We start from the raw sequence: 72,089 nt of genomic DNA, 5'->3' as shown, positions 1-72,089 counted from the left end.
ATTCTCATTGGATATAACCAAACCTTCAGCAACATGGTTAGCCAATAACATAAAGAATCTAGCAAAGTAGATGTTATGTGGTCTATTAGCTTTGTTACCTAATCTGGAACCTAATTCTAGCATAACACAGTTGCTAAAATTAAAGTACCTATCAGAAACTAGCATATAGAGCATATTAACAAGAGATGAAGTGATAGCATCAAAATTGCTAATCTTCCCAGAGAAAACCTTAATGAAGGCATCTCCAAGAAAACTCCATGCTTTTCTAAGGCCTTTCCTTCTAATACTACCTAAACTAGCAGAATCAAAAGCATAGCCTATGGAATCTAGCATAGCAGAGACATCTTTATCAGTGTGTGGTGTCATGGCATTATTCTCAGGCAACTTAAAGCAAGATTGTAAATCATCACAATTAATGCAATAGTCCTTACCTTTGAGAGAGAAGGCAATAGTCATATCTGTGGAGTTGAACTCTGCAGTTGTCCAAATCTCCTCAATCACTTCACAGTAGATGGTTGGGGCTTCCAGCATTGCATAACTCAGTTTGCAGTTCTTGATGAAGTCCATCATCTTGTGATAATCAGAATGGGCTTCCTTCTTTTCAACCAAGACTATGAAATTATTCTTTTCATAAACAAATCCTGTTTGAGACATAATTTTGACTACTGGTGCCATTTTTGTGAGTAGAGGTTGCAGAGAAGAACTTGAGAATTGAGAGAAAAAGAGAATGATAATTGCAAGAAAGCGTAAAGTGAAAATAAGAATTCAATTGGGCTTTTATACTTTCTTGAATTAAAACACAAATTAAAACAATTAAATGATACTTTTAAGTAAGTGAAAGCCGTTCAGGAATAAAAGAAACTGTAGAAATTCTGAAAACTACCGTAAATACAAATACATACAACACTGTATATCTGTATCAACGGTTGAGTAAAAGAATCAACGGCTGTGACTCACTAACGTGACACATCAACGGATAAGGTAAATAGTTATCCGTTGATGAACAACACTATTTTATCCGTTGAAGGATAAAATTACCAGAAATGTATTTGTCTTCCAACGGATAATAAATATCCGTTGATAGAACAATTTTGGCTTTCAACGGATAGGGAATATCCGTTGATAGGATAAGTCTTGATTAAAGCCAACTTTGTTCTTGCAGCAAATTCATTTCAGGCTACAAGACAGATTACATAGATGACATAGATTATGAATAGTTAAGCATACCTAACTCACTTACTAATCTTGTGAATGTTGATTCATCAAGTGGCTTGGTAAATATGTCTGCAATCTGCTTTTCACTTGGAACAAAATGAAGTTCCACTGTACCTTTCATCACATGTTCCCTAATGAAGTGGTACTTGATATCAATGTGCTTGGTTCTTGAGTGCTGCACTGGATTTTCAGTAATGGCAATGGCACTTGTGTTGTCACAAAATATTGGAATTTTGTCAACAGTTATACCATAGTCAAATAACTGATTCCTCATCCACAGTATTTGTGCACAGCAACTACCAGCTGCAATGTATTCAGCTTCAGCTGTTGATGTGGAAACAGAATTCTGCTTCTTGCTGAACCATGATACAAGCTTGTTTCCTAGAAATTGACAGGTGCATGTTGTGCTTTTCCTGTCTAATTTGCAACCTCCATAATCTGCATCTGAGTAGCCAATTAGATCAAAACCAGACTCTCTAGGGTACCAAATTCCTAGATTTGGAGTCCCTTTGAGATATCTGAAAATTCTTTTAATAGCCACTAAGTGAGATTCTTTAGGGTCAGCTTGAAATCTAGCACAGAGACATGTAGAAAACATAATATCAGGTCTACTGGCAGTTAAATATAAAAGTGAGCCAACCATGCCTCTATAACTTGTAATATCCACAGACTTTTCAGCCTTGTTTAATTCAAGCTTGGTGGCAGTGGCCATGGGAGTTTTTGCAGGTGAACAATCCATTAAGTCAAACTTCTTTAAAAGATCATAAATATATTTAGTTTGACTAATGAAAATTCCACCACTAACTTGTTTAACTTGTAAACCAAGAAAGTAAGTTAGCTCTCCCATCATGCTCATTTCATATTTACTTTGCATTAATTTAGCAAACTTTTTACAAAGTTTATCATATGTAGAACCAAATATAATATCATCTACATAAATTTGTACAAGTATCTTAGAGCCATTAACATTTCTAAAGAAGAGAGTTTTGTCAACAGTATCTCTTGTGAAGTGATTATCTAGAAGGAACTTTGATAAAGTCTCATACCAGGCTCTAGGTGCTTGCTTTAGTCCATAGAGTGCTTTCAACAAATAATACACATGGTCTGGAAAATTTGGATCTTCAAAACCTGGAGGTTGGCTTACATAAACTTCTTCCTCCAATTCCCCATTTAGAAATGCACTCTTGACATCCATCTGATAGACTTTGAAATTGGCATTAGCTGCATAGGCTAGAAAGATTCTGATGGCTTCAAGTCTTGCAACTGGAGCAAATGTTTCATCAAAATCTATTCCCTCTTGTTGAGAATAGCCTTTGGCAACCAATCTGGCTTTATTCCTTATGACAATGCCATTTTCATCTATCTTGTTTCTGAATACCCATTTTGTGTCAATAGAACTCTTGTTCTTTGGCTTGGGTACCAGCTTCCACACTTTGTTCCTCTCAAATTGGTTTAGCTCCTCTTGCATAGCTAAAATCCAATCTGGATCCAAAAGAGCTTCTTCCACTCGCTTAGGTTCCTCCTGTGATAGAAAGTTACTATACAGACATTCATCTTGAGTAGCCCTTCTAGTTTGTACTTTAGATGTAGCATCACCAATGATCAGTTCAAAAGGGTGATTCTTGGTCCATTTCCTTTGAGGTGGTAGATTAGCCCTTGATGAGGTTGCCTCAGTATTGTCATGATGTGAGATAGAATGTTGATTTGTTGAAACTCCCCCTGAGTTGCTGATCCTTTGAAAGGAATTGGGAGTTCTATCAACTAATGAGGTGAAGTGATTATCCGTTGACAGACTGTGATCAACGGATGCTTCGTTATGAACTTCAACGGATGATGCACTTTGTCTTTCAACGGATGCTGCATTGCTTCTTTCAACGGAAGCTGAATTTTGACTTTCAACGGATGCAGCATTCTGTGCATTATCCAAAGGCAGACTCTGGTTTCTTTATGAGATGCCTTCTTCATCAATCTCATCTTCACTATCATCACAATATATCTCAATATTGTCAAATTTGAGTCCTTCATGGTGTCCCTCATCTGTTAGTCCATCAATCTTTTTATCATCAAACACAACATGTACAGATTCCATGACAATGTTGGTTCTTAGATTGTAGACCCTATATGATTTTCCAGCAGAATAACCAACAAATATTCCTACATCAGCCTTTGCATCAAACTTTCCTTTGTGATCAGATTGATTCCTTAAGATGTAACATTTGCAACCAAAGACATGTAGAAAGTTTAAAGTTGGTTTTCTTCTCTTGAATAATTGATAGGGAGTCATGCATTTTGCTTGATTGATTAGAGAAATATTCTGAGTGTAACATGCACAGTTAACAGCCTCAGCCCAAAAATAAGTTGGGAGCTTTGACTCCTCAAGCATTGTCCTTGCAGCTTCAATTAGTGATATGTTCTTCCTTTCCACCACACCATTTTGTTGTGGAGTTCTTGGAGCTGAGAACTCATGCATGATCCCATTTACTCCACAGAACATCTTCATGGTTGAATTCTTGAACTCAGTTCCATTGTCACTCCTAATATTCCTTACTTTGAAATCAGGATGATTGTTGACTTGCTTGATATGATTGATGATGATTTCACTAGCTTCATCCTTTGATCCAAGAAAATAAACCCATGAAAACTTTGAGAAATCATCTACAATCATTAGGCAATATCTTTTCCTTGAAATTGACAATACATTGACTGGTCCAAAAAGATCCATGTGTAGAAGTTGTAGTGGTTCATCAATTGCAGATTCAAGCTTCTTACTGAATGATACTTTCTTTTGCTTTCCTTTCTGACAAGCATCACACAGTCCATCCCTTGTGAATTCCACTAGAGGCATTCCTCTAACTAAGTCCTTTTTGACTAGATCATTCATTGTCTTGAAATTCAAATGGGACAGCTTCTTGTGCCATAGCCAACTTTCAACTGGACTTGCTTTGCTGAGAAGACAAGTAATGGATTCTGCATCTGTAGAGTTGAAATCAGCTAAGTACACATTTCCTTTTCTAACTCCAGTTAGAACCACTTTATTGTCCTTTTTACTTGTGACAATACAGGCTTCAGAATTGAAGGAAACAGTATTCCCTCTGTCACATAGTTGACTGATGCTCAATAAATTGTGTTTGAGACCATCAACCAATGCAACTTCATCAATGATGACATTTTCTTTTGAAATCAAGCCATATCCCATAGTGAATCCTTTGCTGTCATCTCCAAAGGTTATGCTAGGGCCAGCTCTCTCCTTAAATTCTGTGAGCAGGGTGAAATCTCCTGTCATATGTCTTGAACAACCACTGTCCAAGTACCATAGATTCCTTCTTTGTCCCTGCACACAACAAAATCAATCAAGTTGATTTTGGTACCCAAGTTTCCTTGGGTCCAGCCTTGTTAGTCTTTTTCCTAGACTTCATTCCTCCTGCATCTTTTGACTTAGGTAACTTTGGGTCAATCTTGGTCTCAGATGTGGTTGGTTGAAGTGTAGGGTTAGTCACAGAATCATTTAACACATTTGATTGAATTTGATAAGGCATAGGTTGTGCAAACATGTTATTCCACATAGGCATATTGTATGGCATTTGAGGCATACTAAATGCAGTAAAGTAAGGATTGTTAATGTATGGCATGTTTGCAAAATGTGCATGGGGATTCTGGTGAGACATAACAGGCATAGCATGCAGAGGTGACATAGACATGTTAGGCATGGAGGGATTTGAAGGTATGGGGGCATTTTTAACAGATTTGCAATTATCAGATAGGTGATTAACACTTTTACAATGTACACAGCTTTTTCTAGGAGCATACCTATTAGGTGTGTAATTGTTATGTTTATTAATCCCTACCTTCCCATTTCTTTTAGATTTTCTTTTAGCTTCCTTCTTATCCTCAACCAACTTAAGCCTATCTTTCAACTGATCTAAAGTCATGTGTCCTATATTCACCTTACTGACATCTCTGGATGTACTAGCTCCTTCTCTGACAAAGTTCTTGAGAGTTGAATCATTCTTTTTATTTTTAAAAGAACTTGCCTGTTTTAATTGATGAGCCTTCAACGGATGCTCCTTTTCTTCCTTCAACGGATAACTTTCATCATCCGTTGATTCCACATCCGTTGACAATCCATCAATTAATTCTAACTTCTTTTTGTTTTTCTTCCAGGCATCCTCACAGAATGATTCAATTCCCTGAACCTTGGCAATTTGAACACCAATATCCCTAGATGTTTTCCAGGCCTTAATTACCTCTTGCTCACTTTCTAACTGTTTAGAAAGAATTTCTACTTTCTTAACAGCTTCTTCTAGTTCACTCTCGACAGTCAAGCATTTAAGTTTAATCTTTTCAAGCTCAATTACCTGACTCTCTAACACATCATTCCTATCACTTAAAAACACATTATTTTCTTTGATCCTAGTGTTTTCTTTAGCCAGTGATTTAAGAGAAACACGCAAATGATATAATTCATTGGACATATCATTTATGGCTTTATTGCATTCATGTTTAGAAAGCTGAGAGAGATCAGTAGTAATTACCTGGTTGCTTGATGAACTAGTTTCATTTTCATCAGAATTAGCCATCAGGGCTAGGTTGACATATTCCACATCATCATCTTCATTTACCCCATCTGCTGCCCAATCATCTTGAGTGAGAAAAGCTCTTTCCTTTTGTTTGAGCAAATCAAAATACTTCCTTTTGTAATCAACTTGCTCAAATTTCTTTTTCTCAGAATTTGGCTTCCTACACTCACTTGCAAAGTGTCCACTAATGCCACAGTTGTAACATTTGAACTTTGATTTATCCACCATGTTTTTGTTTGGCTTAGTGAACTTTGTGTTTTTCCTGAACTTCATCTTTGCAAACCTCCTGGACAGAAAGGCCAGATGTTCATCAATATCATCAGATTCATCCTGACTGGAATTGTCTTCATCCTCAGCAACTTGCTCTTTACCCTTGCTTGATTCTGATTTGCTTGTGCCAATTTTGAGACTTGGCATTGTCTTTTCCTCATTTCTGGCTTCAACTTTTTCACTGTCAGCTACAAGTGCAACTGATCCTCCTTTTCTCTTTCCCTTTTCCAACAGCTCATCTTGCTCCATCTCAAGTTCATAAGTCTTCAAAATTCCATATAATCTTTCAAGTGTGAAGTCCTTATAATCTTGAGAATTTCTTAGAGAAACAGTCATAGGCTTCCATTCCTTTGGTAGAGACCTTAGAAAGTTTAGATTGGAGTCCTTGACTTGGTACATTCTCCCATACAGCTTTAATCCATTCAATAGTTTCTGAAATCTGTTGAATGTATCATTCAATGATTCTCCTTCTTCAAAGTGGAAATATTCATATTGTTGAATGAGAAGCTGTATTTTGTTTTCTCTAACTTGCTCCGTGCCTTCACAGATAAGCTGCACAGTATCCCAAATTTCCTTAGCAGTTTGGCTATTGATGACATTGTCAAACATATCTTGATCCAGGCCATTAAACAAAATGTTCATGGCTTTCTTGTCCTTGTGAACCTCTTCAATATCTTCAACAGTCCATTCTGCCTTTGGCTTGGGAATAGACTGTCCAACAGCAACTGTAGCGGTAGCAGTTGTGGCCACCTTGTGTGGGATGTGAGGACCATTCTCAATGCAGTTGATGTAGCTTTCATCTTGAGAGAGAAGATGTAAATGCATCTTCACCTTCCACTGATGATAGTTATCTCTTTCCAGGATTGGAATCTTTATACCAATATCCTTCTTACTCATGATGTTAGCAGAATAGATCTTTAAACTCTCTGTATGTTAAGAGCTTGCTCTGATACCAATTGTTATTCCCAGTGGACTAACAATGAGATTTACAGAAGGGGGGTTGAATGTAAATCTCAAAACTTTTTCAAGTTTTGAGCAGTTTGTAAGACTAAGTGTTTGAGTGATCAAATGTGTGTGAATTGCTTGGAGCTGATGCAGACAGATATATATTCAAACACAAATGTAATGAACACAAAGAACTTAAAAACTTTTCTGGTGGATTTATTGTTCCACCAGAGATGTGTTATTTCAGAAAATCTGTGATTCAAAATTAAATCACAGCTGCTTCCTAGTACAAACTAGATGATTTTCTCTCTTGATATTTCTAAACAGCTCAGGGAAAATTCATATCTAATTACTAGCTACTACTTGGTTTATATATCCCAAGTTTACAAGTGAAGACAAAGATAAAGTACAATAAGACAATAGTTCTCCACTTGTTTCTGTTCCATTTTTATCCAGTGTAATATGGAATTATCTGTTGACTTTCCAATTTGAACCAGACTAAAAACGGCTGCTTTTTCTGCTGTTCCTGAAATAGGCTACCACATCTCTGTCAATCCATGTGCCTCTGTCAGCTTTGTTAACTGTCACTATCAACTGCTATGAGACTGAGCATCCGTTGAAGCTTTCATCCGTTGATGGCTTTATCCGTTGATGCTCTAGCAGTGCATCCGTTGAAGCTTTCATCCGTTGATGGCTTTATCCGTTGATGCTCTAGCAGTTGAAGCTTTATCCGTTGAAGCACTTATCCGTTGATGGATATTATCCGTTGAAGCATTAGAGACATTCGTTGAAGCTTAGTTTCTTATCCGTTAAAGATCTTCAATATCAGTTGATACTTCTTCACTTATACAAAATTACAAGGCATGAAATATTTACAATTAGCCCTCCTACTTGTACATCCATTAGTAGTCAACATGACTGATTATCTCCTAACAACATCTAAGAATTACAGCTTGAAACCAGAGAGTGATATGTGCTACAATACCAAACTTATTGCTAAGTAAGGCTACTCCTTCAACGGATAGCCAAGATGGTCTTATCCGTTGAGGCTACAAACACTAGATTTCTACTTAAGTGTTTTGCTGAACTTATCATCAAACTAATACACATATTCCTAACAAGAATAGACATCCTTCATAATGAAGCAATCATAGTATGTACCGATCTTTACGGATTATTAATTACCAGTTAGTAATCCTACGACCAGGAACTATTTAAGTTTAGAGTTATCATCTTTTAGGTCTCATTATTATGATCTCATCACAATCCATAAAAAGCTTTACTCTAAACTGTGGTATATCTTATTCAAACACTTAAATAGATAGAGCCCGTAATAAAAACAAAACAAGTCTTTTATTAATATCAATGAAATCAAAACAGACTACATAAAAGTTATTCCTAAATCCTCATACATGATTGGACTTAGGACATATCTCTTTCAATCTCCCACTTGTACTAAAGCCAATCACTCTAGTATCTAATACACATCATGTATTTATGACGATCAAAGTGACTTTGAGAAAGTGGCTTTGTTAAAGGGTCTGTTATGTTGTTATGTGTGTCAACTCTCTCGACGTTGACATCTCCTCTTTCAACAATCTCCCTAATCAGATGAAAGCGCCGCAGGACATGTTTGGAACTTTTATGAGACCTAGGTTCCTTGGCTTGTGCTATTTCTGCGTTGTTATCACAATACAACACAATGGGCTCTTCAACGCTAGGAACAACTCCCAACTCAGAAACAAATTTCCTCATCCAAACGGCTTCTTTTGCAGCTATTGTTAGGTCCCAATGTGTTTGTAGAAGGGGGGTTGAATACAAACAATACCAAATAATCGAATTAAATGCGGAATAAAAATGTGAAATAAAATTCAAGTTAAATAAGAATATTATTAAACTTGAAAGGTGTTACAACAACTGTATCGATTACAAGGAATTAATCTCAAATTAATTATCACAAATCTAGAATAAATTCGACATGAACTTTTTCTATTTTTGCAATAAAAAGATTCAAATGCTAAACGCAATTTGAGATTAAGTTCTAGGGATTTTGATCCGCTAGATAGTTACACAAGAACAAGATAAAGATTTCTAGTGGTTTGGATTTAACTTTACAAACTAGAAATTATGATCTTGAAGTTTGCAGTTGAAGGATAAAATATTTCTTCTGCGGCTGCTTTGTTTTTGTTCTTGAGTTGTGTTCTGTATATTTTTTGTTCTGCTGCTTCTTTTGCTTTTGTAATCAATCAACCTTTTATTTAATTGGCAAGACAATCCTTTTAGCTCAGCAAGACAATCCATTGAGCTAGCAAGACTTTCGGTGAGACTATTGATTGAACTAGCAAGACAATCAGAATGAACTGGCAAGACAATCCTCCTCCCAGTGTAACTTTCGGTATGAAAATTGAAATGACTTGGCATGACAATCGGTATGACAATCCAGATTGTCATGCTAGTTCATTTTCAATTGTCTTGCTGATTTAAGATTGTTTTTAATCCAATTAAACTTCTGAAAATTCTTAATATTAATTCTGAATTAATTAATCAATTAATTCAATTAATAAATAAATTAATCTTTGCAGATATAATTTATTTTCTTAATTAAATTATATGACTTAATTAATTAATAGAGAATTAATACTAATCCTGAGCAGCAACCATTCATCTGAAAATCTTCTGAAAATCACTGAGAATTATGAATCAATTCCACCACTTCAATGTTGACACTCGATGTACTGTCTGGTTCATGAGTGACTAACTTCCGTGACGTTTCTTCATGTCTTGACTTTGATAATTGATTTTCTTCAGATTAAATCCTTGTAATTCTTTGATACCCTGACGAGATCTTTGTTACTTGATTAAATCCACAACCTTGATTTATATCACTGAGGCTTGATCAATTTCTTGAACTTCTTCCAGTGAATTAATTTCTCAAGTCTGTAGATGAACCTTATTTCTGAATCCTTTGACAGATATTACTTTGCGAGATCTCTTTGACGGTATATCCACTATTTACTTATTACATTCTTATTTGAGTTAAGTTAAATCCTCGAATGTACAAATAGGCTATGACATATGCCTTACAATCTCCCCCTATTTGTTTGTTAGACAATAATACACAAATACCTAGAGGATAACTCAACTAACAAATAAGAAAAAGATATAAACAGAAATGCAAAGTAAATAGCAGAAAAGTTCTGGATAACATTTAACCTTTTCCAGATTCCAAATAGATGTTCCTCTAGACTGAACATATCTTCAAGTAGTTTCATCTTCTTTTGTACAACCATATTTCCTATTGAGAAGCACATATCTCTCTTGCTTCTCCCCCTATGAGAATCAACTGATTAAAGAAGATCACCTTCGTTTACCACCTCTCTCGTACAATAGGATCCGCAGATAAAAACCAATGGTACTCCCCTTTTGAAAACAGCTTCTTCCCTTACTAGAAAATCACCTTGTGTTTACCACCTCTCCCGTACAATAGGATCTGTAGTTACAAACAACAATGGTGTGGTGTAGTGTACATATGTAGGATCTTTTTCTTTTTCTCTGCTATTTCTCCCCCTTAGTTGAGGAATCCTCCAAACTATTACTTAAGCTTTTATCTCCCTCTTAAAGAAGGAATGTATGCCGTCGTCTGAAGGAGTTCTCATATTTCACTTGGTTGGAAAAGAAATAACAAGTAGTTTCTCTTTCTTCCTCACTGTGAGTGTGTGATTCTGTTTAGTGTACCTCACATGTGTTTCACTCTTCCCTCCACTCGTGTTTACACTCATTCTCACAAGTGTATCACTCCTCTCATAGCTCCAACATTCAGCTGTACCTGCAAGGAAAATCACCTTAGCCATCCTTAAGGAGGTCACAGGTGGTGCAATGGGAGTTCGCAAATCCCCATCCTTGTTAAACTCGTCAGATGAATCTGAGTCATAATTGTAACACCCCCAATTCCGGGGTCGGGGATCCGGGTCGTCACGAGTTCCATTTCCCTTAATAACACCCAATCTTAATAATTACTCAACTACTCTGTACTGTGACCCCACAATAAACACACACACACCATATATTATAGTCTCAGAGATGAACATCCAAAAATAACCACAAGTCATTTTATTCCATAATTATCTGCCAATACACCTTAAAAGGTTTTCTGAATAAATTTACATTTCTTTGCCATTATTACAATTCATAAATATAAATAAATCTGGTACATCAAAAGTTGAAAGCCTAGCCTATTGGTAGTTCCTACCTCAGCTACGGCGGCATCAATGCTTCTAGAAAACTGCGGAACGTCTCCTAATCGCTTGTGAATCGGGAGCTTGGTTCTGTTCATCTTTTCTATCTGTTGTTGTGTGATGAAAGAAGAAAGCAAGGGTGAGCAGCAAGCCCACCAAAATAATATGTATAATGATTAATAGTATATGAGCCTTCTCATAGTATTCATGAAAGTCTTGGTCAAAAGAAATGAACCAAGTTTGATATCTTAATGCGATGAAGTCGCAAAATATTCAGTATATATACATATATACTTTTCAAAATATTGGAAGTCCTCTTCCATGCATAATACACACAGAGTTCCAGTGTATAACTGTATAAAAATACCGTTGCAAGGTGATCTCATATATCTAACCTTGTCTCAACGTTTTTCTGAAAATCTTTGTCATGCATAAGATAATCATTTACTAGATATAAGTTTAAAAAAAAAATGAAGTTACAAGATACTCCAATATACTTTATATCCACATACTACTTGAACTACCACCGTTCAAGTTATAATCAGTTTCAAAGTTCATCACCCAGATGAGACTACAAGATAAGACTTGAATAGATTCAATCTTTGAAATATCATTATAAATAATGAAGTTACGAGATACTTCATTAAGTCCTGATATATATATCCATATATATATATATATCATACATTTCCTGAAAATCTCTGTCATGTAAAGTATGAACAGAGTTATAATATCCAATGAATTTTGGAAAGGAAAAGAATTTTGGCATAAACCAGATATCTTGCTGATCAGGCAAAGATACCAATAAGTAACCTTTTCTACTGTAGATGGATGAATTCCTCACCGGTCATCACCCTGGCCGCATTAGGACCTCGCGCTAGACCGTTACCCGGCCACTCACGCGTTGATGGACTGCCACCCAGCCACTTACACTTTGATAGACCGTACCCCGGCCTGTCGCTTATGCCGACTCAATTAGATGGGCTTACTTCCCGAACATTGGGCAAGTAATCAATTCATTTATCAAAACAGCAACCTTATTGCGAATATAAAATACACCATAGAGCCGGATCCCTCAGGTTTTGAACGAGTATTTAAATCCCCTTTAAAAGGAAGATCTTAAATATAAAAATGAGTTTTGGGATCCGCTCTAACTTTTAAAAATCATTTTGAAGACTCGAAAACACTTTAAAGAGTATTTGGAGTAATGCTGATTTAATGAAGTAAATCAGTCCCAATATATTTAGAAAATGTCTGAATATTATTATTTAAATAATATTCCCATAAAGAATAATCTTTATACAAATAATTGAAGTAGAAGTTGTAAGACTTATACTTGAAATGAGTATTAAATAACCAAAGATATACTTATATGAAAGTACTATCTTTATTTGAATAATCGAAAATAAGTTTGATTATCGAAACATTATTCTTTAATAAAATACAGAATATATCTCAGCAAATAATCGGAGTCATAGATCCTCAAATGAATATTCAAATAATATTCATTAAATAATATAAACTGAGTCATAAGCCCTCGAATGAATATTCAAATAATATTCAATAAATAATATAAAAGGAGTCATAAGTCCTCGAATGAATATTCGTAATAATATTCATTAAATAAAATAAAGTTATCGAATAAACCTTATTCGAGTAATAGTTTTTAAAAACTATATCAATATATATATATATAAATATATATTATACTCGGGAGCCTCGCCTCCCGGTTTAGAAATATGTTCACCTTTTATCCCCTATACTAAGGGTAAACTCAAATACCGCTTATCTCTAGCATAGGTATTATGCAACTATAAGCATTTGAACCAACAGATATATAAATCAAGAATATGAAACAGGCATGCATATATACCATATCACATGCTACAATATATCGCAAGAATTTGCTAATAACCAATATGCATTTATCGCAAGATCATGCATATACACATATACATCACAACAACAGTTATACGGGTAGAAAACTTGCCTGAGCGACTGGGGGTTACGAATGGCTCGGGACGAGTCTGGTAACCTATAAACAACAAGTAAGTTGGAATTAAACCAAAGTCACTTATAAATCTATACTTTAACTAACTTAGACTCTAACGCTTGTTTTGCGCTTACTGATTCTCTTAAGTCACTCGAGTACCCTCGGCTCCACCATTTTTAATAATTTAACCTTTACGAGTTTTAAGGCGATTCCTTCGCGAGTGTCTTACCAACTGCCTAACACACTTACCATAAATGTTTCATACATTAATTAACCCTTTTTGGTCTTTAACCTATGTTTCAAAGTAAGGCGAGGGGAAAAGTTTCGTTCCCGAAACGCCGTTACTTGAAACGGTCGTTTCTCCTAAACCGTGCATCAGAATCGAACGAACTATATATCAAAACGAAGCTCGTAATATGAGCTATCTAAACATGGCAGTGGTCATAATCTAACAGGGGGTTCTCGGGTCCTATTGTTATGCACAAAAACAGTCCAAAGAAAATCGGACGTTACGACGGCTATGTTTACGCGATTACCAATGTTTAAACTACTCCAATTAACCACCAACCAACTCATAACCATCAATACAACAAAACTTCACCTAAACCATACCACATCAGTCCATAATCTCCAAGGTTTTCAACTCAAACAACCACAATCAAGACCTATGAACTATAATCAAGCTTCAATTACCAAAACACTTCCAAATCAAACCAAACTACTAATAATCACAATCCATGCTTCTCATTTCACAACACCAACCATTAAACTTACTAACAAATAAAGTAAAGGCTAGGGTTTGAAGTTTATACCTTCCTTGGGAGGTGTTAAGTTGCTAGGAAGCCTTAGGGAGCCTCCTACAAGCTTGATCTTTCCAAAGAAATCAAGAACACAAAGTTAGGCTTTGAAGTTTCTAAAAGTCCGATTTAAAGAACTGTAAAAATGAGGGTCTTACCATGATTATTTGGATGAGACTTGTGAACAAGAGTTGTAGGCCATCTCAATACCTTTCCAATGAGCTATAGAACACAATATTTGAGTGAGAAATGAAGGAGATACAACAGTTTTAGTGTTCTGGTTCTGTTTTGGCCGAGAGCATGAAGAACAATGCCTTGGTTTCTTTTTGATTTTGATGAAAAATGATTTGCTTGGCTTGGTTGGTTTGATTTTTGTGTTTGTTTTAGTAAATTACCTAGTTGCCCTTAATTTTGTGTGGTTAAAAAGCCACCACATCTCCTTCCTTCCCATGTCATGCTTGTGTCATCCTCATGATGTCATCCTCCCCTCCTTGTCCTCTTTCTATTGGTTGGATGACATCATCCCCACTAATCCCCTTGATTAACTTCCTAATCGTTTGCCTAATGACCGCTGATCTGTTATACGGTTCGCTTAACTTTCGTTTTCGTTTATCGTTTGAGGGATCATACCCGGGATCTTATTACTTAGGTTCCCTTAACCTTTCTCAATATATTATATTCCTTTTATGATCCTCTCCTATAATCCTTTAATTTAAATCCTTTTTATCCTGTTACCTTTTTCTCAAATCTTTCCGTATCTAGTGTATTTCCGGGAAAAATCAAAGTGTTCGGATTTGGATTCTGACGATCTTTACATACACTTATATCCCATATAAAGTACTAATAAAATCTCAGAATATCCATATCAGAACCCCTACATAGTGTGGCATGAAAAGTTTTCTCATTCAGCAAAAACACTATTCATAAGGGTTTCAAAAATTTCCCAAAAATTGGGGTTATTACAGTCTCCCCTCCTTAAAAGGATTTCGTCCCGGAATCAGATAGAAAGTGAATAGGGATACTCTCTTAGCATTGCACTTTCTAACTCTCGAGTAAATTTTCCCACATTGTGGTTCTACCATCAAACTCTTACTAGTTTGTTAACCCTTCTCCTAAGCACTCGTTCCTTTTTACTCTATACCCTTCCTGGTTGCTTCATATAGGTTACGTCTGGTTGCATGTCTATGCGCTCATATGCCCCTATTTGTCTGGCATCCGAATTACACTTCCTTAACATTGATACGTGGAACACGTTATGAACTTGCTACAGGTTCGGGGGTAGGGCTAGCTCATATGCTAACTTCCCAAACGTCTTAATATATCCAAGGGTCCAACAAATTATAGACTTAGCTTTCCTTTCTTTCCGAACCTCATCAATCCTTTTCAAGGGTTTCCAAGGGGATACCTATAACATTACTAGGCCCCCTATTTCATACTCTTTGTCCTTTTTTTGAGTCAAATCAGCATACCTCTTATGTCCATCTTGGGTTACTACCAGCCGTCCTCTGATTAGATCTATTATATCCCTGGTCCTTTGGACTACTGCGGGTCCGAGCATCTTGCGCTCTACAACTTCATCCTAAAATAAGGGAGATCGACATTATCTTCCCTCTAGGATCTCATAAGGTGACACCTCGATAATGACATATGATCTATTGTCGTGATATAACTAAATCCGCGTTAAGTGATCATTCCAAATTCTTTCAAGTCTATTGCACAGACTCTCATTATAGCGTTTAGCATTAGAGCTTTTGCTTCTCAATACCCATTCTTTTCTAGTTCGTAATCGCTACAACCTTCCGTTCCTAATATTATACTAGTTATACTTTTGCTCGTTAGCGTTCTATAACCTTTTAATGACCACGACAACCTTAGTATCACGAATGTGTTTCCATTCCGCATACTACCACTACTTTATTACTCCTTTTTCAGTTATTTCTATTTTCCAAAATTTGATCAATCAAATAGAAGTAAAGGAATTTGTTGAGAGATCACTATGATCATGAACACTTGTTATATTGCATAGTTAGTACAGAAGGTGGCCAGCCTTTAGTACTTGACAAGCAATTAAACAATAGATGGTATCCTACTAGGCTTCTATCACACAGATAGATAGTCATTCGGTAATACCTCCCCTTCTGGAAGGGTTGTTCTTCTCAGATTACATGAAATGAAAAGAAGAGAAAAGAACGAACTGAAGAGAATTGTATATAAAAAAAAATATATACTGCCACAAAATATCTGGCTTGGAACCTACCTCTGAATTATAGAGGTTTGTCATAGGAGAACAAAACATAAACGTATTTATATCAGCATCAAGTATTATAGCATCGTATTTCTCATGCCTAAATATTTCTATTCCGTCCATCATTCTATGGACCCATGCTCTTCCTCGAGCTTATACACAATCACCTTTGAAACTCCCTCGATATCGAAAATCGAATCTGGGATCTCATTCTAGACCTCATCGTTACTAGAATCCATTTCTATACCGCAACCTTCTTTGTATGGGTAATACTACTCTTTATCGATAAGAAGGAATAAATATATCATAGGTAGATAATTGACTTAATTAGTCTATCAATGATAACTTATACACCACCACGACCCGATTAGTGGTACTTACTCTCAACATCCATTCCAATACAACTCTCACGGTTGTAAGTAATCAGCTCATTACTCTCAGAATCATTCCTACATTACTATGGCCCACCGTTGACCTACTGTAGTCATTCGTTTTCCATGAAGTTTTAATAGCTAACCATACGGAGTCCATTCATATCATATCGAATTCTTCTAAGGAGGTAACATGATCACCGTTCTTGATTCATGAAGAACACTCCTGATCCTGACGTACATTCATGACGTGAAGCAGATAAAAATTGCAGAAGAGTTTCAATCAAAGCAACGATAGCAGGTTAATACCATTCTTAATCATATGCCTTAAATAGAAGACTTAACTCAAAGGTTCGTCTAGTCCTTTTGGAAACATGGTCCTGGCTTATCCCAAGATAGGACCTCCTAAGATAGATAGCCCGTTCATGGCGATTACACGAATTAAACTTTTACCAACTACTATTACGGTTGGGTATTGCACAGTCATCAGAAGGAATGTCAATCTTCCAAACCATAATAAAACCTTCACAGTTTTAACCATCATCACTGTATTCCTCTGGCACAAGCGCCTATAATTATCCTCTTACCTTTAAAGTGTCGGCCACCTCTTTGGCCTTTCCTGATATTAAAATTTCCTTATAGTCAATGTCATTTTAACCACCTCCAAATAAATTTTCTACCTTATTTCAATCACTGCTTTTGTGAAGATGTATTCCTTAAAATCTGATGAGTAAAAAAAAAATATCACCATTTTTCCATAAGTTATTGCCTCAGTCTTTAGAGGTTAATCACTGTCACGACTGACTCTCAATCATACTTAGAACATCTTTTATCTTAAGTCCTAATTGCCCTGAATAATTTCGACCTTTACTGGTTCGATCCATACTTTCTCGTGGTTTAACACGTGCCCCACTTGGCATCATTATAATTATGTCATATTTCCTTTATCAACATTTTTATTCTTGAGAATTTCGAATATTTCCTTTCTCCTTGTAAAACCTCTAAGGTTATCCTTCAATCGTTCCTCCTGTATTCCCTATATACAGGGCATATCAAAATACCATTTACTGATACTAGAACCATTGTCTATATACTTCTGAAAAATTTCTCCACTGATCCTTAAAGGTTATTATTACCTTAATCCTTTCCAATTCATACTGTCAAAACTCATACTATCCCTATTAAGGGTGAAATGCCAACCTTTATGCATTCCCCTAGGATTTGTTTTAAGTTACCGATGTTCTATCCTTAATTCCACCTTTAAAAAGGTACAAGCATCCTTCCATGGATAAATAAAGTCATATATCCCTGATAAGGGTATCTTATTCAACCATTTCCACCTCGATAGTCTATACCGAATTTCACAATAGCATCCTTATTCAAGTTAAGGTCAATCCACATGGCCTCCAAAAGATAAAAATGGTTATCCGCTTTTCTTTCCTGATTTGGTAATGATCACATGGATGATCTGGAAGATATTGGTCGTGTTCAACGTGAACTTCTTCTTAATAAATCCTTATTTACTTTTGTTGTTTATCTCAACAGTCATCTCAATGTTGAGATATCTTTCATACCTGGCGTCTCCCTTCCTGGGTATCAAGCCACCGGTCTTACACTTCACATTCTTGAAGGTCACTTCCTTCATCCAATTTTCTTAATTTCTTACTTTCTTGTCTCCTCAGTCTATCCGCGTCTCATTATTTATCCTTCGAACTATCTCAAGGTTTCTTCGAATCCTCCCAACTTACAGGGGATAATATATATGTATCTCTTATGCCCTCAACCATCAATTTTAACTCATGGTAAATCACCCTCATCCTGACGATTACTTACTTTTCTATTTCTATTACTACGAGTCTTTAGGGTTTCCTCATACCCAACTTCCTTATCATTATTTCATGAACTAACACAACATAAGCATTGATTTCAAACATCCCGTCATTCTGGATTCGTGTCCTCAGAACGAATCTTGACAACTTTTACTACTTAGATTCATAATTTATCATACTCGTCTGCCTTTGTTCTGACTCTAAAGCTTTTACACTATCTCCTTATCTTTGGGAATTACTTTCCCGAAAACAATTGACTGGACTTAAATCAGTTTATTATAATCTCTTGCTCCGTGCCTTCCTTGGCCTTTCACCAGCAGGTGGTCTCTCTCTTAGGAGGGTGAGTGATAAAAATAGTCTTTTGTGATTCGTCAATCATTTAGAATCTCAAATGATTCCTATATTTCCTTTAGCCAGGCTCTTGCCTCGACTAGGTCAACCTGTTCCTTGGAACTCTGAGAGCTTAACGATTTAAAGGTCATGAAAGAATTTCCTGCCGCATTGTCCCCTCAGGGTGGTGGTTGGGGATAATAGTCTAAGTTCTGTCTAGACAGGTCCATAAATTGCCATATAGGAGTACCGTCTCGGGTCTCCTTTCCTTACTCGACTTTCTGTTTCCTTAGTATGAAATGTTTCAACCTTCTCCCATAATCGGGGTTATCTTATACATTAAAAACCTTGTTTTCCACTCTATTATGTTATGGGTTCTTTCTTTCTTGATGGCAACCTCCCTGACTATCACACTCTGGGTTTGCCCTAAATCCTATTCCTCAAACTATGGCTCTCATCTAAGTTCTCATCCTTAAGCTCTTGAACTTTCGGAACCCAAATTCTATAGGAATACCTCATTATTCCCTTATCATCTTTCTCAGTATTAATCTCATATTTATTTCTTGGCTCTCTGCCTTCATTCATCACCTTTTTCTGGCACAATATGCTCTTTTCCAATAATTCGGTCTCTATTGCAATCTCAAACAGCTTTTCGGTACCGGCTCCGGTTACCTTCACTACTATTTCCATTTTCTCAAAATCTCTTATCAACTCTCCCAAAGACATTATCATCTTGAGTCTCTCCTTTTTACTAATGGCATCATCCACCACATTGGCTTTCCCCGAATGATAAAGAATCTCCCAATCATAATTCTTGATTAGCTCTAACCGCCTCCTCTGGCGTATGTTGAGCTCTTTCTACGTAAGAATGTACTAGAGCACTTATGGCTTAGGTAATTCTCGCACTTCTCTCCATACAAGTAGTGCCTCCAATCTTTAGGGTAAAACTATTGCCACGAGCCTAAGCTCATGGGCGGGGATATCGAATTTCATATTACCTTAATTGTCTTGACGCAGACGCGATTATCTTGTTGTGCTAAGAAGCACCCTAATTCCTTATGCGAAGCGTCACTTACAAATCACAAAATCTCCTTTTTCCATCCGGCAACGCCAACATAGGGGCCGTCACCAACCTTTGCTTCAGTTCTTAAAAGCTGTTCTCGCATTTCTCTGTCTATTCGAACTTCTCAGTCTTATGAGTAAGCCGCATTAAAGGGGCTACTATCTTTACAAACTTGAACGAACCTCTGGTAGTGACCGGCCAATCCTACCTCTGGTAGTCGACCCAACCAGGGTCATCAATTCATCAGTGGTCCTTTATCCAATCTCGTCAGGATCCTCCATGGGATCCTCCTCAGCAACTATCCCTTCTAGGACAACATCCTCAACCGCTACATCCTCAATATCAACATCATCCGGTCCTGCGTTAGGACGCTCTATTGGATCCACAATCTGATCTCCAATTAGTAATAAAACATCATCGCATTGATGTTCCTCAACTTCAGGGTTCGGAGTCCCGCTACCATATACGATAACGAACTACGCTTCTATCGATACATTTATAAGGGTTCCCATAAGGGTTTTAACTGTCAGTACTACGTTAGGTAGTCCGACTATGAACTTGGCAAGAGTTCTTATTATCTTAGTGAACTTATTATCTTAACGTCCCATCATCTCTGAGGTTTATAACGCTTAGCTCTGATACCATTTCTGTAACACCCCCAGATCCGGGGTCGGGGATCCGGGTCGTCACGAGTTCCATTTCCCTTAATAACACCCAATCTTAATAATTACTCAACTACTCTGTACTGTGACCCCACAATAAACACACACACCATACGTTATAGTCTCAGAGATGAACATCCAAAAATAACCACAAGTCATTTTATTCCACAATTATCTGCCAATACACCTTAAAAGGTTTTCTGAATAAATTTACATTTCTTTGCCATTATTACAATTCATAAATATAAATAAATCTGGTACATCAAAAGTTGAAAGCCTAGCCTATTGGTAGTTCCTACCTCAGCTACGGCGGCATCAATGCTTCTAGAAAACTGCGGAACGTCTCCTAATCGCTTGCGAATCGGGAGCTTGGTTCTGTTCATCTTTTCTATCTGTTGTTGTGTGATGAAAGAAGAAAGCAAGGGTGAGCAGCAAGCCCACCAAAATAATATGTATAATGATTAATAGTATATGAGCCTTCTCATAGTACTCATGAAAGTCTTGGTCAAAAGAAATGAACCAAGTTTGATATCTTAATGCGATGAAGTCGCAAAATATTCAGTATATATACATATATACTTTTCAAAATATTGGAAGTCCTCTTCCATGCATAATACACACAGAGTTCCAGTGTATAACTGTATAAAAATACCGTTGCAAGGTGATCTCATATATCTAACCTTGTCTCAACGTTTTTCTGAAAATCTTTGTCATGCATAAGATAATCATTTACTAGATATAAGTTTAAAAAAAAATGAAGTTACAAGATACTCCAATATACTTTATATCCACATACTACTTGAACTACCACCGTTCAAGTTATAATCAGTTTCAAAGTTCATCACCCAGATGAGACTACAAGATAAGACTTGAATAGATTCAATCTTTGAAATATCATTATAAATAATGAAGTTACGAGATACTTCATTAAGTCCTGATATATATATCCATATATATATATATATATATATCTCATACATTTCCTGAAAATCTCTGTCATGTAAAGTATGAACAGAGTTATAATATCCAATGAATTTTGGAAAGGAAAAGAATTTTGGCATAAACCAGATATCTTGCTGATCAGGAAAAGATACCAATAAGTAACCTTTTCTACTGTAGATGGATGAATTCCTCACCGGTCATCACCCTGGCCGCATTAGGACCTCGCGCTAGACCGTTACCCGGCCACTCATGCGTTGATGGACTGCCACCCAGCCACTTACACTTTGATAGACCGTACCCCGGCCTGTCGCTTATGCCGACTCAATTAGATGGGCTTACTTCCCGAACATTGGGCAAGTAATCAATTCATTTATCAAAACAGCAACCTTATTGCGAATATAAAATACACCATAGAGCCGGATCCCTCAGGTTTTGAACGAGTATTTAAATCCCCTTTAAAAGGAAGATCTTAAATATAAAAATGAGTTTTGGGATCCGCTCTAACTTTTAAAAATTATTTTGAAGACTCGAAAACACTTTAAAGAGTGTTTGGAGTAATGCTGATTTAATGAAGTAAATCAGTCCCAATATATTTAGAAAATGTCTGAATATTATTATTTAAATAATATTCCCATAAAGAATAATCTTTATACAAATAATTGAAGTAGAAGTTGTAAGACTTATACTTGAAATGAGTATTAAATAACCAAAGATATACTTATATGAAAGTACTATCTTTATTTGAATAATCGAAAATAAGTTTGATTATCGAAACATTATTCTTTAATAAAATACAGAATATATCTCAGCAAATAATCGGAGTCATAGATCCTCAAATGAATATTCAAATAATATTCATTAAATAATATAAACTGAGTCATAAGCCCTCGAATGAATATTCAAATAATATTCAATAAATAATATAAAAGGAGTCATAAGTCCTCGAATGAATATTCGTAATAATATTCATTAAATAAAATAAAGTTATCGAATAAACCTTATTCGAGTAATAGTTTTTAAAAACTATATCAATATATATATATATATAAATATATATTATACTCGGGAGCCTCGCCTCCCGGTTTAGAAATATGTTCACCTTTTATCCCCTATACTAAGGGTAAACTCAAATACCGCTTATCTCTAGCATAGGTATTATGCAACTATAAGCATTTGAACCAACAGATATATAAATCAAGAATATGAAACAGGCATGCATATATACCATATCACATGCTACAATATATCGCAAGAATTTGCTAATAACCAATATGCATTTATCGCAAGATCATGCATATACACATATACATCACAACAACAGTTATACGGGTAGAAAACTTGCCTGAGCGACTGGGGGTTACGAATGGCTCGGGACGAGTCTGGTAACCTATAAACAACAAGTAAGTTGGAATTAAACCAAAGTCACTTGTAAATCTATACTTTAACTAACTTAGACTCTAACGCTTGTTTTGCGCTTACTGATTCTCTTAAGTCACTCGAGTACCCTCGGCTCCACCATTTTTAATAATTTAACCTTTACGAGTTTTAAGGCGATTCCTTCGCGAGTGTCTTACCAACTGCCTAACACACTTACCATAAATGTTTCATACATTAATTAACCCTTTTTGGTCTTTAACCTATGTTTCAAAGTAAGGCGAGGGGAAAAGTTTCGTTCGCGAAACGCCGTTACTTGAAACGGTCGTTTCTCCTAAACCGTGCATCAGAATCGAACGAACTATATATCAAAACGAAGCTCGTAATATGAGCTATCTAAACATGGCAGTGGTCATAATCTAACAGGGGTTTCTCGGGTCCTATTGTTATGCACAAAAACAGTCCAAAGAAAATCGGACGTTACGACGGCTATGTTTACGCGATTACCAATGTTTAAACTACTCCAATTAACCTGTTATTCCTAGAAGACTAACAATGAGATTTACAGAAGGGGGGTTGAATGTAAATCTCAAAACTTTTTCAAGTTTTGAGCAGTTTATAAAGTTGTGTGTTCAAGAAGAACAAGTGTGTGAATTGCTTTAAGCTAATACAGACAGATATATATTCAAGCACAAATGTAAAGAACACAACAGACCTTAAAAACTTTTCTGGTGGATTTGTTGTTCCACCAGAGATGGTATATTAGAAAATCTGTGTTCAACAATGTTGATCACAGCTGCATCCTAGTACAAACTAGATGAATTTTCTCTCAAGATATTTCTTAACAGCTCTGGAAAAAATCTCTCTAATTACTAGCTTCTTCTTGGTTCATATATATTACCAAGTGTACAAGTGAAAAACAATATAAAATTACAATAGTAAAATAAGTTCTTCACTTGCTTCTTTTCCTGTTCACTCAAGTACTTTGTTGACTATTGCAACTTTGTACAAAAGAAGAACGGCTGCTTTTTCTGTTGATCCTGAAATTCGGCTACCACATCTCAGTTTTCTCTGTCAACCCACGTGCCTCTGCTTGTAGGTACAACTACCACTTATCAACGGCTGATTAGCAGAACATCCGTTGAAGCTTTCATCCGTTGATGACTTCATCCGTTGAAGGATGTTATCCGTTGAAGCTTTCATCCGTTGATGCTCTCATCCGTTGAAGGATGTTATCCGTTGAAGCTTTAGAGACATCCGTTGAAGCTTAGCTTCTCATCCGTTGAAGGTCTTTTAAGTCATCCGTTGATACCACTTCATTTATACAAAATTACAAGGCATGAAATATTTACAATTGGCCTTCCTATCTGCATATCATCTAGTAGTCAACATGACTCATAGTTTCTCTCAACTTCTAAGAATTACAATTTTAAATACAGAGACTGAAATATGCTACAATACTAGACTTATTTCTAAGTAAAGCTACACCATCAACGGATAGCCAAAGTGGTCTTATCCGTTGAGGCTACAGACACTAAATTTCTACTTAAGTGTTTTGTTAAACATATCATCAAACTAATGCACATATATTCCTAACAATCTCCCCCTATTTATGTCTATAAGAACTGTAGGCATAAATTCAGAGTTAACTTGATGATAACAAAACACTTAACAAATATTTGAATTGAAACTAAGTAGAAATATAAAAAGTGCTGCAAAAGTGTATGTACTAGGAGGTAATTGAAGATTTACAGTATTTCCAAGGGTGCTCCTCTAGCCTGAGCAAAACATCATTTTCTTCTTTGTTCCCTGGTTTTCTTTCCTAGCCCTTTGTCATTTCCCTCAATTTGGAGTTGGAGTTTTCTGAAGAATTCAGCTTCATCTTCATCACTGATATCCAACTTAGATTGCATTTCCTTGAGAGTTTCATTGCTGGCAATCTTGAGTTGGTCTTCAAGTCTGAAAAATCTTCTGACTCCTTTGTCATCTCTAAATTCCATCAACCAATGAGGTGATTTGTGAATTTTAGTTCCCCTTTCTTGTATGAGTAAGGTTCTGGGCAAAGCATTTGGTTCCCTCCAAGTCTTCCTTATGTTGGCAATCTTGTTGAGAATTTCAGTCTTGGCTGTTCTGGTAAAGCCAGAATCCTTTTTGATGGCTGAAAAGACTCTGATCAAGGTAGAGTAGCCTTCATTTAGAATCCTGTGGAGAGGCCATGTTCTTTCCCCAGCTCCTTTATATCTGAACACTAATCTTTCTGGTAACTGTCTGTAGGCAGCTATTCCCCTTACATCCTCCAGCTCATCCAGATAGAGTTCAATGTCTGAAATTTCTTTTATGTCACAGATGTGAACATAATCATCTTTAGAAATGGGTGACTTAGGTTTAGGTTTTTGTTTTTGAGTGAATTTCTTAGAGGTTGTGGGAGGTGTAGATTTTGGTTTTCTTTTCTGTTTCTTTGGTGGTGGAAGAGTGGTTAGAAAGGTAGGCAATGTGATGTTGTCCCAATCAATAGGTTCCTCTTTTGGAATGATTGGTTCACCATGGATATTTATAGAGGGATCAGTAACAAAAGGTTCAGGTATGGAAGGTAGTGGTTTAGATGTAGATTTGGTATCTTCAGGGTTATCTTCACTCCTTCTGTGTGCCTTGGCCTTTCTTCTGTTTCCCTTCTGCCATTCCTCTCTTTCCTCCATATTTTCACCAAATATGCTCCCAAGAACCTCATCTAAGTTAGCAATCTTTTCTTCACCCCTGACTTCAATTCCTTTCATTTCTTCAACTTGGCTTGACTTTAGCTGTTTTTCAAGCTTTGCTTGTGCTCTTTTGTCAGCCTTTAATTGCTTGGCTTCTTCTTTCTTAGCTATTGAGAATTTGGGATGTCCTTGCATCACACATATGCTCTTTCCCTCTCTAATGATAATAGCTCTATTTCTCCTTACAGCCTCATCCATGGACTTTTTGAGATAGGCAATACTCCTGCCTAAGATCTTGTTCTCATCATCTTTTGAAGGAGGAAAGTCCACTTCTTTTAAAGGATTCTTTGTTGAGTCCTTATTGGATCTTTCATTGGGCTTGAGGATTATAGCTTGTAGCTCTTTGGAAGAAGCTTCTCCATCCTTAAGACTCCCTACTGGCATGAGCTCCATGTTGATTGGTTCAATCTTTGTGCTAAATTTCACAGATGTTGATTTATTTTGTGTAGAACCAAACACCAATTGCAACCTTTCATCAATTCTCCTCCATTGTTCTTTCATTTGTATTTCAGCTGCTGCTAGCTGAATCAAATCAATTCCATCAGATTTTCCCTTGATTTGAATGATTGGAGAGGTAGTGATGGCAGGAACTAGCACTTTAGATATCTGAATCTTTGTAGAGGGCTCTCCTTCCCCTTCCCTTTTATTCTCCCCCTTTTTGTTATCATCAAGGAGAGGGGTCAAGCCTTGTGCTTTTGCCAGCTGCATTAGGAGATTGGTTTGAGATTGTTGGTTGAGAAGAAGGGTGGCCACAGAATCTTCAATTCCTTGAACTCTGTCTTCCAACTTGGCCAGCCTTTGTTCAGTAACTGATTCCTTTTTCAATCTCGAAACCAAGTCCTGCAAAGTACCATAGGGCATGACTGAATCCAATTTTTCTGAAGTGAAGGATTTCAAGTCAGCAATATCTTTCCTGAGATCATTTAGACTCATATCTTGCTTTACTTTCTGCAACTTCATGAGATGCAGTGAGTCCAGGTGAGCTTGGAGGATAGCCTTGATATTTGCATTTGAAGTGTTCTGAATGGCCTGTTGAATAGTGATGATTTGTTTGACCAGGTGGACATTGAATTCACCTGTTCTATGCTCCTTAGTCAGGGCCCATTCAGGTAGATTAGGAATGGAACTAGGGTCTTCATCTCCCCCTATGTTCATGCTTCCATCAGAAGAAATAGAGTCATCATCATCAGAATTTACTCCAAATTCCTCAGATGGCTCACCAGCTGTAGAAGGCATCCTGTTAATAGCAGCTTTATCCCTTTGAAGAGATTCTGTTGAGTGCACTAGATGTAGTGTCCTCTCTGCCTCCTCATTGCCCTGTGCAGCCAACAGTTGATAGGCTGTCACAGGATGAGTAAAAGTGTCAGCATCCAAGGAAATGTTATCAATTACAGCTTTGTAATGTTGCTGAAATTGTCTTTCCTTTTCAGCATCATCCACAATCATTGACTCATGAGCAATGGCTGGTTCCACCCTTGTATCAACTGTACCTGCTTTTCTCTCTTTTTCTCTATGTTCTTGCATCAGGGGCTCCCCCTGGCTCACACATCTCACTCCCTCACCTTCACCTTCTAAGGTGGTACTCCACTCACTGACTTTTGCCATGCTGGAAGAAATAGCATGCATTTTTGTGCTCTCAATCTCTCCTTTTGCCTGGGAGCAACCCAGCCTCTCACTCAAATTTTCACTCCCTGCCCTCAATCCTAAAAGTGATTGCACAGTATTCATGTCTTCTACACTTGGAATCATTTCAGTTATTTGTGTAGAGACTATCAACGGATGTGGAATATCCGTTGAAGTTGAAACTGTTGTTATCAACGGATAACTGCTGTTAAGCTTATCCGTTGAAGAGCAACCACTTGTCAACGGATGAGTGATATCCATTGAAGAAGGAAAAGAAGATGAAATTGAAAGTGATATAACTGTTGAATCTGTATAGATTGATTTGATATGTGTTGATACAGATCCTTCAATTATATCTGAAAGAATTTGCGGGTGATCCAACAAATCATCTAAAAGATGATGATCACCTGTATTTGAGTGGGGCTTCTCCCTGAGTTGTAAAGAGGGAGAATCAGGAATTGATGGGAATAGCATATCCACATCCAGAGATGGTGAAGAAGTATTTGGTGATTGATGTGTAGTTATTGTGAGAGAATGGGGCTGTGACTCCACATTTATTGGAGTCACATCAAACTGAGTTTGAGAAGGCACAGAGACAGATGGATGTTTCTGTGCAGTGTGTGCACCCTGTGTAGAAGATTGGGTTCTAGCCTTCTTTCTTCTAATAAAGGCTTTTGTAGGTGAGTGTTTGGCTTTAGTGTCCCTCCCTCTTTTGTTCTGTGTTCCTGGATGGGAACTCTTTTCAATAGTAACATCCTTTTGGGAGGATGCTACTAGGGATTTGCTAGAGACCTTTTCAACCACCACAGCTTTTTGAGAAACTGGGGCTTGGCTAGCTTGGGAAGCACTCAACTCTCCTTCCTTATCCTGGGGGTTTCTTTGATGTTCACCCCTCCCCTCACCACTCACACCCTGATCACTTCCCTCAGGGTTAATGGTTGTTGTTACAACTGTTGTCTTTTGAGAAACAACAGAGGTGGTTTTCTTTGTCTTGGATTTTGAAAGTTTGGATTTGGTGACCTTGGTAGAAATCTGTTGGGGCATTGACACAGATTTCATGGCCACACTAGAAGATAAAGAAATAGAGGGGTTGGAAGAAGTAGGAGTTGTAGAAGCAATTACCTCACCTACCTGGGGTGCATTCATGATTGGTAAATATACCAATTGCACACTGCTGTTAAGATCCATTCTCTTCAAGTCTGCAAGAACTCTTTTCTCTTGTGCCCAGCACTTGAGTTTATTATTCTCATTGATTATGACTAAACCTTCAGCAACATGGTTAGCCAATAACATAAAGAATCTAGCATAATAGATGTTATTAGGTCTATTAGCTTTGTTACCTAATCTAGTACCTAATTCTAGCATCACATAGTTGCTAAAGTTAAAGTACCTATCAGAAACAAGCATATAGAACATGTTAACAAGAGATGAAGTTATGGCATCAAAATTACTAATTTTCCCAGAGAAAACCTTTATGAAGGCATCCCCAAGAAAACTCCATTCTTTCCTAAGGCCTTTTCGTCTAATACCCCCTAAATTAGCAGAGTTAAGAGAGTAACCTATGGAATCTAACATGCTGGATACATCACTATCAGTGTGTGGTGTCATGGCATTGTTCTCAGGTAATTTAAAACATGCTTGTAAGTCATCACAGTTTATACAGTGATTTTTACCTTTGAGAGTGAAGGAGATAGTCATATCCATGGAGTTGAACTCAGCAGTTGTCCAAATCTCCTCAACTACTTCACAGAAAATCGTTGGGGCTTCCAGCATTGCATAGCTAAGTTTACAGTTTTTGATGAAGTCCATCATTTTGTGATAATCTGAGTGGGCTTCATTCTTCTCTACCAGAGCTATGAAATTATTCTTCTCGTAGATGAACCCAGATTGAGACATAATCTTCACGACTGGTGCCATTGTTGTGAGTAGAAATTGCAGAGAATAACTTGAGGGTTTTGCAGAGAGAAAATGGTAAATGCTTGAAATTCTAAGAAAGCGTAAAGTAATAATGAACAATCAGAAGGGCTTATATGCTTTCAAAAAAAAATAAATAAATAAAGGATTAATCAATAAATGGGTGTTAGTGAATTTCAGCCGTTTAAGAATAAACTGTAAGTATTCTAATAACTACCTTTAAAACCAATACATACAGATGTATGTATGGTATCAACGGTTAAGAAAATAGAATCAACGGCTGTGAAACACCTCAAACGTCTGATGTGACATTTCAACGGATAATGTAAATTGTCATCCGTTGAAAGGTACTTCAGCTTTATCCGTTGACGGATAAAAGTTCCAGAGATATACTTGTCTTTCAACGGATAATGAATATCCGTTGATAGAGCAATTTTGACTTTCAACGGATAGGGAACATCCGTTGATGGAATAAACTTTGTTAAAAGTCAAATTTGTTCTAGCAACTAATATATTTCAGGCTCCACATCAAATTGCAAAGAAGACATGAATTTTAAGAGTAATTAAGCATACCTAGCTCACTTACCAATCTTGTGAATGTTGATTCATCAAGTGGCTTGGTAAATATGTCAGCAATTTGTTGTTCACTTGGAACAAAATGTAGTTCTACTGTACCATTCATGACATGCTCCCTGATGAAGTGGTACTTAATATCAATGTGCTTGGTCCTTGAGTGCTGCACAGGATTCTCTGTTATGGCTATGGCACTTGTGTTGTCACAAAAGATAGGTATTCTATCAACATGAAGTCCATAATCAAGGAGTTGATTCCTCATCCATAACATTTGAGAACAGCAACTTCCAGCAGCAATGTATTCAGCCTCAGCTGTAGAAGTAGAGACTGAATTTTGCTTTTTGCTAAACCATGATACAAGCTTGTTTCCCAGGAATTGACAGGAGCCTGTTGTACTTTTCCTGTCTATTTTGCAACCTGCATAGTCTGCATCTGAATAACCAATTAGATCAAAGCCAGATTCTCTAGGATACCAAATTCCTAAATTTGGTGTACCCTTGAGATATCTGAAAATTCTCTTGATAGCAATTAAGTGAGACTCCCTAGGATCAGCTTGAAATCTCGCACACAGACATGTAGCAAACATTATATCTGGTCTGCTAGCAGTTAAATATAAAAGTGAACCAACCATGCCTCTATAACTTGTAATGTCCACAGACCTTTCAGTCTTATTTAATTCAAGTTTGGTGGCAGTGGCCATGGGAGTTTTTGCAGATGAACATTCCATTAAGTCAAACTTCTTTAAAAGATCATGAATATATTTAGTTTGACTAATGAAAATTCCATTACTAACTTGTTTAATTTGTAAACCAAGAAAATAGGTTAGTTCTCCCATTAGGCTCATTTCATAATTACTTTGCATTAGCTTAGCAAACTTCTTACAAAGATTATTATCTTTAGAACCAAATATTATGTCATCTACATAAATTTGAACAAGTATACTAGAGCCATTAACATTTCTAAAGAAGAGAGTTTTATCAACAGTACCTCTAGTGAAGTGATTCTCCAAAAGAAATTTTGATAATGTTTCATACCAGGCTCTAGGTGCTTGCTTCAGTCCATAGAGTGCTTTCAACAGATAATACACATAGTCTGGAAAATTTGGATCTTCAAATCCTGGAGGTTGACTTACATAGACTTCTTCCTCTAATTTCCCATTTAGAAATGCACTCTTGACATCCATTTGATAGACTTTGAAATTGGCATGGGCTGCATAGGCTAGAAAGATTCTGATAGCTTCAAGTCTTGCAACAGGAGCATATGTCTCATCAAAATCTATTCCCTCTTGCTGAGAATAGCCTTTAGCAACCAATCTGGCTTTATTCCTTATGATAATGCCATTTTCATCCATCTTATTTCTGAATACCCATTTTGTATCAATAGGACTCTTGTTCTTTGGTTTGGGTACCAGCTTCCAAACTTGGTTTCTCTCAAATTGGTTTAGCTCTTCCTGCATAGCTAATATCCAATCTGGATCCAATAAGGCTTCTTCCACTTTCTTAGGTTCCTCCTGAGATAGAAAACTACTATACAGACATTCATCTTGAGTAGCTCTTCTTGTTTGCACTTTAGATGATGCATCACCAATGATCAGTTCAAAGGGATGATTCTTGGTCCATTTCCTTTGAGGTGGAAGATGAGCTCTAGATGAGGTGATCTCAGTATTGTCATGATGTGAGATGGAGTTTTGATTAGTTGAAACTCCCCCTGAGTTGTTGGTCCTTTGCAGGGAACTTGGAGTTCCATCAATTAATGATGTAAATTGATTATCAGTTGATGAGCTATGATCAACGGATGTTTCATTAAGTACTTCAACGGATGATGCACAATGTCTTTCAACGGATGCTGAATTTTGTGCATTATCCAGGAGCAAATTTTGTATTCCTTTTGAAGTGTCGTCTCCATCAATCTCTTCTTCACTATCATCACAATATATTTCAATATTGTCAAATTTGAGTCTCTCATAATGTTCCTCATCTGTTAGTCCATCAATCTTTTTATCATCAAACACAACATGCACAGATTCCATAACAATGTTGGTTCTTAGATTGTAGACCCTATAAGATTTTCCAGCTGAATAACCAACAAATATTCCTTCATCAGCCTTTGCATCAAACTTCCCTTTATGGTCAGATTGATTCCTTAGTATAAAACATTTACATCCAAAGACATGAAGAAAGTTTAGAGTTGGTTTTCTTTTCTTGAACAACTGATAAGGAGTCATGCCTTTAGCTTGATTGATCAGAGAAATATTTTGAGTGAAACAGGCACAATTAACAGCTTCAGCCCAAAAATATGTTGGTAACTTTGATTCTTCAAGCATTGTTCTAGCAGCCTCAATTAAAGATCTGTTCTTTCTTTCAACTACCCCATTTTGCTGAGGTGTTCTTGGAGCTGAGAACTCATGCATGATTCCATTTTCTTCACAGAACAGCCTTAATGTCAAATTCTTGAATTCAGTTCCATTGTCACTCCTGATGTTTCTTACTTTTAAGTCAGGATTATTATTGACTTGCCTGATGTGATTGATAATGATTTCACTTGCTTCATCCTTTGATCCAAGAAAACAGACCCATGTGAACTTTGAGAAATCATCTACAATCACTAAACAATATCTTTTTCTTGCTATTGACAATACATTGACTGGTCCAAACAAATCCATATGTAACAGCTGTAATGGTTCATCAATTGTTGTTTCAAGCTTCTTCTGAAATGATGCTTTCCTTTGTTTGCCTTTCTGACAAGCATCACACAGACCATCCCTTGAGAATTCAACAAGAGGAATTCCTCTTACTAAGTCCTTTTTGACTAGATCATTCATTGTCTTGAAATTCAAATGGGATAGCTTCTTGTGCCATAGCCAACTCTCAACTGAACTTGCTTTGCTGAAAAGACAAGTAATAGATTCTGCATCTGTAGAGTTGAAGTCAGCTAAGTACACATTTCCTTTTCTAACTCCAGTTAGAACCACTTTGTTGTCTTTCTTACTAGTAACAACACAGGCTTCAGAATTGAAGGAAACTGTATTCCCTCTATCACATAGTTGACTGATACTCAGTAAGTTGTGCTTGAGACCATCAACTAATGCAACTTCTTCAATGATGACATTCCTTGTTGAAATCAAGCCATATCCCATAGTAAACCCTTTGCTGTCATCTCCAAAGGTTATGCTGGGGCCAGCTCTCTCTTTAAACTCTGTGAGCAGGGAGAAATCTCCAGTCATGTGTCTTGAACAGCCACTGTCCAAGTACCATAGATTTCTTCTATTTTCCTGCACACCACAAAATCAATCAATTTGATTTTGGTACCCAAGTTTCCTTGGGTCCATTCTTGTTAGCCTTTCTCCTAGACTTCATTCCTCCTGCATCTTTAGACTTAGGTGAGTTTGAGTCAACCTTGGTCTTAGATGTGGTTGGTTGAGGTGTAGGGTTAGTCACAACATTATCCAGCACATTTATAGTATTATTAGGCATGGATTGTGCATACATGTTATTCCACATTGGCATATTGTATGGCAATTGAGGCATACTGAATGCAGCAAGATAAGAATTGTTAAAATATGGCATGTTTGCAAAATGTGCATAAGGATTTTGTTGAGACATAACAGGCAGAGCATGTAGAGGTGATACAGACATGTTAGGCATGGAAGAGGGTACAGTTATGGGAGATTTCTTAATAGATTTACAGTTAGCAGATAGATGATTAACACTACTACAATGCACACAGCTTTTTCTAGGAGCATACTTGTCAGGTGTGTAATTGTTATGTTTGTTAACTCCTACCTTCCCATTTCTGTTGGATTTCCTTTTGGATTCCTTTTTATCCTCAACCATCTTGAGCCTATTGTTTAACTGTTCTAAGGTCATGTGCCCTACATTCACCTTTCTGACATCTTTGGATGTGCTTGCTCCTTCTTTGACAAAGTTCTTTGAAGTTGAACCAAACTTTTTGTTGAGTTTCTTTAGATTTTCTCTTTTAGAAACATCTGCCTGTTTTAATTGAGGAACCTTCAACGGATGTTCCTTTTCTTCCTTCAACGGATAACTTTCATCATCCGTTGATTCCACATCCGTTGACAGTCCATCAATTAATTCCAGTTTCTTTTTATTTTTATCCCAGGCAGTTTCACAGAATGATTCAATTCCTTGGACTTTGGCAATTTGAGCACTTACATCCCTAGATGTTTTCCAGGCTTTAATCACCTCTTGCTCTTTCTCTAATTGATTGGAAAGTATTTCTACTTTCTTAATAGATTCAGCTAGTTCATTTTCAACAGATACACAATGCAGCTTAGTCTTTTCTAGGTCAATTAACTTATCTTCTAACACAGCATTTCTATTACTTAAAAACAGATTGTTCTCTTTAATCCTACTATTTTCTTTAGCAAGAGATTTAAGAGATACACGCAAATGATACAGTTCAGTAGACATGTCATTAAAAGCATCATTGCACTCTTCTTTAGTAAGCTGTGTTATATCAGTAGTAATTACCTGGTTGCTTGATGAACTAACTTCATTCTCCTCAGAATCAGCCATGAGAGCCAAGTTAACATATTCCATGTCTTCATCCTCTTCTTCTCCATCAGCTGCCCAGTCTCTTTCTTGAGTAATGAAAGCCCTTTCCTTCTGTTTGAGCAGATCAAAATATTTCTTTTTGTAATCTACTTGTTCAAATTTCTTCTTTTCAGAGGTTGGCTTTCTGCACTCACTTGCAAAGTGTCCACTCATACCACAATTAAAACACTTGAACTTGGATTTGTCCACCATGTTCTTATGGGGTTTAGTGGCTCTAGTGTTTTTCCTGAACTTCATCTTTGCAAATCTCCTGGACAGAAATGCAAGATGCTCATCAATACCATCAGAGTCATCTTGACTGGAGTTGTCTTCATTTTCAGCAACTTGCCCTTTACCCTTGTCTGATTCTGGATTTCTTACACCATCTTTGGAGCTTGATGTAGATCTCACAGTTTCTTTTCTGCATTCTTTCTCATTTTCAGCTACCAATGCAACTGAACCTCCTTTCTTTCTCCCCCTCTCCAATACCTCATCCTGTTCCAACTCTAGTTCATAAGTCTTCAAGATTCCATATAATCTTTCAAGAGTAAAGTCCTTATAATCTTGAGAGTTTCTTAAGGAAACAGTCATGGGTTTCCATTCCTTTGGTAAGGATCTCAAAAATTTAAGATTTGAATCCTTCACCTGGTACACTCTACCATACAGCTTCAGTCCATTCAACAGTTTTTGGAATCTATTGAATGTGTCATTTAAAGATTCATTTTCTTCAAAATGAAAGTGCTCATACTGTTGAATGAGAAGCTGCATTTTGTTCTCTCTTACTTGTTCTGTACCTTCACACAGCAGCTGAACTGTGTCCCAAACCTCTTTGGCAGTTGAACAATTTATCACATTATCAAACATATCCTTGTCAAGACCATTAAACAAAATGTTCATAGCCTTCTTATCCTTGTGGACTTCTTCTGTGTCTTCCATTGTCCATTCTGCTCTGGGTTTTGGAATGGATTGACCAACAGCAATTGTGGCCGTAGCAACTGTGGCTACTTTGTGGGGAATGTGAGGACCATTCTCAATGCAGTTTACATAACCTTCATCTTGGGAGAGTAGATGAAGGTGCATCTTCACCTTCCAGTGGTGATAACTGTCTTTGTCAAGAACTGGGATCTTCACTCCAATATCCTTCTTACTCATCTTTGTTAGATTCCAAGATCTTTAAACTCTTTGTGTGTCAAGAGCCTGCTCTGATACCAATTGTTATTCCTAGAAGACTAACAATGAGATTTACAGAAGGGGGGTTGAATGTAAATCTCAAAACTTTTTCAAGTTTTGAGCAGTTTATAAAGTTGTGTGTTCAAGAAGAACAAGTGTGTGAATTGCTTTAAGCTAATACAGACAGATATATATTCAAGCACAAATGTAAAGAACACAACAGACCTTAAAAACTTTTCTGGTGGATTTGTTGTTCCACCAGAGATGGTATATTAGAAAATCTGTGTTCAACAATGTTGATCACAGCTGCATCCTAGTACAAACTAGATGAATTTTCTCTCAAGATATTTCTTAACAGCTCTGGAAAAAATCTCTCTAATTACTAGCTTCTTCTTGGTTCATATATATTACCAAGTGTACAAGTGAAAAACAATATAAAATTACAATAGTAAAATAAGTTCTTCACTTGCTTCTTTTCCTGTTCACTCAAGTACTTTGTTGACTATTGCAACTTTGTACAAAAGAAGAACGGCTGCTTTTTCTGTTGATCCTGAAATTCGGCTACCACATCTCAGTTTTCTCTGTCAACCCACGTGCCTCTGCTTGTAGGTACAACTACCACTTATCAACGGCTGATTAGCAGAACATCCGTTGAAGCTTTCATCCGTTGATGACTTCATCCGTTGAAGGATGTTATCCGTTGAAGCTTTCATCCGTTGATGCTCTCATCCGTTGAAGGATGTTATCCGTTGAAGCTTTAGAGACATCCGTTGAAGCTTAGCTTCTCATCCGTTGAAGGTCTTTTAAGTCATCCGTTGATACCACTTCATTTATACAAAATTACAAGGCATGAAATATTTACAATTGGCCTTCCTATCTGCATATCATCTAGTAGTCAACATGACTCATAGTTTCTCTCAACTTCTAAGAATTACAATTTTAAATACAGAGACTGAAATATGCTACAATACTAGACTTATTTCTAAGTAAAGCTACACCATCAACGGATAGCCAAAGTGGTCTTATCCGTTGAGGCTACAGACACTAAATTTCTACTTAAGTGTTTTGTTAAACATATCATCAAACTAATGCACATATATTCCTAACATAACCACCAACCAACTCATAACCATCAATACAACAAAACTTCACCTAAACCATACCACATCAGTCCATAATCTCCAAGGTTTTCAACTCAAACAACCACAATCAAGACCTATGAACTATAATCAAGCTTCAATTACCAAAACACTTCCAAATCAAACCAAACTACTAATAATCACAATCCATGCTTCTCATTTCACAACACCAACCATTAAACTTACTAACAAATAAAGTAAAGGCTAGGGTTTGAAGTTTATACCTTCCTTGGGAGGTGTTAAGTTGCTAGGAAGCCTTAGGGAGCCTTCTACAAGCTTGATCTTTTCAAAGAAATCAAGAACACAAAGTTAGGCTTTGAAGTTTCTAAAAATCCGATTTAAAGAACTGTAAAAATGAGGGTCTTACCATGATTATTTGGATGAAACTTGTGAACAAGAGTTGTAGGCCATCTCAATACCTTTCCAATGAGCTATAGAACACAATATTTGAGTGAGAAATGAAGGAGATACAACAGTTTTAGTGTTCTGGTTCTGTTTTGGCCGAGAGCATGAAGAACAATGCCTTGGTTTCTTTTTGATTTTGATGAAAAATGATTTGCTTGGCTTGGTTGGTTTGATTTTTGTGTTTGTTTTAGTAAATTACCTAGTTGCCCTTAATTTTGTGTGGTTAAAAAGCCACCACATCTCCTTCCTTCCCATGTCATGCTTGTGTCATCCTCATGATGTCATCCTCCCCTCCTTGTCCTCTTTCTATTGGTTGGATGACATCATCCCCACTAATCCCCTTGATTAACTTCCTAATCGTTTGCCTAATGACCGCTGATCTGTTATACGGTTCGCTTAACTTTCGTTTTCGTTTATCGTTTGAGGGATCATACCCGGGATCTTATTACTTAGGTTCCCTTAACCTTTCTCAATATATTATATTCCTTTTATGATCCTCTCCTATAATCCTTTAATTTAAATCATTTTTATCCTGTTACCTTTTTCTCAAATCTTTCCGTATCTAGTGTATTTCCGGGAAAAATCAAAGTGTTCGGATTTGGATTCTGACGATCTTTACATACACTTATATCCCATATAAAGTACTAATAAAATCTCAGAAAATCCATATCAGAACCCCTACATAGTGTGGCATGAAAAGTTTTCTAATTCAGCAAAAACACTATTCATAAGGGTTTCAAAAATTTCCCAAAAATTGGGGTTATTACAATAATTTACAAGTTGCTAGTTTCCCTTTTAGGGTTCCAGATTTGAATTCTGGGAAGGTAAACAATGATCCAAAGAATTTAGCATAAAGATCAAGGTTCCCTTCTAATGTCTGTGAAGACATTTCCTTGTGACTCATCAGGTAATATCTGAATCATTGTCAACAAGTTTCCGATCTGCACCTATGTCAGATCCACTATCCGCAGATGCATCCAGGGGATTTAAGCCTGGGGAGGTAGACACTGACCACTGACATATGACTTTTGGATCAGTATCCTCTCTTAACACCTGTAAAGGCAATTGGTCCATTAACGAACCTTGAACAACCGAATCTGACCTTAAAATGGTCGAAACTTTTATTTTCGTCAACTCATCCTTTGTGTGTGTAACCTTTCCTTGTGCATCAAGAATTGTTTATATTTGAGGTGGTGACACTACATCGGATACCCTGGCCGACAGGAAAATTTCAATAGACACACCCTTTTGAGAGAATGAATCTAGTAACTGTTTTTGAGCCTTTTCAGCCATTACATCTTTTTGAGAAGATGTATGGAGGCTAGCAGTTATATCGGTTTAAATACTACTCATCTATGTAGGAGATAGAGCTGCTGGGTTGACTTCAGAACCTTCCTTATGTGGTGCACTAAGGCATTATCTCCCTCACGCTCACTCATACTTCAGTTTAGTGGTAAGAGAGTGTTGGTTGGTTCTGTTTCTGTGTTTGTCTTTACAGTCTGGGATAGATGTTGTGGGTTTTCAACCTCATGACTGTCAATGAAAGAAAGTCATTGGAGACTGAACCTGTACAATAGAGAGATAAAATGTACTTAAGATATATAATGAATGAAAATTATACATTTAATCTTTTGAGAGAAATGATGTACAATAGTGATTTCAAAGGATTTTAAATGAAATAAGAAATCACTAATGTAGAAAGAAGTTTGATTTTTTTCCTAAAACTGTCTACACATATAGAACAATATGTTTGTGCCTAGTGATAAGATAGTTATTAATATGACGACTCTACTAGTTCATATTAAACTGTAACTTCAGTTAGAGTGCCATACCATGTTCTTGATGATTGCTTGAGTGGTACACTAGTTCATACCAACCTGAAGTGAGATTGTGAAGAAGAGATTGCATAGTCCAATAGATCTGCAGCGGCAAAGTCCATGAACTGAGGTGCACTGACTTCCTCTTTTGACTCACCAACCAGGAGTACACTTGTACACATCTTACTAGAGTCCAATTCCAAGTGTAATGTGCATCAGGTGCGTGATATGTCGTAATATTCTCAAGTCTCGTCACTGGTGCTATATGTTAGATACTGCTTTCTGATAATAACCTAGCACAATATACAAATTTACAATGATAACATTCCTAGCTTGCAAACAGCCATATCCCTCAGATAAACCTTTGCTGTTATCTCCAAAGGTAACCAGGGGGCCAGCTTTCTCAACCACATTTGATAGCAGGGCTCTATCTCCGGTCATATGTCTTGATGATCTATTGTCAAGAATCTACACTACCGGTTACACCTGTTTAATGCCCTGCACTACAAATGGATTAGACCTTCTTCGGAACCCAAACTTGGTTGGGCCCGGCATACTTGTAGAATTGTCCTTTGTCAGGCAAAACAACATTTTTAACTTTCATGGTCTCAACTTTCTCAATGACTGAACATTTGACCTTATAAACAGCCTTAACAAATTTCTGTTTAGGCTTAGGCACAAATGTCTCCTTTCTAGCCTTAGAAGGACTAGCAGTCTTAGACCTATCATTCTTCTTATTATTCACATGCTGACGAGGAGTAGTCTTATCATTAGAAACATGCTTACCATTAAAATAAGCATACATCAAATTGAAAGCACAAGACATACAATTAGCAACACCACATGCTTTATGAGAGTGATTAATAGCAGGCAATTTATGTATGGTAGACATGGCATTTTTGTTATCCAACTCATGTGTGTCTGACTTAGTCTCAGTTGTTTTCACAACTTTGACTGGAACTTTCGACACACTTGAGTCGGAAATAACCTTCTCATTAGCATGATCTTCAGCACGTATTTCTTCTTGAATAACAGAAGAGGTCGCATCAAATGGTTCAGCAATTAATGCTTTATAGAGGGGTTCATCAACACCCTTAAGCACATGTGGTACTTCCCTCCCTTTAGCACAGACATGAGGAGGGGAGTTTATGCCTAATTCTCCAATAGCAGCATTGTAATCATAACCTATTCCAGATGTTTGATTAACAGCTTTCTTACTATAGAACTCTTTAGCCTTCAAACAAGAATTGAAGTAGGCTCTAACCTTAGTCTCAAGACCGGTGATCTTGTCTTTGAGAATAGTTTTGAGTTGTCTATAACAGTCAACTCTATTCTCTAGAAAAGATATTTGTTCTTTTAACTTGTCTTGATTAATGTGCACAAGTCTTAATTCATTGACCTCTTTCTCAAGGTCTTTGATCTGCTGACTTAACAGTTCATTATCACGACGAGCACAATCTAAGGAACCTCCTAGATGATAAACTAATTCAGCATCAGTAAATTTTACCTCTTTTCTTGACGATGAAGCTTTTCCATCAATAGCCATAAGAGCAAGATTCTCATCTTCTGAAAGGAATATGTCCTAAGTCCAATCAGGTATTAGGATTTAGGAATAACCTTTTATGTAATCTGTTTTGATTCCATTAATATTAATAAAAGACTTGTTTTATTTTTATTACGGGCTTTATCTATTTAAGTGTTTAAATAAGATATACCATAGTTTAGAGTAAAGCTTTTTATGGATTATGATGAGATCATAATAGTGAGACCTAAAAGATGATAACTCTAAACTTAAATAGTTCCTGGTCATAGGATTACTAATTGGTAATTAATAATCCACAAAGATCGGTACATACTATGCTTGCTTTATTATGAAGGATGTCTGTTCTCATAGACATTTGTGTGGTGACACTATAGCTAGTATGTAGGTGCTTATTATAGAATAAGTTCACTGAACATGACTCGCACAGCTGAACAACTGATGGAGTTCACTCACGTGTCAGCAGTTGTTAACATAGTGATAGTTGTACAAGTATCCTTAGACTTGAGGTCATCATAGTCATCTTGTGTACACTGAACTATGCTTTGGTTTAGTTCTTAGTCTCCAGGGACAATTATTAGGGCTCAACTGGGTATATGAATTTGTACACGAAGATAGTGTATGATCAATAAAGGATCTACCCCTTCCAGTGAAGGAAGCGAATGTTCAAGGCTGATCCACTTATGCTAGTTCAGGAATCTCTGGCCAGAGTGAATGAAATTAGAAAGGAGTTTCTAATTTGCATAGAACTACGCATAATAAATGGTAAGCAAGTGATTGAATTAGATAGGCTTGACACGAGATCCATGCCTTGTATTTAATCGGGACATTGTAGGGTAGAAGGAGTTTATTTTACGGTAACTATTCACTGAATAGGTTCTTGGTATTCTAAGCAGTGAATTCATATTATCCGAATAGTCGCGATATGTTGAGAAGTATCCCTCACGATGTAGAATAAATGTGATTAATTAATTAATCATATTTAATAAATTAGAGAATTTATATAATAATGATAAAATAGTTTTATTATTATTTATTTCTATTACCGGCTTAATATTGAACCTACAGGGTCACACCATAAAAAGAGAATGATTTTATGGTGGAGGAATTAATTAATAATGGATAATAATTATTTATTTGTGAAATAAATAATTAATTGGCAAAATTTAATAATTGATTAAATGAGATTTAATTGATTATAAATTAATTAAGAAAAGTTCTTAATATTATTAATTAAGGATTTAAATTTTGGAAATTAAATCAAGAGAGAGAATTATTTCTAAAGTATTTAGAAAAAGGATTAATAATTAAAAGGTGTTTTAATTATTAATGAGAATAATAAATGGGATAATAATAATAATATTTATGGGAAAATTTCAGCTGAAAATTTTGCCTATAAATACACTATTATAAACCCTATTTTTATTCGAACCCAAAAAACCCAAAAGTTTTAGAAAACCAAATTCTCTCCACCTCCTCCTCCTCCTTAACGTCCTTTTCTTGGTGGATACCAGTGAAGTGCTTCACGTTTGAGGAGCAGATGCTAAGGATCTCCGAACGTTGCTTTTGGATCGCATATTAAAGGTTAGTAATCGATCCCTACGTTTTTACCACAATTTATATGCTTTTATTTGGATTTTATGTGTGTAAAAGTATTTTACCATGCCTTCGCTGCGATTAAAATCCAACAATGGTATCAGAGCATAGGTTGTATGCATATAGATCTGTGGTAAAAATTACAGAATTTTATGTGCTTGTATGAATTAATTATGATTTTTACAAGTTATATCATGGATTAATTTTGTCTGATGAGAAATCATTTCTCAGAATAATTTTGAATATTGATCTGGGTTCTACAAGTGTTGTAGATCATCTGGGTATTTTTTTCATAATTTTATGATGTATAGATTTTTTATTATGAATTTTTGAAGATCTTGTAATTAAATTCGTAATTAAATAAACATATATATATATATATTATTATTTGTTAGTATGGATATATATATATATATATATATATATATATCTGTACATCTGCATATGATGTTGCTACTGTGTTGATTGCTGCACGGTAAAAGAGAAGACACAGAACAGGTACGACAATAAAGAAAGAAGACAGGCAAAGGTACAGAGTAGAGGGACAGGCGCGTGCAGAGCACGCAGAAGGGGGTGTCGCACATTCCGGGAATGCGTTACACCCTGTGGCGCATTCACGGAATGCGTTAGACCTTTTAATTGGTTAAAAGGGTTGTAACGCATCACCGGAATGCGTTACAGGGCTTGTAACGCGTTCCTGTAATGCGTTACAGCCCGACTGTCCACATTAAAATTGATTTTCTGGGAGTTTCGTAACTCCGTTTTGGGCGTGCAATATATTGTTGGATTCGTTTTTCCGAGACGGATCTAATGGAGTGATCAATTTTAGTTTATATAAAAGTTTTGAACTGTTTATATTTCCGAAAGTGTTTTAAAGCTGTTTTTAACTGTTTTTAATTGCTTTTAAATGCTTCATGTGATACATAGAGATGTATAATGCTTAGACTAATATGCTAGATGATGTAACATGCCTACCTTGATGTTTATTCACGTTTATATATGTGATATATGCTTAGTTTATCATGCGATGATAGATTTAGGTGAACTTAAATGAACATAAGGCGTTTGTTAGACAACCTAGTATAGTGAAATTGTTTCATAACCTTAATAACAATATTATGAATACAATCATGAGATTCTTGTGTTTGTGAAACACGTAATTGAATATGAATTTTCGATATGAGAGAAAGGATGATTCTGTCAACAACAGATTTCTATCTGGTAAGAAAGGGTTATTAAGTGACGCCTCTTGACAATGCTCCACCCGATCTGGGAATCATCTGATTATTGATTATTGATTTGAAATATTTAATTTAAAAGGAAGAATCTCTTTATAATATGATTATAATTGTAACATAATATAATCCCTCTAAAATTAAATAATATCAAGTAGTAATTGGCCAATGATACAACGGGCTTGTGTCGGTCATAGCCTTCCAACATGATAGAAAGTAGTTCTTATTTTTGAATCATTGTCGGTTCGTGCTACAGCCGAGGGCTTTGATTTCGATATAAGAAATACTTGTCTATTACATAGAGATGTGTACATTGAATAAGAATCTAAAGGTCGGTACGTGCCACAGCCGTGGGCCTTTGGGGACTGATTCAACTGTACGGAATGTTGGGTTAGACTTGACTTAGAATATTGAGTTTGTCGTGCCACAGCCGAGACTCAATTATTCAAGAGGCTAAATTTTGATTAGGGAATAACATAAGATGTAATTGACAAGAGTTGTCTGCCTATTGAACATTACATGGCGGTTCGTGCCACAGCCGGGGTTGTGTAATGGAATGTAGGATCCCTATTCCCACTAGCATTATGAATGCTTAATTTTTCACGTAGGGGGTTGAATAAATTAGGTAAATTAGTGGGAGCCACTTATGAATAAAGACCCGATTCATATAGTGTTTTTAAAATGAAATCGAATATTTGCTAAGTGTTGTTATGTGTTTGTCATTTACAGATTTACAATATACATTATGTATTCTGCACTATCACTCAGGAGCATACTGGATGCTCATAAATTGACTGGTCCTAATTATGCTGACTGGCTTCGAAACTTGAGAATTGTTCTCAGGATTGAGAAGCTGGAATACGTGATTGACTCACCTAAGCCTACTGAACCTGCTAGTGATGCACATAATGATGAACATGTTATGTATCGTAAGTGGGTAGACGATGCAAATGTTGCTCAATGCATCATGCTAGCTTCCATGAACATTGAGCTACAGAAGCAACATGAGCATATGGATGCTCACACTATCCTAATGCATCTACAAGAGTTGTATGATGTGGCGGGGAGGACAGCTCGATATGAGATATCGAAGGAGCTGTTCGGTTGTAGGATGTCTGAGGGATCATCTGTGAATGACCATGTACTTAAGATGATCAATTTGATTGAACGTCTTGGACAATTTGGTTTTGCCATGGATGGGGAGCTGAGCCAAGACTTGGTCTTGCAATCACTTCCGAGTTCGTTCTCGCAGTTTGTTGTGAACTTTCACATGAATAAGTTGGATGTCAGCCTGCCTGAACTCCACAACATGTTGAAGACTACGGAATCGAATTTTCCTCCTAAGAAGATTTCTGTTCTTCTAATTGGTGAAGGTTCCAATCCTAAGAAAATAAAGAGCAACTCTTCCAAGAAGAAGAAAGTAGGTGAAGAAAAGCCGGTTCCACCAAAAGCTGAAGACCCCAAGAGCAAAGTTGTTTGCTTTCACTGTAACAAGGTGGGGCACTGGAAGAGGAACTGCAAGGTTTACCTTACAGAATTGAAGAAGAAGGGTAGTGAGACTACCGCTTCTGATTCAGGTATGTTCATGATAAAAGTGAATATGTCATTAAATCAAATTTCTACTTGGGTATTAGATACCGCCTGTGGTTCTCAAATCTGCAATTTATTGCAGGGACCAAGGACAAGTAGGACTTTTGAGGAAGAGCAGGTGATTCTACTGATGGGAAATGGAGCAAGAGTTGCTGCTGAAGATGTAGAATCATTTCATTTACATATGCCTACGGGCAAGACTATTGTTTTAAATAATTGTTATTTTGTTCCCTCGATTGTGAGGAATATTATTCCCATGTTAGACTTGGCTGGATTTTCATTTATTATTGAGAATAATGAATGTTCTATTCTTAGAGATAATATTCTTTATGGACGTGGTGCTTTAAATAATGGTCTGTATATATGTGACATAATTTACTTCAGATTGAACAAACTAATAAAAGAAAAGGGATGATGAAAATCTCACTTTATAGTGGCATTGCAGTCTCCATTTAGTAGACATGGAGAGAGGACTGCAAATTTGCTAGGAATGGTACACACAGATGTATGTGGACCAATGTTTACGCAAGCCATGGGTGGATTTTCATACTTCATTACTTTCATAGATGATAGATCTAGATTCGGATATGTGTTTGATGAAACACAAGTCTAAAGCCTTTGAAAAGTTTAAAGAGTATAAGTATGAAGTGGAGAAACAAACCAAACATAGTATTATAATTCTTCGATTAGATCGAGGTGGTGAATACTTTAATGGAGTGTTTCTAGATTATCTCAAAGTAAATGGTATAGTCTCCCAGTGGACTCCTCCAGATTGGTATCTGAAAGGAGAAATCGAACTTTGTTAGACATAGTTCGGTCCATGATGAGCTATGCAAATCTTCCAGTATTCCTATGGGGCTATGCTTTGGAAACCTCAGCATATTTACTGAATAAGGTGCCTTCCAAATCTGTTCCTCAAACTCCGTATGAGATATGGAAAGAAAGGAAATCGAGTCTTAAACACGTTAAGATTTGGGGATGTCCAGCTTATGTCAAGTAAGTTGACCCAGATAAGCTGGAATATCGATCCGTAAAATATAGTTTTGTGGGATATCCTAAAGAGACTTTAGGGTATTACTTTTACACCGATCATCGGGTGTTTGTCTCCAGACATGCTACCTTCTTGGAAAAGGAGTTTATCCTTGAAGGAAACAGTGGGAGCAAAATTGAACTTGATGAAGTTCAAGAAGCACAAACTACTACGGATCAAGTGGAAACACCTGTTCTGACTGAACAGCCCATTCATAGAACAGGGAGAGTGTCTCACCAACCTGAGAGGTAATATGGCCTTGTCATTAAGAATGATAATGAGTTGTCGATCATTGATGATGATGACCCTGTGACCTATAATGAGGCTATGAGTAGTGTTGACTCAGAGAAATGGCATAGTGCCATGAAATCCGAAAAGGAATCTATGTATACGGTATACGAAAGAATGATTGGAGCAGATGGCCAGGTGGAGACCTATAAGGCCAAGCTTGTGGCAAAAGGATTCAAACAAAGGCAATGGATTGACTTTGATGAAACCTTTTACCTGTAACCCTATTAAAATCAGTTCAGATTTTTCTTGCGATTGCTGCTTACTACGACTATGAGATCTGGCATATAGCCAGATGGTTTTCTTTTCGAGGGAAATAAAAACCTAGTGTGTAAGCTACTGCGAACCATATGTGGTTTAAAGCAAGCTTCTCGTAGATGGAATATCCGTTTTGATGAGACAATCAAAGAGTTTGATTTTATCAAAAAAAACGTAGATAAACCATGTGTCTACGAAAGGTTAGTGGGAGCGCGGTAACATTTCTTGTATTGTATTGAATTAGAGTTGACACACATAACAACATAGCAGACCCACTCACAAAGCTACTTTATGAAAGTCACTTTGATCTTCATAAAGACAAGATGGGTATTAGATACCAGAGTGATTAGCTTTAGTACAAGTGGGAGATTGAAAGGAATATGTCCTAAGTCCAATCAGGTATTAGGATTTAGGAATAACCTTTTATGTAATCTGTTTTGATTCCATTGATATTAATAAAAGACTTGTTTTGTTTTTAATACGGGCTTTATCTATTTAAGTGTTTAAATAAGATATACCATAGTTTAGAGTAAAGCTTTTTATGGATTATGATGAGATCATAATAGTGAGACCTAAAAGATGATAACTCTAAACTTAAATAGTTCCTGGTCATAGGATTACTAACTGGTAATTAATAATCCGCAAAGATCGGTACATACTATGCTTGCTTCATTATGAAGGATGTCTGTTCTCATAAACATTTGTGTGGTGACACTATAGCTAGTATGTAGGTGCTTATTATAGAATAAGTTCACTGAACATGACTCGCACAGCTGAACAACTGATGGAGTTCACTCACGTGTCAGCAGTTGTTCACATAGTGATAGTTGTACAAGTATCCTTAGACTTGAGGTCATCATAGTCATCTTGTGTACACTGAACTATGCTTTGGTTTAGTTCTTAGTCTCCAGGGACAATTATTAGGGCTCTACTGGGTATAGGAATTTGTACACGAAGATAGTGTATGATCAATAAAGGATCTACCCCTTCCAGTGAAGGAAGCGAATGTTCAAGGCTGATCCACTTATGCTAGTTCAGGAATCTCTGGCCAGAGTGAATGAAATTAGAAAGAAGTTTCTAATTTGCATAGAACTACGCATAGTAAATGGTAAGCAAGTGATTGAATTAGATAGGCTTGACACGAGATCCATGCCTTGTATTTAATCGGGACATTGTAGTGTAGAAGGAGTTTATTGTACGGTAACTATTCACTGAATAGGTTCTTGGTATTCTAAGCTGTGAATTCATATTATCCGGATAGTCGCGATATGCTGAGAAGTATCCCTCACGATGTAGAATAAATGTGATTAATTAATTAATCATATTTAATAAATTAGAGAATTTATATAAATAATGATAAAATAGTTTTATTATTATTTATTTCTACTACCGGCTTAATATTGAACCTACAGGTTCACACCATAAAAAGAGAATGATTTTATGGTGGAGGAATTAATTAATAATGGCTAATAATTATTTATTTGTGAAATAAATAATTAATTGGCAAAATTTAATAATTGATTAAATGAGATTTAATTGATTATAAATTAATTAAGAAAAGTTCTTAATATTATTAATTAAGGATTTAATTTTTGGAAATTAAATCAAGAGAGAGAATTATTTCTAAAGTATTTAGAAAAAGGATTAATAATTAAAAGGTGTTTTAATTATTAATAAGAATAATAAATGGGATAATAATAATAATATTTATGGGAAAATTTCAGCTGAAAATTTTGCCTATAAATACACTATTATAAACCCTATTTTTATTCGAACCCAAAAAACCCAAAAGTTTTAGAAAACCAAATTCTCTCCACCTCCTCCTCCTCCTCCTCCTCCTTAACGTCATTTTCTTGGTGGATACCGGTGGAGTGCGTTTGAGGAGCAGCTGCTAAGGATCTCCGAACGTTGCTTTTGGATCGCATATTAAAGGTTAGTAATCGATCCCTACATTTTTACCACGATTTATATGCTTTTATTTGGATTTTATGTGTGTAAAAGTGTTTTACCATGCCTCCGCTGCGATTAAAATCCAACATCTTCTTCATCTTCACTATCAGTATCATCCCAGCTTCTTCCCTTTTCCAGGTAAGCCCTTTCAGAGTTACACTTCTGATTTAAATCATAAGAGTTCTTTCTTACTTGATTTGGTTTCCTGCATTCTGTGGCAAAGTGTCCTAACTCATTGCAGTTATAACATCTAATGGTGCTCCGATCAACCATCCCTGTTTTGTATCCACCACTACTGATGTTAGAGGATGAAGATCCACCTGTCTGAAATCTGTTGTAGTTGGATTTGTACTTGAACTTGGGATTTCTCTTGAATCTGACATTGGAGAATCTCTTGACAATTTGGGCCATTGACTCATCTTCCAATTGCTCCAGCTCTTCCAAGGAATAAAAATCATCGCTGGATTGATTTGTAGTAGGAGGATCATATTCTGCTACTATCACATTTTCCTCAGCCTTGGAAAACTGTACCATTCTCTCCGACTGTTGAGATTGTTGTTGTTGTTGACCTTCAGCTACAAGAGCAGTAGATGTGCTGACCATTCTATCTTTCCCGTAGACTTCCTTCTGCTGAATCTGCTCCAACTCATAGGTTTTTAACACACCATAGAGTTTATCCAAAGAAATCTCACTCAGATCTCTAGCTTCTCTTATGGCAGTGATTCTATGTTCAAGATGAGTTGGCAGTGTTAAAAGGAACTTTTTGTTGACCTCCCTGATTGAATAATATTTTCCATTTATGTTCAGGTTGTTGATCAATGCATTGTACCTCTCAAACACTTCAGTAATTCCTTCTCCTGGATTAGATTTAAAATGTTCATACTCAGAGGTTAGGATCTCCAACTTGTTCTCCCTAACTTCCTCTGTACCTTCATTAATCACCTCAATAGTTTCCCAGATGTGTTTGGAATTTTTACAGTTCATCACATGTCTGTTCATCAAGGGATCGAGGGAATCAACTAAAATTAACTGAAGGTTGGCATCCAAGGAGGCTTCTTCTTTTTCAGCAGGAGAAAAATCCTCAGGCTCTTTTGGATAGGTTCTAGCTTTGGTAATCACAACATTATCTTCTATCACCTCTGGTTCAATAACCATCGGAGTTTTGAGACCCTTCTTTAACAAGTTCAGATATTTGGGATTTGCAACTTGTAAAAACAAGAGCATCTTCTTCTTCCACATGATATAATTTTCTTTATCAAATAGTGGAATTTTAACGGTTCCAACTTTTTGTGAAGTCATTATGAATTTTTGAATAAATAAAAATTCAAGGAGTTGAAAAATCACAAAAGTATAGGATCTTGATTTGTTCGTTAATCAGAAGGCTCTGATACCAATTGTTAGGTCCCAATGTGTTTGTAGAAGGGGGGTTGAATACAAACAATACCAAATAATCGAATTAAATGCGGAATAAAAATGTCAAACAAAATTCAAGTTAAATAAGAATATTATTAAACTTGAAAGGTGTTACAACAACTGTATCGATTACAAGGAATTAATCTCAAATTAATTATCACAAATCTAGAATAAATTCGACATGAACTTTTTCTATTTTTGCAATAAAAAGATTCAAATGCTAAACGCAATTTGAGATTAAGTTCTAGGAATTTTGATCCGCTAGATAGTTACACAAGAACAAGATAAAGATTTCTAATGGTTTGGATTTAACTTTACAAACTAGAAATTATGATCTTGAAGTTTGCAGATGAAGGATAAAATATTTCTTCTGTGGCTGCTTTGTTTTTGTTCTTGAGTTGTGTTCTGTATATTTTTTGTTCTGCTGCTTCTTTTGCTTTTGTAATCAATCAACCTTTTATTTAATTGGCAAGACAATCCTTTTAGCTCAGCAAGACAATCCATTGAGCTAGCAAGATTTTCGGTGAGACTATTGATTGAACTAGCAAGACAATCAGAATGAACTGGAAAGACAATCCTCCTCCCAGTGTAACTTTCGGTATGATAATTGAAATGACTTGGCATGACAATCGGTATGACAATCCAGATTGTCATGCTAGTTCATTTTCAATTGTCTTGCTGATTTAAGACTGTTTTTAATCCAATTAAACTTCTGAAAATTCTTAATATTAATTCTGAATTAATTAATCAATTAATTCAATTAATAAATAAATTAATCTTTGCAGATATAATTTATTTTCTTAATTAAATTATATGACTTAATTAATTAATAGAGAATTAATACTAATCCTGAGCAACAACCATTCTTCTGAAAATCTTCTGAAAATCACTGAGAATTATGAATCAATTCCACCACTTCAATATTGACACTCGATGTACTGTCTGGTTCATGAGTGACTAACTTCCGTGACGTTTCTTCATGTCTTGACTTTGATAATTGATTTTCTTCAGATTAAATCCTTGTAATTCTTTGATACCCTGACGAGATCTCTGTCACTTGATTAAATCCACAACCTTGATTTATATCACTGAGGCTTGATCAATTTCTTGAACTTCTTCCAGTGAATTAATTCCTCAAGTCTGTAGATGAACCTTTTTTCTGAATCCTTTGACAGAAATTACTTTGCGAGATCTCTTTGACGGTAGATCCATTATTTACTTATTACATTCTTATTTGAGTTGAGTTAAATCCTCGAATGTACAAATAGGCTATGACATATGCCTTACAGATATATATTCTGCTTCCGCTGTGGAGTCAGCCGTTGTAGACTGTTTGGAACTCTTCCAACTAATCGCACCACCATTCAGAGTAAACACGTACCCTGGCATGGATTTGCTATCACTTTCTGATTGAAAACTAGAGTCAGTATAACCCTCTATTATCAACTCAGATTCACCACCAAAAACAAGAAAAATGTCCTCAGTCCTTCGCAAGTACTTAAGGATGTTTTTCACTGCTTTTCAGTGGTCTTCACCTGGATTGGACTGATATCTGCTCGTCAAACTAATTGAATAAGCAACATTAGGCCTTGTACATAATATCGCGTACATGATAGATCCTATTGCTGAAGCATAAGGAATCTTACTCATGCGCTCTCTTTCCTCAAGTGTCTTAGGAGACATTTTTTCGGAAAGGGACACTCAATGGCTCATCGGTATGAGACCTATTTTGGAGTTTTCCATGCTAAACCTTTTAAGCACTTTCTGGATATATGTACCCTGGGTAAGACCTATCATTCTTCTAGATCTATCTCTATAGATCTTCATACCGAGAATGTAGGATGCTTCTCCCAAGTCCTTCATGGTGAAGTTCTTTGATAGCCATACTTTGACTGATTGTAGTATCGGTATATCACTTCCTATAAGAAGTATGTCATCCACATACAATACAAGAAATGTTACCGCGCTCCCACTAACCTTCTTGTAGACACATGGTTCATCTATGTTTTTGATAAAACCAAACTCTTTGATTGTCTCATCAAAACGGATGTTCCATCTACGAGAAGCTTGGCTTAAACCATATATGGTTCGCAGCAGCTTACATACTAGGTGTTCATTTCCCTTGGAAAGAAAACCCTCTGGCTGTGTCATATACACTTCCTCCTCAAGTTCCCCATTGAGGAAGGCCGTTTTCACGTCCATTTTCCAGATCTCATAGTCGTAGTAAGCAGCAATCGCAAGCAAAATCCGAATTGATTTTAACAGGGCTACAGGCGAAAAAGTTTCATCAAAGTCAATCCCTTGCCTTTGTTTGAATCCTTTTGCCACGAGCCTGGCCTTATAGGTCTCCACCTGGCCATCTGCTCCAATCTTTCTTTTGTATACCCACTTTCACCCAATAGGCTTAACACCTTCAGGCGCCTCAACCATAGTTCATACTTGGTTGGTATACATAGATTCCATTTCGGATTTCATGGCACTATGCCATTTCTCTGAGTCAACACTACTCATAGCCTCATTATAGGTCACAGGGTCGTCATCATCAATGATTGACAACTCATTGCCATTCTCAATGACAAGGACGTAATACCTCTCAGGTTGGCGAGTCACTTTCCCTGTCCTACGAATTGGCTGTTCCACAGAAGGTTGTTCAGTCTGAACATGTGTTTCCACTTGATCCGTAGTAGTTTGTGCTTCTTGAACTTCATCAAGTTCAATTTTGCTCCCACTGTTTCCTTCAAGGATAAACTCCTTTTCCAATAAGGTAGCATGTCTGGAGACAAACACCCGATTATCGGTGTAAAAGTAATACCCCAAAGTCTCTTTAGGATATCCCACAAAACTACATTTTACGGATCGAGATTCCAACTTATTTGGGTCAACTTTCTTGACATAAGCTGGACATCCCCAAATCTTAACGTGTTTAAGACTCGGTTTCCTTTCTTTCCATATCTCATATGGAGTTTGAGGAACAGATTTGGAAGGCACCTTATTCAGTAAATATGTTGAGGTTTCCAATGCATAACCCCATAGGAATACTAGAAGATTCGCATAGCTCATCATGGACCGAACCATGTCTAACAAAGTTTGATTTCTCCTTTCAGATACCCCATTTAATTGTGGAGTATATGGAGGAGTCCATTGGGAGACTATACCACTTTCTTTGAGATAATCTAGAAACTCTCCATTCAAGTATTCACCACCTCGATCTGATTGAAGATTTATAATAATGTGTTTGGTTTGTTTCTCCACTTCATGTTTATATTCTTTGAACTTTTCACCATTTCAAAACACTATATGAATCGGGTCTTTATTCATAAGTGTCTCCCACTAGTTAGTCTAATTTATTCAACCCCTAAGTGAAAATTAAGCATTCATAATGCTAGTGGGAATAGGGATCCTACATTCCATCACACAACCTCGGCTGTACCACGAAACGTCATGTGATGTTCAATAGGCAGACAACTCTTGACAATTACATCTTATGTTATTCCCTAATATAACTTTAGCCTCTTGAATAATTGAGTCACGGTTGTGGCACGACAAACTCAATATTCTAAGTCAAGTCTAACCCAACATTTCGTACAATTAAATCAGTCTCCAACGGCCCACGGCTGTGGCACGTACCGACCTTTAGATTCTAATTCAATGTACACATCTCTATGTAATAGACAAGTATATCTTATTTCAAAATCAAAGCCCTCGGCTGTAGCACGAAACGACAATGATTTAAAAATAAAAACTACTTTCTATCATGTTGGAAGGCTATGACCGACACAAGCCCGTTGTGTCATTGGCCAATTACTACTTGATATTATTTAATTTTAGAGGGTTTATATTACGTTACAATCATAATCATATTATAAATAGATTCTTCCTTTTAAATTAAATATTTCAAATCAATAATCGATAATCAGATGATTCCCAGATCGGGTGGAGCATTGTCAAGAGGCGTCACTTAATAACCCTTTCTTACAGATAGAAATCTGTTGTTGACAGAATCAACATTTCTCTCAGTATTGAAAATTCATATTCAATTACGTGTTTCATAAACACAAGAATCTCATGATCGTATTCATAATATTTATATTAAGGTCATGAAACAATTTCACTATACTAGATTGTCTAACAAACGCCTTATGTTAATTAAGTTCACCTAAATCTATCATCGCATGATAAACTAAGCAAATATCATATATATAAGCATGAATAAACGTAAAGGTAGGCATGTTAAATCATGTAGCATATTGGTCTAAGTATTATACATCTCTATGTATCACATGAGGCATTTAAAAGCAATTAAAACAGTCAAAAATAGCTTTAAAACACTTCTGTTAGCTATAAACAGTTCGAAACAATTTCAGAAAATATCATATAATATACCATTAGATGTGAATTGAATAGACGAATCCAACGGCACCAAGCACGCCCCATTCTGAGCAGCCACGCGCCCGAAGAAGCAAATCCACGCGCTGACACGCGCACACACGCTGTCAGGCGTGTGTCTGACATCCGCCACGCGCCCTAAATGACGTCATCTGATGACGTCAGCATGACGTCAGTACTGGTTGACTGTTGACCCGCGCGTGTCTGACACGCGCCGCGCGTGGCACACCAGCGCGTGAGCCCCACGCGGGCATGCCAGACGCGCGGTCCTCTTCCCAGATCTGACAGTCGCCGCACTTTCTTGCACGGAATACCGTGCCGCCGTCCCTGTTCTGTCTTTCTTTCCGTGCCACCATTAAAACACAGCAGCAAAAGAACTCATATATATAATTAACAGATTATAAATATATGTATATATTTAATTATGAATTTAATTAATACAACTTCAAAAATTCATAATAATTAATCCATACATCATAAAATTATAAAAAAATACCCAGACGATCTACAACACTTGTAGAACCCAGATCTATAGTCAAAATTATTCAGAGAAACGATTTCTAATCAGTCATAATTAATTCATGATATAACTTGTAAAAATCATAATTAATTCATACAAGCACATAAAATTCTGAAATTTTTACCACAGATCTATATGCATACAACCTATGCTCTGATACCATTGTAGGATTTTATCTATCACAGAAGCATGGTAAAATAATTTTACACATATAAAATCCATATAATATGCATACAGATCGTAAATAAAATCGAGGGATCGATTTCTAACCTTTAAAAGCGATCCAAGAACAACGAGCGGAGATCCTTAGCAGTTGCTCTTCAAGTGTGAAGCACTCCACCGGTATCCACCAAGAAAACGGTGTAATGAAGGAGGAGGAGGTGGAGATAATTAGGGTTTTGTAAATCTTTTGGGTTTAGGCAAAAATAGGGTTTATAATAGTATATTTATAGGCAAAATTTTCAGCTGAAAATTTTCCCATAAAATATTATTATTATTAACCCTTTTATTATTCTCACTAATAATTAAAACACCTTTTAATTATTAATCCTTTTTCTAAACACTTTAGAAATAATTCTCTCACTTGATTTAATTTCCAAAAATTAAATTCTTAATTAATAATATTAAGAAACTTTTCTTAATTAATTTATAATCAATTAAATCTCATTTAATCAATTATTAAATTTGCCAATTAATTATTTATTTCATAAATAAATAATTATCAGGCATTATTAATTAATTCCTCCACCATTAAATCATTCTCTTTAATGGTGTGACCCTGTAGGTTCAATATTAAGCCGGTAGTAGAAATAAATAATAATAAAACAATTTTATCATTATTTATATAAATTCTATAACTCATTAAATATGATTAATTAATTAATCATATTTATTCTACATCGTGAGGGATACTTCTCAGCATATCGCGACTATCCGGATAATACGAATTCACTGCTTAGAATACCAAGAACCTATTCAGTGAATAGTTACCATACAATTAATTCCTTCTACCCTGCAATGTCACGATTAAATACAAGGCATGGAACTTGTGTCAAGCCTTTCTTATTTAATCACTTGCTTTCTCATTCACTATGCTTAGTTCTATTTAATGTAAATTAGAAACTCCTTTCTAATTTCATTCACTCTGGCCAGAGATTCCAGAACTAGCATAAGTGGATCAGCATTGAACATTCTCTTCCTTCACTGGAAGGGATAGATCCTTTATTGATCATACACTATCTTCGTATACAAATTCCTATACCCAGTAGAGCCCTTATAATTGTCCCTGGAGACTAAGAACTAAACCAAAGCATAGTTCAGTGTACACAAGATTACTATGATGACCTCAAGTCTAAGGATACTTGTACAACTATTACTATGTGAACAACTGCGGACACGTGAGTGAACTCCATCAGTTGTTTAGCTGTGCGAGTCATGTTCAGTGAACTTATTCTATAATAAGCACGTACATACTAGCTATAGTGTCACCACACAAATATCTATGAGAACAGACATCCTTCATAATGAAGCAAGCATAGTATGTACCGATCTTTGCGGATTATTAATTACCAGTTAGTAATCCTACGACCAGGAACTATTTAAGTTTAGAGTTATCATCTTTTAGGTCTCATTATTATGATCTCATCACAATACATAAAAAGCTTTACTCTAAACTGTGGTATATCTTATTCAAACACTTAAAATAGATAGAGCCCGTAATAAAAACAAAACAAATCTTTTATTAATATCAATAAAATCAAAACAGACTACATAAAAGTTATTCCTAAATCCTCATACATGATTGGACGTAGGACATATCTCTTTCAGATATTATGTGAATGAACTGAGGAGGTTAGATCTAATCAAATAAGGATACTGATTTCACAGTATGAGGGTTTCATGGCTAAGCCCAAGGAAAGCATTACTGATGTGTTTGAAAAATTCAACAAGCTGATAAATGACTTGCAGCTTCAAGACAAATACTATGAAGCTGAAGAAGTGAATCTAAAGTTCTTGATTACTCTCCCTGACCATTTGGAACAGAAAATCTCAGCAATCAGGGAAGGGAGAGATTTGAGCAGAATAACTCTGTAGTAATTCTATATGGAATTCTCAAAACATATGAACTAGAGATTATTCAAAGGCAATCTTTGAGCTCTGGTCAAGGACATGTTGTGGATGGCTCAAGTGCTTTAATTGTAAATGAAAGCCACACATTCAATGATGAATTAAGATCCCAAACTTTATTTACCTCAACAAGTGAGCAGAGAACAAATGGTTCACATGAGCAAGTCATATTAGAGTTGGAAAAGGATGAGTTCTACACTTTTGAAGAACTAGATGAGCTAGATCAGTAAATGGCCTATCTAGCTAGAAAATTCTCTAACATTAGAGTAAAGAAGCCAATGTACTTCATAAATAAAGGGCAATCCTTCAACAAAGACAACAGCTAGAAAGAGAAAGGGAAGTACAATTCTGACAGCAAGAGTGGTTACAAAACTGGATCTAATGACAGATCTAATATAAGGTGCTTCAATTGTGATGAACTGGGCCACTTTGCTACAGAATGCAGGAAACCTAAGAAGGTGAAGAAAGACAAAGCTTATCTTGAACTGGAAGCAAAGTATGAAGCTCTTCTGAAAAAGTAACAGAGCAAAGCTTACATTGCAGAGGGAAAGAGTTGGGATGATTCAGATAATGATGAAGATGAGGAAGTTGGAAACTATGCTTTAATGGATTTGGAGCAAGGTGAATCATCCTCATCAAAAGCACAGACACCAACTCTTACCACTATTGATTTAAACGTGAATCAATACAAGGAAACTATTGAAAAGATGAGCACAGAAGTGTTTCACATTCACACAAGCATGGTGGCTGCTAATGAAGAAGTTAACAGATTAACAAGGATAAATAAGAAGCTCGAGAGTGATAAGCAAGAAACTGAATTATTGTTGGTTGAGCTTGAAGCTTTAAAACAAGAAAATGCTTATCTCAAGAACAAGCTCAAGTGTACAAATGAAATTGAGGTAGTGTTAAGGGAGAAGCTAGAAAAGAATGAAGTAAAGATGAAATCTTTCTGAAATGCATCTGAACTGGTCGAAAAATATCATGAGAAGAATAAGCCATGTGCAAACATTGCTATTGGCCTTGACTATGATGACATGAGTGACAAAAAGAAAACTATAGGTGACAAAGGGAAAGCCAAGAAGACTGAGAATGCTCCAACCTTTTGAAAGAGATTAATGCACCTATATTCAAAGCATGTGTAGTCAACTTCAGTGAAGAAGAATTGAGTATCAAGCAAGAAATTGCTAATAAAGATAAAGAGAAGAAAACTGAAGAATCAGTTCAGTCTTCCAATACTGAAGAGAAACTCATGAACAAACAAAGTCCCAAGACTCATGTTCAAGAAACCAAAACTGATGATGCAAGAAAGAGAAAGAAAAATAGAAATGGGAAAATAGGGATAAACAAAAGTAATAATTTTGCTTATGTTACAAATACTCCTAGAAAGAAGTGTGAAAAATGTGGCTCTTCAAATCATCTAACTCACCTTTGTAAAAAGGTTGTTAGCAAGCCAGCTGAAGGAGCTTGCAAATATAATGAAGCAAATTCTCATGATCCTTATTCATTCTGTGACAAGTTTGACTGTATTCCTTGCAACATGAAAGTAATGAAGAGTTGCCACAAACTGAGAATAGACCTTTAAGAATCAAAAAATGAGTCTACATCAGAAGGAAAATATGCACAATAATCACTGAATTCTATTTTATCTAAAATTAATCATTCTACCTCTACTGAACAAGTTACCAAGAAGAAACTACCCAACACTGCTTGGGTTTCCAAACACACTTAAGACTCATTGTGTGCAGGGCTAGTGAAGAAAGTCATCTGGATCATAGACAGTGGATGTTCCAGGCATATGACTGGTGGTAGAGCCCTTCTATCACAGTTTGAGGAGTAAGCTGGCCCATTGGTGACCTTTGGAGACAACAACAAATGATTCAAAATGGGATATGGCAAGATTGTTCTGAAAATGATGTCCTTAAATAATGTAGCACTGGTAGCTGATCTTGAAGTGAATCTTTTCAGAATTAGCATATTGTAGACAATAGTCTCAACTCTCAAGTCATATTCAACAAGAAAAATGCAATGTTATCAGCATGAAAACCCGTGAAGTTGCTCTAAAGGGAGCAAAAAAAGGAAGCTTGTTTGTTGAAGATTTTGACTCAACAAATAAGGATGGTATTTGTTGCTTGTACACCAAGGTATCAGGAGAAATAAACAACTCATCTCATACACCTGGGTTTGATTGCACAACCTCAGGGGGAGTAAGAGGATCTTCAGATACTGGAAGGAAGCTCAACCTGGGACCATGGTATTCCAAGGGAATCAGTTATGGAGCTGTTGGACTCACAAATACAGATTTTGTTGGATAGAAGGTGTCAACTTTGTCTTTCAAAGACCTGTATCCCAATATTGCATTAAGCTCATTTTTGTACCAACAGAAAAACAAGTAGCTGACATTTGTTTTACTTAACCTTTGGATGAAGCAACTCTCACTATATTTGTAAGTGAAATTGGAACGCTTAATTCTTCATCCTAAGGCAAGAACTCAGCTAATGTTTTACAGCAGATTAATTTCCAGTAAATCAAAATTATTTTGATTAAATTAGAAATTAACTGAAATATGAATTATAAATATTTCAGAAATCTCTGCATATTTTGACTTCTCGACAAGTCATTTTAGGACTTCTCGAGTGAGTCCTCGATAAGTCAATTTATTGACTTCTCAAGTGACTTCTCGATAGGTTTAAAATGACTTATCGATAAGTCCTTGTAGAGTTCTCAAATAGTGTTCATTCACAGAATTTTCTACAAGTACAATTCTTGACTTATCAAAGACTCAGAACTGAGATAATTTAAATTGATAAATTATTTTGGTAAAAGAATTTTGGAAAATTTATTCTAATTTTATTTTGAATTTATTCAAGTAAAAGTTAGAATTAGTTCGGTCCAATTTTTGGACAAACTAAGTATTTATTTAACATTTGGATAAGTCAAGTTTGAGTTCTCTATAAGAGTAATTTAAAATGACTTCTCGATAGACAAACTCCAAATGTCTATTTTTTGAGTTCTCAAAAGGTCATCTTCTTTTACTATAAATACCCAGACTTCTCGATACATACTATTACTCACAGCTTTCGAGATCTAAAGTGACCTAGCTTTCAATCCAAAACCGTTTTCTCTCTCGTCTTTCATTCCTTCTCAGAAATTTCTCTTACCCATTCATTCTAATCAATCAACAATGGCCCAAACTATTGCTAGGACATTTATCCCAGAGAAAGGAACCAACTATCTTACTTTCACTGATGTTAACCAAGCTCCTGATAGTTTCAAGGGGTTTATAAAGCTGTTGTCTGAATCCTATCTTGCAGGTGCTTTGACTGCAAATCCAGTACTGTATCTAGATGTGCTGCATGAATTCTGGACTACTGATGTTAACAATAACTCTCTTTCTTTGGTCGTGACATGCACAATTGGAGGCCAACGAATAGAATTCAATGACCAAGATGTGAATAGAGCCTTGGGGCTGCCAACTGAGAATCTGGTGGAGGTACCAACTCCTGATGAGATGACTGAGTTCATGGACTTCATCAATTATGGTGGGAGAATCAACATGTCAAGCTTAAACCGAACCAATCTAAGGAAGGAGTGGTCATTCATTTTTAACTCTGTAGTAAGGGCCTTTACTTGTAGAAAAATAGGATATGACAATATATCAAGTGTTGTGCAAAAGCTGGTGTATTCAATTGCCCACAACAGACACTTGAATGTTGGCCTGTTGATCCTGGAAGAACTTGCAACTAGGATGGTTATGCCTCTAACAGCTAGAGGTAAGGAAATTTTCTTTCCTAGATTTATTATGTACGCTTTAAATAATAAAGTAGTTGACATACACCTACTGAATGGTATAGATAGTACTAAAATAGGCAACTGTAAGCAGGTGTCCAAATTAATATTTGGCTCACTTATTACAAAGAATAAGGTGAATGTAAGTCTGAAAATCACTCCATTTATGTTGGAGAGATTTAGGACTTATCCTTATCCTATGCCTGTCATGAGATCCAATGCACAATCTAGTACAGCTATGATTCCTGAACCTGTGGAAGTACAAACACAGGATTACCAACAGGGATCTTCCCATGCTGCAACCATTATTTCACAACCTTTAGAAGCTAGGAAACCAACTACCTCATCTTCCCAAAAAGGTGAGGTCAGTAAAAGAAAGAGAAAGGGGATAAGCCTAGTTGTGATAACTGAGAGTGGTGAGGAGAGAGCTGAAAAAGAACCACCTCTGGTCAAAAGATCCAAAAGGAGTAAACAAAATGAGCTGACCACTCTATCCTCCTCTACTTCCTCTCAACAGGATGTAGTTGTAAAAACAACCAGGAGTGAGTCTGCACAGCCTGCACAAGAAGCAATTCAAGTGTATGGTAGGAGAAATAAGGAAGGCATACATTGCGAGAGCACATCTCTTGAAACTCCCCCATCTATTCAGGGGGAACTGCCAACACTCGCAACTGAGCAACAATCTCTTCTATCTAATATTTCTTCTATTTCAATTCCATTTGAATCCATTTCTCAAGTGCACCAAAAATCAAGTGACTTAGCTCAAGAAGCTTTGCTCACCACCCAGACACCTCATTTAGATGGTGAGAGGCTACATGATGGGGTAGACCTTGATGACACCATCACAAACATGGGGGATTCATCAGTCTTTACTGAAGACCCCATGGATACCTCTAATGCACCTTCATGTGCAAAACAGTCTTCACGGATTGAAAGGTTTGAGGGTGGTACTCCTGAGGGGGAGCTATCTAAATCCTCTCCAATTCAATTGGAGGTTCCTTATGAAGTAACAACTCCCCTCATAACCCTAGCATAAATTACCTCTATAGTTGAAGCTAGGAGTACACTTGCCCATGATCCTGTCATTGGGGAGGCAAGCATAACACATTCAAGTGCCAGTGTGTTGCAAGACACACAAGGGTTTGAGGCTGGTGCACATGACAGTAACCCAGTCAAATTCCCTTCAATTCAATTGGAGGTTCCCACTACAAGTGGAGGACAACACACTGTCAAAATCACAGAGCAATCTGTGAGTCAAACTGTGATCTCAGTCACAGGAGTTTCTGATGAACCATCCACTTCTCAACCTCAACAACCTCACATACTCTCTCAGTGGCTACAAGAATCTGCCTCTCAACCAACCTCTGTAGATTATCTACTAGTAGAGCAGATCTCCGGACTAGCCAATATCTCACAACATCTTCTAACTTCAGACATGAGCAACCAAGAGTACCAAGCTATCATGTTTGCTTATAATGAAGAGGTTGAGGAGCAAAAAGAGAAAATTGTCAATGCTGCTGAGCCAAATGGGAATATGGATGCATGGCTGTCTGATAACTTTGCCTTAGAGATGAATCAAGTTCTGGCCATATTTCGAGAAGAATATGTTATTATTCTGAGCAGCAATGCAAGAGACTTGAATCCAGAAGCTGTCTATGATGTCATTACAGATGTATACAAAGTTCAGCTCAAAGCATTTCATCGGTTTGGTAAGGCTCTTGAAATCAAACTTACTGGCCATGAAGACAGAATCAAGAAATTGGTAAATGAGAAAATGGATAAGATCATACCATCTCGAGAGCAGATCTCTTATAAATTTAAAATATTTTTCTGAGCAAATGACCAGGATGGATCTTGTCTCCATTGAGAAGGAAATCAAAAATCTCAAACAATCGTTCACTAATCTCCATGAAATGATCTGGAACCAAATTACTCATTCAAATGAGACCAAAGTTCAGCTGGATCAACTTCACCAGAGCAGATTTAAGCCCTCAGCTTTGCTAATGGAAGGGATCAAAGAGGCTATAGAAGAACACTTTGGCACATCTAGCAGCTCTTATCAGCCTGGATCCGCTTCAACAAATCTGTAAATTCAGTCTCTACAGGGTCAAGTCACAGCATTACAAAACTTCAACTCCTCTCTCACTGCACAAGTTGAGGCTTTGACATCTCTTGTCAAAAGCCAACAAATAGATATCCAAACTCTGGTGGATTCCCATAAGCATCTTCAAATGCAGAATTCTATAGCTTTAGGACACATCATGAGTAAACTCAACATACCACTTCTTTCTTTGCCTGAACAAGTAAGGCCTGAAATCCCTACTCCCCTTCTCATGCCTTTTAACATGAGTAAGGGGGAGATAGAGGCTAGGTTGGCACAATCAAGGTCATCTCAACATCAAGTTCAGGGTGCTGGAAAGAAAATTAAAGAAGTTGACCTTGACAAAGAGAGACTTATTAGGTCTGCTAAAGGACCTAGTTTGAGCAGAGAGTTTGAAGAACTAATCAATACCTTAAAAGCTTCTCTCAATAACAATCACTTCACATATTAAAAGGCCCTGGAAAAGACAATCAATTTCATAAGAGTGATCAAAGTCAACAAGGATAACTTTCTGGAAGACAAGATAGTAGTTAATGCAAATGACTCAGGGACATATAGATGTATGCAGGTATCCCTCAATTGCCTTGTCTCAAGGAGGGCATCTGAGTTAGATATTTTTATCAGCAAAGTTAGAGTTATAACTCGTGAAGATACCAAGCTACTAACTGCACTGAAAGATATTCATGTAGCTACCTTTCCTGAAGCATATCTTCAGCCAAGCAAGGGTATAGCATATATCTGTCCAATCACTAAACAATTCAGATTTTTCAATATCCCTAAACAATGTGTCAGAAGCAATGAGAAGCTTATCATAATCCTAGGAACTAGCTTAAAAGCTAAGAAAAACAAGAACCGTGATGATTTGGAAATGATAAAGGTACTAAGGAGATATCTGGACAATGCAGAAGTCAACTTGCCCAAAACTAAGTTTAACAGTGATGACTTGGATGATGATGAGCACAAGAAGAGTGATCTGAATCCTTCTGGCTCAAATCCGAGTCAGTCTAGTAAGCCATCTGGTAGCAAGGGTGGAGAGAAGAAGGAGGATGACAAGAAAGATGAAGAGAAGAAGAAAATAGGGGAGCGGAAGAGCAGAAAACCTCATGAAGATTCAGGAACTCAAACAACCTTAAAAATCCAAATACAACCACCTCAAACCTTATCTCAACCCACAATATCAACTATCTCTAACATCAAACCTTCCCAAACATCTAAGCCAAAATTTCTTTACAGACAAACTACCAACTCCTTCCTAAAAATTCTAATCATCTCAAGCCTCACAAATCTCAAGAAAATAACAATCCTACCTTTATCCAAACCTTCACTAAAATTCAAGCTCAAATATATTGGGAGAAAGCCTAAGAAAGTCAAGCCTGTAAAGGTAGTGAAAGTCACTGAAAGGGCCATCTGTAATTGCTTTAAAGAATCTGACTTTCTACCTCTAAATTGGTGCACCTCAGATGAAGACCATTTCCAACATCCAGCTGAGGAAATTGTTAAAATCTGGGTTGTATCCCTGAGAGAAGTTAGAGTCTATTTTAAGGATGGTACATTCACTCTTCTAAACAAAAACTTAATGGATTCTTTGACTCCTGCAGAAATTAAGAGGGTGTTAAGTTTGTTAAAAGACAAGAACACTGTTACAAGGACTTGGAGATCATCTTTGGCTGAATGGTTGCTTGAAAGGGATGATACAAAGAAAAAAGATAAGGCTGAAGCTGAAGAAAGAAGAAGGAAACATGATGAATAAATATATATGTTTATAAAAAGATCAGAAGAGTTGAAAGCAAAAGGAATGAGCAGAATTTTTAAAAATGGTAGATTTCTAAACATCAAAGTTGGTGGATTCTCAAGATTCAGCTTAGAGTATTTGGACCAGGGTTACCCTAAGGCAGCAAGGCAAAAACTTGTGGAAGCTCTAAGTGAAACACTCATCATAGAAGAACTTGAAATTCTTGATCACTTGAAGGATAAACTTAGAGAAGAAGCAGATGTAAAAACTATCTTTACCTGATTCTTGTAATCTTGGAACATGGTGAATCTTATATTGTACAAGCTGTAATTCTATCAAGCTTTATGTTTTAATTTTATCTTCCATTAGTTTTAAACTTGGGGTTAGTCTTGTTAACAAGCCTGAATTTGTGTGAAGCAATCTTCTCACAAACTGGGGGAGATTGTTGTAAAAGACATGCATGTACTTTAACAAGACTAAGACAATCTGTCAACCCTAAGTAAGTTGTATTGTTATCTAAATTTTTATTTTGTACTTGTAACACTTAAAGTCTGTAAAAATGCAAAGGAGCAGACTAGAGTCTTTTTCCTAAAATAGTATCAAGCCTAAGGATTCTATCTGGAAGAAGATCAAGAAGATCATGCCTCAGAAGAATTTTGAAGAAGCTTGGAGTTGAATAAATCTATTTGGAGAAAATATTCTAAGTCAGAATCTCTACAAGTCACAGATTTAATGCTATAGAGAAGTCATTCGAGAACTCCAGAGAGTGCCGACGGATGAGCAATATCTACTCGAAGGATGAGCAATATCTACTCGACGTGTAATAACCCCAATTTTTGGAAAAATTTTGAAACCCTTATGAATAGTGTTTTTGCTGAATGAGAAAACTTTTCATGCCACACTATGTAGGGGTTCTGTTATGGATATTCTGAGATTTTATTAGTACTCTATATGGTATATAAGTGTATGTAAAGATCGTCAGAATCCAATTCCGAACACTTTGATTTTTTCCCAGAAATCCACTAGATATGGAAAGAATTGAGTATAAGGTGACAGGATAAAAAGGATTTAAATTAAAGGATTATAAGAGAGGGTCATAAAAGGATTATAATGTATTGAGAAAGGTTAAGAAACTCAAGTAATAAGATCCCGGGTATGATCCCTCAAACGATAAACGAAAACGAAAGTTAAGCGAACCGTATAACAGATCAGCGGTCATTAGGCAAACAATTAGGAGGTTAGGGATGATGAGGTCATCCAACCAATGAGAAGAGGGAAAGTAAGAGATGATGACACAATAAGGTGATGCAAGTATGACATAGGGAAGGAGGAGGTGTGGTTGGTTTATAACCACACAAATATAAGGTTATTAAGGTAATTAACCAAAAACAAAACAAAAAAAAACAACCAAGCTAAGCCAAACAAATCAAAAAACACAAAATCATTTCATTTTCATCATCTTGCTCTCGGCTTTTCTTCTTTTTCAAAGGAAGAAAAATCAAAAATCAAGTTCCAAGCATTGTTAAATCACAAGGTAATTATCTAAGGTTCCTTGTACATAGATATGGATATCCTATAAGTTTAAACTTCAAATTCCTTCACAATCTCTTCCAATAAATTAAGGAAGAAGATGGTGAATAGTAACCTTCAAGAAATAACTTTGGTTTTCTTGTTTTTTTATGAAAGTTCAAGGTAGCTTAAGCATAGATCAAGGCTTCCATGGGCATTCCAAGGATCTTTCATTGATTAAGAAGCTTCAAAAAGGTATAAACTCCAAACCCTAGCTTTAGTTTTGAGTATTTAGGAATGGTTATGAGTAATATAGTATATGTGAAGCATGAAGCTTGTTTGTTTAGAGTTTGGGTTGGAGTGGTAGTGGTATGAATGTTGAATCTTGTTGATTTGTTAAAGGAATTAAGTATAGTTTAAGTTCATGATGAGAATAACATAAATTGGAAGAACTTGAGGTGTTGGGACTGTTGTAGTGTGTTTTGGATGAATGTTGATTGTATGAATGAATTGGGATTGATTGGTGTTTGAATTGGAATGGTATAAAATTGGGAAATCGCGTAAACATAGCCGTCGTAATGTCCGATTTACTTTAGACTGCTTTTGTTCATAAAAGTAGGACCCGAGAACTCCCTGCTAGGTTTTGACCATTTACATGTTTAGATAGTTCATGTTACGAGCTTCGTTTTGATATGTGGTTCGTTTGATTCCGATGTACGGTTTAGGAGAAACGGCCGTTTTAAGTAACGACGTTTTGCGAACGAATCATTACCCCTCGCCTTACTTCGAAACATAAGTTAAAGACCTTAAAGGACTAATTGAATTATGAAACAATTATGTTAAGTGTGTTAGGAAGTTGGTAAGACACTCGCGAAAGAATCTCCTTAAAACCCTTAATGGTTAATTTATTAAAAATGGTGGAGCCGAGATGTACTCGAGCGACTTAAGTGAATCGTTAAGCGCGAAAGCGAACGTTAGGACTCTAAATGGTTAAAGTCTAGTTTCTTAAGCGACCGGGGTTTAATTCCGACTTATGTTGTTGTTCATAGGTTATCGGACCCACTCTAAGCTTAAGTCTATCCGGGAGCACTCAGGCAAGTTTTCTATCCGTTATACTGTTGTTGTGATGTATACATTTGTACATGCATTATCTTGTGATAGATGCATAATGGTTATTTAGAAAATTCTTGGGATATATTGTAGCATGTGATATGGAATATATGCATGCCTGTTTCATATTCTTGAAATATATATCTGTTGGTTCAGTTGATAATACCTATGCTAGAGAATAGCGGTAATTTGCATATACCCTTAGTATAGGGACCCAAAGGTGAAAACATTTTCTAAAACCGGGAGTCGAGGATCCCGAGTAGATTATATATATATATATATATATATATATATATATATATATTTATATATATATGGTTATAGTTTTCAAAACTATTAATCGAATAAGGTTTATTCGATAACCTTATTTTATTTAATGAATATTATTTCGAATATTCATTCGAGGGCTTATGACTCAGCTTATTTATTTATTGAATATTATTTCGAATATTCATTCGAGGGCTTATGACTCAGCTTATTTATTTATTGAATATTATTTTGAATATTCATTTGAGGATCTATGACTCCGATTATTTGCTGAGATATATTCTTTATTTTATTAAAGAATAAGGTGTCGATAATCAAACTCACTTTTGATTATTCAAATAAAGATAGTACATTCGTATAAGTATGTCTTTGGTTATTTAATATTCATTTCAAGTATAAGTTTTAAAACTTTTACTTCCATTATTTTTATAAAGATTATTCTTTATGGGAATATTATTTAAATAATAATATTCAGATATTTTCTAATATATTGGGACTGATTTATTTTGTTAAATCAGCATCACTCCGAACATTCTCAAAAATGTTTTGCGAGTCTTCAAAATGATTTTTAAAAGTTAGAGTGGATCCCAAAACTCATTTTTATATTTAAGATCCTCCTTTCGAAGGGGATTTAAATACTCGCTCAAAGCCTGAGGGATCCGGCTCTGTGGTGTGTTTTATATTCGCAACAAGGTTGCTGTTTTGATAAAAGAATTTTGATTACTTACCCAACACTCGGGAAGTAAAATTCTTGGAACAAGTTAATCCATTAACAGGCATCGCCTGGGAAATATCGGTGAGTTTTCCTTTCCAACTAGATACGACTTCTTGGTGGAGCCGTATCAACAAGTTTCTACTTGGGGAAAGTGGGGACGAGCTTTATGTTTCAGAGTCATGGATTTCATCTGAACTAGGAGTGGCGTAAGTGGTCGAGTGCCGCCGGCCCAGCCTTATTATATTGGCCCATAATGGCCTGGAAGTTCCACTAAGACGGTCCATTCCGAAGGAGTCCAGTGTTCGGTTGACAAGTAAATCCGACAGGTTCTCCTCTACATGTAGAAAATGGTGGGGTTGCACTACTACGACTGATCATCGTAAGTGGTCTTCCTGGCGCGGCAAACTCCCGTAATGAGTTCATCATCCAATTGGATATTTCTGCAACACTACCCAGAGCACTTCGATAGAAAGGCTACGGGTGGGCGATTGTTGAGTGTTTGCAGGGTCAAGTTTTCAAATTGATGTGTGCATCAAATGAAGTATCTCATAACTTCATTTTATTTTGATGATATTTTAAAGATTGAATATATTCAAGTATTATCTTGTAGTCTCATCTATGTGATGAACTTTTGAACTAATTATAACTTGAACGGTGGTAGTTCAAGTAGTATTTGGAAAAAGATATAAGTATATTGGAGTATCTTTTAACTTCATCTTTTAAACTTATATCTAGTAAATGATTATCTTATGCATGTCAAAGATTTTCAGAAAAACGTTGAGACAAGGTTAGATATATGAGATCACCTTGCAACGATAGTTTTATACAGTTATAAACTGGAACTCTGTGTATATTATGCATGGAAGAGGACTTCCAATATTTTGAAAAGTATATATGTATATATACTAAATATTTTGCGACTTCATCGCATTAAGATATCAAACTTGGTTCATTTCTTTTGACCAAGACTTTCATGAGTACTATGAGAAGGCTCATATATTGTTAATCATTATACATATTATTTTGGTGGGCTTGCTGCTCACCCTTGCTTTCTTCTTTCATCACACAACAACAGATAGAAAATATGAACAAGACCAAGCTTCCAATTCGCAAGCGGTTAGGAAACGTTCCGCAGTTTTCTGGAAGCGTTGATGTCGCTGTAGCTGAGGTAGGAACTACCAATAGGCTAGGCTTTCAACTTTTGATGTACCAGACTTATGTATCTTTATCAATTGTAATAATGGCAAAGAAAATGTAAATTTATTCAGAAACCCTTTTAAGGTGTATTGGCATATAATTGTGGAATAAAACGACTTGTGATTATTTTGGATATTCATCTCTGAGACTATAACTTGTGGTGTGTGTATTTATGGTGGGGTCATAGTATAGAATAGTTGATTATTTATTAAGATTGGGTGTTATTAAGGGAAATCGAACTCGTGACAACCCGGATCCCCGACCCCGGATTTGGGGGTGTTACAGAAGTGGTATCAGAACTAAGCGTTATAAACCTCAGAGATGATGTGACGTTAAGATAATAAGTTCACTAAGATAATAAGAACTCTTGCCAAGTTCATAGTCGGACTACCTAACGTAGTACTGACAGTTAAAACCCTTATGGGAACCCTTATAAATATCGTGATAGAAGCGTAGTTCGTTATCGTATATGGTAGCGGGACTCCGAACCCTGAGGTTGAGGAGTAACAGCGCAATGATGTTTTATTACTAATTGGAGATCGGATTGTGGATTCCATAGAGCGTCCTAACGCAGGACCGGATGATGTTGATATTGAGGATGTAACGGTTGAGGATGTTGTCCTAGAAGGGATTGTTGCTGAGGAGGATCCCGTGAAGGATCCTGACAAGAATGAATAAAGGACCACCGAAGAATTGATGACCATGGTTAGGGCAACTCCCAGAGGAGGATTGGTTGGTCACTAACAGAGGTTCGTTCAAAGTTTGTAAAGATAGTAGCCCCTTTAACGCGGCTTACTCGTAAGACTGAGAAGTTCGAATGGACAGAGAAATGCGAGAACAACTTTTAAGAACCGAAGCAAAGGTTGGTGACGTTCCCTATGTTGGCGTTGCCGGATGTAAAATGAGATTTTGTGAAGTGTAGTGACGCTTCGCATAAGGAATTAGGGTGCTTCTCATACAACACAGCAAGGTAATCGCGTACGCGTCAAGACAATTAAGGGAATATAAAATTCGATATCCCCACCCATGAGCTTGGGCTCGTGGTAATAGTTTTGCCCTAAATATTGGAGGCACTACTTGTATGGAGAGAAGTGTGAGATTTACACAAGCCATAAGTGCTCCAGTGCATTTTCACGCAGAAAGAGCTCAACATACGCCAGAAAAGGCGGTTAGAGCTAATCAAGAATTATGATTGGGAGATTCTTTATCATTCGGGGAAAGCCAATGTGGTGGCTGATGCCCTTAGTAAAAAGGAGAGACTCAAGATAATAATGTCTTTGGGAGAGTTTATAAGAGATTTTGAGAAAATGGAAATAGAAGTGAAGGTAACCGGAGCCGGTACCGAAACGCTGTTTGAAATTGCAATACAGCCCGAATTATCAAAAAAGATCATATTGTGCCAAGAAAAAGTGATGAATGAAGGCAGAGAGTCAATGACTGGAGAAGAGATTAATACCAAGAAAGATGATAAGGGAATAACGAGGTATTCCTACAGAATTTGGGTTCCAAACGTTTAAGAGCTTAAGGACTGGATCTTAGATGAAATCCATAGCTCGAGGAATAAGATTTAGGGCAAACCCCGAATGTGATAGTCAGGGAGGTTGCCATTAAGAAAGAAGGAGCCCATAACATAATGAACTGGAAAACAAGGATTTTAACGTGTAAGATAACCCCAAGTATGGGAGAAGGATGAAACATTTCATACTAAGGAAACAGAAAGTTGAGTAAAGAAAGGAGACCTGAGACGGTACTCCTATACGGTAATTCATGGACCTGTCTAGACAGAACTTAGACTATTATCCCCAACCACCACCTTGAGGAAACAATGCGGTAGGAAATTCTTTCAGGACCTTTAAGTCTCTAAGCTCTCAGAGTTCCAAGGAACAGGTTGACCTAGTCGAGGCAAGAGCCTGGCTAAAGGAAATAGAGGAATCATTTGAGATTCTGAATGATTGACGAATTACAAAAGACTATTTTTGTCACTTACCCTCCTAAGAGAGAGAGAGACCACCCACTGGTGAAAGGCCAAGGAAGGCACGAAGCAAGAGATTATAATAAACTGATTTAAGTTCAGTCAATTGTTTTCGGGAAAGTAATTCCCAAAGATAAGGAGATAGTGTAAAAGCTTTGGAGCTAGAACAAAAGCGGATGAGTATGATGAATTATGAATCTAAGTTGTAAAAGTTGTCAAGATTCATTCTGAGGACACGAATCCAGAATGACGGGATGTGTGAAATCAATACTTATGTTGTGTTGGTTCATGAAATAAGGATAAGAGAAAGGAAAATAAAAAGAAACTGAAGTGGAAAGGAATATAAAGGCAATAGAGTTTGAGGTATGATAAGGGAGTTGGGTATGAGGAAACCCTAAAGACTCGTAGCAATAGAAATAGAAAAGTATGCATTCGTCAGGATGAGGGTGATTCACCATGAGTTAAAATTGATGGTTGAAGGCATAAGAGATACATATATTTTATCCCCTGTAAGTTGGGAGGATTCGAGGAAACCTTGAAATAGTTCGAAGGATAAATAATGAGACGCGGATAGACTGAGGAGACAAGGAAGTAAGAAATTAGGAAAATTGGATGAAGGAAGTGACCTTCAAGAATGTGAAGTGTAAGACCGGTGGCTTGATACCCAGAAAGGGAGACGCCATGTATGAAAGATATCCCAACATTGAGGTGACTGTTGAGGTAAACTACAAAAGTAAATAAGGAATTATTAAGAAGAGGTTCACGTTGAACACAACCAATATCTTCCAGAACATCCTTGTTATCGTTATCAAATTAGGCAAGACAAGCGGATAACCGTTGTTATCTTTTGGAGGCCATATTGATTGACCTCATTTGGAATACAGATGTTATTGTAAAATTAGGCATATACTATCGAGGTAGGAATGATCGAATAAGACACCCTCATCAGGGATATATGACTTGATTTAT

Source organism: Apium graveolens, chromosome 8, assembly GCF_009905375.1.
Source record: "Apium graveolens cultivar Ventura chromosome 8, ASM990537v1, whole genome shotgun sequence".
Lineage (NCBI taxonomy): Eukaryota > Viridiplantae > Streptophyta > Magnoliopsida > Apiales > Apiaceae > Apium > Apium graveolens.
This window is presented reverse-complemented; position numbering follows the sequence as displayed.